The 69,982-nt window shown below is 55.9% G+C and overlaps 2 protein-coding genes across 2 annotated transcripts; both read left to right on the forward strand.

Moving 5' to 3' along the window:
* Nucleotides 1–9,981: 9,981 nt before the first annotated feature.
* Nucleotides 9,982–14,124, forward strand: GPR78 (G protein-coupled receptor 78). Its single transcript, XM_032852851.1, is given in 7 exon segments — nucleotides 9,982–10,108; nucleotides 10,111–10,196; nucleotides 10,314–10,424; nucleotides 13,181–13,315; nucleotides 13,740–13,856; nucleotides 13,910–14,003; nucleotides 14,006–14,124. Coding segments are annotated over 7 exon segments (789 nt in total).
* Nucleotides 14,125–18,399: 4,275 nt separating this feature from the next.
* Nucleotides 18,400–39,872, forward strand: CPZ (carboxypeptidase Z). Its single transcript, XM_032855788.1, has 11 exons — nucleotides 18,400–18,502; nucleotides 23,107–23,139; nucleotides 24,555–24,929; nucleotides 27,206–27,418; nucleotides 29,935–30,131; nucleotides 30,707–30,868; nucleotides 31,303–31,461; nucleotides 33,950–34,085; nucleotides 36,127–36,266; nucleotides 39,111–39,210; nucleotides 39,505–39,872. The coding sequence occupies exons 1-11, from the start codon at nucleotides 18,400–18,402 to the stop codon at nucleotides 39,870–39,872; spliced, it is 1,986 nt and encodes a 661-aa protein (XP_032711679.1).
* Nucleotides 39,873–69,982: the final 30,110 nt, after the last annotated feature.

Here is a 69,982-nt window from a genome sequence, read left to right on the forward strand (position 1 = left end):
ACTGGGTGGAGCAAGGACAATACTCCAGCCAGAGGGAACGGCCTGTACAAAGACCTGAGGTTAAGAGGAAGAATGTCCAAAACATTAGAATAAGGGATGGGTTACCTTACAAGGAAGTGAGTTCCCCATTCTTGAAGGTATCCAAGTGAAGGCTGATGTCCAGGGACATAGACAGGACCTGCATCTGTGCTGAGCAGGAGGGGGAGGAGCCACCCCAGTGAGCATGACTGAAAAGCTATGCAAGGGGACAAGGGAGGTTGGGGGCATGGGTAACTGAGCAGGGCCACTGGGCGGAGTCAAGCCTCGGCCAGTCAGACCCCTGGCAGGTCCATGCAGGCTGGTGGGGGTGTGAGAAGAGATGGATCCCTGGGGGTCCCCAGGAAACTCCCGGCGTGTTCTGCACGTGGCCTGCAGGCAACAGGATCTGTGAGGCCGAGGGCCCCCTTTACCCCCTTGCCCTCTCCCCATTGTGCCTGCGTCACTGCCGTGGGCCATGGAAGTCAGGGACCAGAGCACATCTGCGTCCATGCCCACAGGCCCAGCCGGGGCCAGCCTGGAGCCAGTGCCCAGTCCACGCATGTTGAGTGAATGTAACAGGGACCCAGAAGCTTGTCCTAAGTCGCCTTCTGAGTGAAGGCTTGGCTTCCTCATATTTGAAAGCAGATGATACACCCTTTCTCCCAGAATGGACGTGAAGATCGAGTGAGAAATGCACGGAGAGTCTAGAACCCTCAGGCCCTGGTTTCTCAGCTGTAAAAGGAGTGACTTGATCCAGCGTGGCTGAGGGCAGGCCGTGGCATCCCAGGATTGCTGAGCTGGGGCCTGGCCCAGGTCCCACGGCCCAGAGCCAGGCTGCCACACCTCAGCGGCCAAGCCCAGGGCGGATGAGCCTCTCCACCAGCTGTTCCCCACATTAGCCGCCCCTCCCGGGAGGGCCTCCAAAACAGGAAGGGTGGCAAAGAGATGGCCTGGAAGCTTTTCAGGCAACCCTGTGCTCCTGGGACTGCGGGTGGTCAGTCGTAAGGGTGCTGGGCCGTGGCCTCCTCGGCCAGAGCCTGGAGGCTAGCAGCTTTGCAACCATGCCCCCTGCTGATCTCTGGGCTCACAGCCCTCAGGCTCTGGCTGGCCTGACCGGAGGTGGACACCGAGACCACCGACCACAGCCCTACTAATCTGGGCTAAGTGCGTAGGACTGTTCTGGCAGAGAGGGCGGTTGCCCTGGGGTGAGAAGCAACAGGTTGACATGGTCCCAGGGTTCTGCCCCTGCATGCATGCCGGGATCATCATCTCACCCAGGATGTGGGCGAGGCCGGGAACCTGACTTTAAGGAAAGGGGCATCCTGGTGGGCCTGACCTAATCAGGAACATCCCTTCTTCCCAAAGGGCTTGTTTGTGGGAATGGGCCATGCTCCTGGCTCTGGAGGCAGAGGGTCCCAGGGGACAGGCCTGAAAGTGACCCTGGATGCTGAGGGGACTGGGCTCCAGGTGGGTCGCACCCCCACCACGTTGGACTGTGAGTGCCGCCCAGACTTGTGACCCACAAATGGTAAACAATGTTGCTGTGGGTGACGTGTCATGTGGCAGAGACAAGAACACACTGCAAGGCCACTGTCTGGGCCTGCGGGTCGTCCACGAGCCCCCGAGGCCCCTCGCCCTGCTGTGTCACTTGCTTTCAGCAGAGCATGCCCCGCTCCCCGTCTGCTCCCTGTCAGGTCTCTCTGGCTCCTCCTTGGAGAGGCCATCCCTGCTCCCGCCGAGGGTCTCTACAGTGCGGGCTGAATTATGAATTTTTAACATGTTCCTCAGAACTCCCCCTGTGCATGGGGTGGCTGGGACCCCCGGCCAGGCTGCCCCCTGGAGGGAGGCTGCGGGGAGAGGGTCCTCCAGCCTCACAACGCAGACTGCAGTGGACGGGACCTTGGCTGCTCTTGCAGACCGACAACACCACAAACAGCTGACATGTGTTTCTGCAGCTCTGCTGAGGCCAGCCTTGCGGCGGAGTCTCTGGAAAAGAGCAGTTATTGTTTTTTGACACGGGGCATGTACTTCACAAACGAGGAGAAAGAAACAGGCGGGAGATCACACAGAATGTTTAGGAATCAGGCCAAAAATCCTGTTCCTAGAGAAGTCGACCTTGAATCTTTTGGTGAACGTCATGTCATGTTTTCTCTGGGCGCACAAGTCACCCCCCACCATATGCACACGCTCACCTCCACGTGCCCCTGCACACACGCTCACCTCCACATTCACACCCCTCGGCACACACATTTACCTCCATGTATACCTGCACACACACTCACCTCCACACCCCCTCCACACATGCTCACCTCCATGCACATCTGTTTACACGTTCGCTTCTACACCCCTCTGCACACACGCTCACCTCCACACACGTTTGCCTTCACACTCACACCCCCTACACACACACTCATCTCCACACTCACACCCCCTTGCACATATACTCATCTCCACACACCCCTGCACACACGCTCATCTCCATGCACCTCTGCACCACGCTTATTTCCATGCACACCTGCACACACGCTCACCTCCACACTCACCTGCACACACGCTCACCTCCATGCGCATCTGCACACATGCTCACCTCCACACCCCTCTGCCCACACCCGCACCTACCAGCACACGTACGCACGTATGTGCACACACACGGTTCAGAGTAAGACCCTACGTAACATGGGCTACGCCATCTCATGTGTCTTCTCCATTTCATCAGCTCAGTAAGAAGTCTGGACACCTGGGTTCTCAGGTGCATAGATCCAAACCTGCCCAAATGGGACCCCATGGGTCCCCCAGCTAAAGAATCAGCCTATTTTTAGTGCCCACAACCAGATAGGTGCAGGGCATGCTGTGCCCACCTTCCTTGCTCTCCAGGAGCTGCATTCCCAGCTAAGTGTGCAGAACTCAGTTGTCTTTCTTCCCGATGTAACCGCAATCGCTGGGAGGCTGGAACTACGTGTCACCTTGTCTGTTTGCTGGCGTCAGTACAGTCACAGCCCCCAGTCCCCCTTTTGGCAATTCCAGCTCCCTGCCCTGAACTTTTCTCTCCTTTAGAGCACCTGTGAGAGTTCCTCCCCGCCAGGCTGGTCGAAAGGGCCAGGAGCGAGGCCTGGGGTGAGCGAGTGGTGCAGGGGACTGGGGTCAGCGGTGAGAAGCCCCCGGGGTCCTTTCTCAGCATGGGGGTGGCCTGACCATTTTCCCTGAGGAAGCAGAAAGCAGGGTTCCTGGAAGGAATTTCAATCTGAAAAGGGTTCTTCCTGGTATGAAAACAAAGAAATGACTTGCCTCAAAGTCGATATAATCCAAAGGAAGCCATGCGAGGAAGGAGGAGGCCACCGCTGGCCTCAGTCTTCCTATCTGTGAAATGGGACTCGTGACCTTCCTTCCCTGCTGGGGCCCAGGCTGGGGTCTGCTGTCTCCTCTCTGGGCCAAGTGGGGTAGCTTGGGGGCTCCCCTGTGCCCTGCCAGCACAGCAACACAGAGCAGCACAAGGAGCCCCCCACCTTGGGAATCGAGCCCAGTTCCTTACCAGGTAGGGTGCCTCTCAGTTTCCTGCACGCACACGATCCCTTTTGCTGAGAACATTCCATGGTCTTCATTTGGCTAACCATCCGAGCACAGCTCTTGGTTTAGATGTGATCCCCTCTAAGAGCTTGGGGGACCCCTCTTTGCTCCTCTCCAACCCTGGCCTCACTGCGCACAGGGGTCTGTTGGCTGCCCCTCCTGGACTCTGGCTGCTGGGCCCCCTGGATGAGGCAGTGTTGCTGCAGTAGGCGGGAGCCGGCCCTTCTTCTTCCAGGGGTCCACAGGCCACTGCTGACTCCCATGGCATGGGGAGCCCGCCCTCCCCGCCCCTCCCCAGCAACGCGAGCCACCACGGGATGTGCTGGTGGTGACCTCTCCCTGTGCTCGCCCTTGGGGCTTGGGGAGGGACGGGACACCCACAGTTAGGAAGCACCTGTCCTGTGGTTCTATTAGTTTTTGTCCATTGTTCCTTCTGTCCGAGGCCAGGCAGGCACCGAGTGTCTAAGCCAGGCTCACCTGTTCTGCCGGACACTTATTCCCCTCAGGCAGCCCGGAGTCTGCAGTTCTGATTGCTGATGACACCGCTCATCACACTCTGGGGGCTCGTGACCTGTGCCCATCTCTGTCACCAGTGGGGGCTGCTCCCTAGGGCAGGGGTCTGTATCCGCCTGGAGAAGGGCTTCAGGATTTCAGGTGCTGCTTAGCTGTGCCCACAACAGAAGGAACAGGGGGATCCATGACGTACAAATTGGCAGGGAATTTGAGGTCTCTTCTTGGGGCGAAGCTTTGGACTGCGCTGCAAGCAGGATTCCCCTAGTCTGGCCACCAGACACAGAGCAGTGGAGGGGCCCGCCATGCCCACATCACGGCCCCAAGGTCCAAGCACTTGGCCCCTCCCAGCTAGGTGGGCCAAGGCCAGTGCCCTGGCCTTTCTGGGACTAGATTTGTCCAGGGCCAAAACAAGGAACATAAGACCCTTCTGTTGTCTGTAAAGTGCATTAACGATTTTTCAAGTGATTTCTGTTGCACCTTCACCTGGTCACGATCTGCAAGCCCTGTGGGAACAGGTGTGGGCAGAGGGAGCGTGGGCACAGGCCCCTCACCTCCCTGGACCGCCAGGAAGAGGTGGAAAGAGCAGCTCGTGAGCATTCGCTGTCTCCTCTTCTACCATCAGAGGTGGGGCTGGGGCTTACCTGGCTGTCTGCCAAGGGGAGTCCTGCCTGGGGCTGCTCATCATCTGTGCTCAGATCCCGGCTCCGTCCCTTCTGATCAGGGAACCTTGAGCCTTCCTGAGCCCAGTCCCCTCATCTATAAATTGGGAGCACAATTCTGAACGTCCGTTTCCCCAAAAGTCATGCGTGGAAACCCTACCGCCGCAGTGATGGCCTCAGGAGGCGGGGCCTCTGGGAGACGGATGGAGGGTGGGTGGGACTAGCTGTGCCAATGAATGTGCAATACAGCAGAGGCTCCGCCCCCAGGACCTGAGCCCCTCCCAGAGGCCCCGCCTCCCTGAGGCCACCTCCCTGGGCAGTAGAGTTTCCACGCGTGACTTTTGGAGATACGAACATTCAGTCTGTTGCCGTCATGTTCCCGTTTCACAGATGAGGAGACAGAGGTTCGCAGAGTCTAAGTTCACTTTGCTCGGAAGGGCTGGAGAGCAGGGATCTGAGCCCAGGCTCAAATGGCTCCAAAGCAGAAACCTCCTTCCCCGGCGCCTTCCCCCGCTGTCGGAAGACAAACTTGGCCCCGGCTGACACTGAGTCAGGTTGTCAGCCCCGCTGGAAATCCTTCCGTTCCTGTGTTTTAGGAAAGAGGAGGCTCTCCTTTTGCCTCTTGCAGGAGGAGGGGTGGGATGGGAAAGCAGGGGCATCTGAGCAGGGATCCCTGATTTTCAAGGGCTTCAGCGGGAAAAACCAGGCAAAGGGCTTGGTGTGGTCTGAAGGCTCTGGGGTCTCTGGACCAATGGAGGCGGCCCAGGTAGGCAAGGGAACCAGGCCACCTCCGGGACCTCTCTGAGACTCCCCTTCCTCCATCTGTGGGTTCCTCACTCAGGGTGGGGCTCTCCTCTGCGGAAAGCTCCGGGCAGCAGGAACCCAGGCTGCACAGGCCAAGACCCCAAAGGTCTCCAGGGCCGCCAGACCAAAGATCCAAACAGCCCCTGCAGGGCTGGCAGGGGGTTGTCCCACAGCCCTGGGGACAGACCTAGCTCACACAGTCTGCCATTGAGCTTTCCTCACATCTGTCCCCGTCATGGTCCACAGCCATGAGCTTCCCACCAACCTGTCTGCATTATCCAATTGTCTCGTACTTGCCCCTTCTTGGCTGGAGTCTTGTCGTCCTGACTCTGGGGAGAACCAGGCTGTGTCAGGAGCCATCTGGGGGCCCTGGGGGAGCCCTGGGCCTCCCTCTGCCACAGCCTCTGTCCACCAGGGTCATGTCCGGTTTCTGGCTTGTTCCTATCTCTGTCCTGCATGCACAGATGCCATCTCCCCAGGGCTCTGGGACCCTCTGTGCTTCACTAAGGAACTGACTGGAAAGTTTATTTATGATGATGAGCGTGGTGTCCGAGGCGTGCCCATCTGGTCACCCACCCCTCTGCAAGCCTGGGGAATTTCAACCCACATCTTCCTCTCTCTGCTCCCTGCCTCCCCTTCCAGGGACAATCATGTCTACCACAGTTTTATAAAACCAAGATGCTCCAAAGCTGACCAACCAGTTGGTCATGGAGGGCAGAGTCTGGGCTGAAAAAGGGACAACACCACGTGGAGTTTTGACGGAGGACTTCAACAGGACCTTTCTTCCTGAGCGATTTCCTATTGTCACGCAGCTCCTGCTCCTACAGCAAATGCGGGAGTTATAGGAAAGTATGAGGAAGCAGAACAAACCCCAGGTGCTCATAATCCCGCCATGTCTCTGACCGCCCTGGTGGGCGGGCACATCGCATCCTTGCTTTCCCAGGCATTGCTTAGGGCTGAGACGGCCACATGTTTCCCGTGGTTTCCACCAAACAGCACACACTAGGCTGAACCCTACGGACGCCTGTGAGCCGCAGCAGCCCACTCTGCCCTGGGGGAACCTAGTAACCATTTGCTGGCTTTCTGCTGTGCACTGATTCCTCCACTTCTCTTTCTTTCCTGCCTTCCATTCCCTGCACTTTTCCTGATATTTCAGATTATTCCTTGGGGATGCTTGCCTGAAAGGCCGAGGACCGGAGGGACCATACTGGTGGATCGAGGTCCATATTTACGTTTTGCACTCCCCCCTGTCCCCCAGAGCCTCAGGGCTCAGATCTCACTGCCTGGGCTGCCCCTTCCCCCTGGGTTTGAGCCCTGTGATCTTATCAACAGAGTACCAGTTACTGCAGGAATACCCATCCCCGGGGGGCTGCGGTGGAACTAAATACAGTTAAAAGAGATAAGTGCAATCATGAAATATGCTTAAAATTAAGTAAAATTTGATACCCTCCATTAGTACTTGTTCTTTTCTCTACTTACACATGTTTTCCTCCTCCCTGAGTACACATAACAAACTTCCAATGCACATTTGTGGACATGAGTTGGTTCACAAGTGACAGTATTTCATTATAATTGATACAATTCATTTGTCTTAAAAAAATAAGATCAATGGGGCATCTGGCTGGCTCGGTGGGCTGAGCACCTGGCTCTTGATTTCAGCTCAGGACACACATGATCAGTCTGCTTGTCTCTCTCTCCCTCTGCCCTCACTGACTTTCTCAAATAAATAAGTAAAATCTTTAAAAAAATAAGATCATCATTTCTCTTTTTTTAAAAGATTTTATTTATTTATTTATTTATTTATTTATTTATTTGACAGAGAGAGAGAGCACAAGTAGGCAGAGCAGCAGGCAGAGGGAGAGGGAGAAGTAGGCTCCCTGCTGAGCAGAGAGCCCAACGTGGGGCTCAATCCCAGGACCCTGGGATCATGACCTGAGTCAAAAGCAGACGCTTAACCGACTGAGCCACCCAGGCACCCCAAAATCGTTATTTCTTATAGGAGGTCAGTGAGCTTGTGTTTCAGGTCTTATGTTGTCCAATCTCCTCTCTGCTCATCAAAGTGTGAGGATCAAATCTTATTAATCTCCACAGTCTGTGTCCTGTCTGACATAGTCCCGTTATGCACATGGGGCACCCAGAAATCCTTGTGGGTGAACAGATGGCTTGCCTTTATGTAACACTGATGGGCAAAGCTTTCCTGCACTCATGTCTCAGAATGCTGCTCTTGGCCCCCCAAGCAACCTGCCTGGAATTTGTCTCTCCTTGGAGATGTTCAAAGGGCACAGGAGCTGCTGTCACTGGCTGGATTGAAGTCTCCCCACGGAGCATCTGATGTCTCCACTGACCCGCTGATACACAGATGGCCACTGGAGTCATGGAGTCATGGAGGGATGGGCGAAACCCCTGCGGCCTTGTTGTCATGGCCACCTTCAGTGCCCCAGGTAACATCTGGGGTTGTAGAGCTGCCTGCTCTTCCCAGGATAGTCAGGAGGGACAGCTTTGTTTTTACAGCTCTGGTGTCAGACAAGGTCTGATCTGATGAGAATTACTCTTGGATTTGAAAGCATTTAGTGGGAGAGAGAGCGAGAGAGGAAGCCACTGCCTTTGGAGGATGGAGGCTGGGCCTGGAATTGGTGTGATATCCTCTGTAGGAGGTCACTTGGAAGGGTGACGGGATATTGGGTCAGAGCCAGAAGGACTGAGTTTGGTTCTCAGAGCCCCTGGTTTCTAGTTATGTGAGGTTGGAAGAGACACTTGACTTATCTAAGTTTCCCTGTTCCCAACTACAAAATGGAGTCATGTTAAAGGCTGACATTTCTCTGACTACTCACTGCGTGCCGGGCACTGTTTGAAACCCTCTCTCTATATTTATTAGTTAACTCCTAATTGCAACCACATAAGTCAGGTGTGATTGATAGTTATTAATATCCCTGTTATACATATTAGAAAAGAAGACCCAAGAAATGACTTGTCCAAGGCCATGTGGCTGGGGTGAGGGGACCGTGCAGGTTGCCCACCCTATTCCTCCAGCCACCTGTGTTCTCTCCAGTCCTTATAGCAATGGCACCAGGGAGACCCCCATGAAGGTGAGCCCCCTCCCCACTAGCCACACTCTGTCCCTGGGAGAGGGCCAGGCTTGCAGAACCTTTGAGTGAGAGTGGGTGAGTGGGGAAAGACAGGGCCACTGCCTTCTGGCTCCTTTCATGTCAGGGCTGCCAAAAAGAGAAGTTGCCAAAGAGCTTCCCAGAACTTGGCAGCTTCCAAGTGTCTTCCCTCCATTCTTGTCCTGCCAACTGGCCACTGAAGGGATTGGAAGATTCCTACAGGTTCAGGAGCCCAAAGACAGCAGCAGAGGGGGAGAGAGAGACAGACCCTTTCTCCCAGGGCCTCCAGGAGCTAGCTGGAGAGGCAGAGCTCAGCTCTAAAGGGGGTTCCATACTGCACCAAGCAGGGAGTCATGCCTCCCAGGCTGTCCCACTTTCCCTCTCTCCTCCTCTTTGCTTTTCTCTCCCTTACCTCTCCTTCCCTTTCTCCTTCCTTCCCTCATTTCTCTTCCCATGCCATTTCCATTTCTTGCCACCCTTCTTGTTCAGCAAACAGAGATCCAATCCCTGGCCCTGAACTGGGGCTGGGAAAGGGCACCGCCACCCAGGCACACCTGGGCTTTCTTCCTGTAGCTCTGTCTGCCCATCCAGCACAGTTCCCTGCCCCTCAGCCGCCGTTCCCTGCTTCCCCTTGCCCCAAGACTGCTGGAACACTCCAGTTTGGTGCCAGCACAGGGGAGGGGGAGGTGCGCTGAAAAAGGCAACACAACCAGGGAGAAGTGGACAGCTTTTAAGCATCCCAGCTGGGCCAGGAGGCTCTGGATTAGGAGGAGGTGTGACCCTTGTAAGGACCGTCCTGGTGTGGGACAGAAGGGCGTGGAGCTCCCTCCAGCCGCTGCATGTGGCGACTGCAGAGACCTCCGTGACCCCAGGACCCCTCCCCCTCCCCCCTAGATTCGCTGCGGGATGGTGCTGCGGGCAGCTTGGCGCGGGGCAGGGAGACGGCGAGCGCGTTCAGCACCCTGGACAGCGCTGCAGGAGGTGACCGGTGCGTTGCCCTCCGCCCCCCTCGCCGGGACCCTCCCAGCTCAGCAGCACAGCGCGCTTGGCTGCGTACTTGCCAGGGGCTCCGTGCTTGCCACCCCTTTTCGCACGGCGCTCCGAACCGTGATCGTGGGCTGTGGATCTCCGGGACTCCAAGAGCGCGCCCGTCCACCGCCCCACTTTCCCCTCCTGCGCCCGGAGCGGAACCATGAGCGCGGCATCTGCAGCCGCTGTTCCCTGGGAGCCTGGCCAGCCGCTTGCGCCAGGGGCCAGGGAAAGGCACCGCTGACTGTGTCGCTGGGGCTGCTCCGCGGCACTTAGAGAGAGGGCTGCACATGCGCCCTTGCGGCTTGGACGCTTTACTGGTGAACCTGTCCCTGGGCCACCAGCTGCTGGCGGCATCTGACAGACCCTTCAAGCTGCTGAGCACTCTGATCTGGGGGCTGTTTTCTGGGCCTAGCGGAACCAGGCTGTGGGCTTCCTGGACACCTTCCTGGAGTCCAACTCCATATCAAGCACAGAGGTGCTGAGTGCAGAACAGTGGCTGGCGGTGGCCTAGGTGTGGGAACAGTCATTGGCCTTCCTGTTTGCAGTGCTCTCTTGCTCATGGCTCCTCTATAGGGGAGCCTTCGTGTCCTGCTTGCTTCTCCCACTGGTGGCCTGCCAGCTCCACACTGCCGGCTTTGTGCTGTTGCTCCCGGTGCTCGGCCTCCCCAGGTGCAGGATGCTGCTGGTGGCACAGGGCCGCTGCCAGCACCTCGACATCGTCCCCATGCAGGTGCTTGTGCTGCTCCTGCACCTGCATCCCACCCAGCCCAGAGGGCTGCACCCGGTTCCTGCGCTCCCCACTGGTGGCCAGTTCCCAGAAGCCTGCAGGCAAGGCACCTGCCCCAGGGCTTCTGTCACTGTGTGGCTTCCCCTGCACGCTGCTACCGGGTTTCTGCACCTGCTTCTTTGGACTCTCAGTGAGTCCACACACTGGAAGGACCAGGCACTTCTTAGTGTCTGTGTTTGCCTATGGAGTCACTGTGGAGTCCGTGTCCACAGTGAGCTTCTGTACCAGCTGTGAGGTCTGAGCCACCGGAGAAACAAGCATTCTCCCCCTACCGTGGGAGGAGTCAGTCACTCCTCTTCTGGGGCAGGTGGGTGTGGATCTGAACACTCCTTCCAGTTTCTGCCCTGTTTACCCACTGCCCTTCCCTGCTGTGGGGTCTAGGTCTTGGGGAGGGTCTGCCGGGTTCTGTCTTCTCACGGCTTGCCGTGCATTTGCCCATGGACTCTCCAGCTGGATTTACTGCTAGTGGTTGCCCCTTCTCCCACCTTCCCTCCCCGGACTTGCCCCCTCCCCTAGCCCCCCACCAGTCTACTGCCTTAGGACGCAGGTCCTCTCCCTCCGTGAGGATCCAGCTGTGCTCCTCCCTCTGCAGGACTGACTTAGACCCTCTGTCCCAGGGAAAGAGAGAGCTAGTGGGGAGGGGAGGGCAGCAGCTTATGGAGGAGGTGGGCATCGTCCCCTCCTTCCAGGTCTCCAGACCTCTGTTATGTTACCTTTACTAACAAAACAGCTCTTTCCATTGTCTTTCCTCTCTCTCGTCCCTGGGCTCTCTGGCCTGGACGTCCCCCTGGAAGCGGCCCACGCTGACTCTCGGATCTGTGCTAGCTCTAACCCCCACCCTCGGGTGCCCTAACTTCTGTCCTCTGTTCCGTGCCCCCAGCGCTGCCTCAGTGAGCACAAGCACCCCCACCCGAGGCTGCCAGGCAGATTGGCTTCTTCAGTGGGTCTCTCATCATCAGCTTTGCCTCATGAGTTGTGACCCAGTGAGTCTGGGCCCTCAGGCCCCTGTCCTGGGAGCTGCTGGGAAGTGGGTTCAACCTCAGGCAGGTAGGCAGGCCTCTGAGGTCTCCCCACTGGGGACCTGGAGGGAAGCTGCCCTTCCTCTGCACCTGAGGCAGCCAGGGCCTCACCTGAGCTCTTGTCAAAGGCCCCGGGATGGAGACAGCAGCAGCCTCACACCCTTGCTGTCAATGAGAAAGCTGCCCCTCTCCAGGACGCTGAGGCTGGGCCAGGCAAGGGTGGGGTCTCTGAGCTAGGGCCTGACTCTTTTCAGTTGTAGGAAGCTTTTAGAGCCAGTTAGGTGGTCTGGGGTCAATCCAGGCCTCAGACTCAGCATCCCCTGGGCATGGATTCAGGGATACTGGGGGAAGGGCCAGGCCAAGGTCACTGTCACACTGAGTCAGTGTTTTCTTTGCTCTTCCTCCCATCCCTTTCCCTGCAGATCCTGACCTGGAGCTGATAGGAGACTTGGGGAGACCACATGTAGGGGGGCCAGTGTGATGGGTCTGTGTTCCCGCCTCTGGGGTTCGTGGCACTCTTTCTGTGGCCAGGCCCCTGCTGGAGTCAACCTCCCTGGGCGGTCCCCACATCCCATTTTGGGCTAAAGCAGAAGGACACCTTGAGGGAAGTGGCTCCTGGGAGGAGCTGAAGGTCCTCAGCCTCTGGCCCGGGCCACCCACCCAAGGGGCGGGGGGCACTGGGCATGGTGCCATGCTCCTGGTTTGTTCCAACAAGCATCCACTGGCAGCTCTAGGATGCCCTGGGCAGTTGACTTGTCTGTTCAGGCTGTCTGCCCCCTCGGGTCATTTGGGTTGTTAGGCATGACTGGGAGAGCACCCAGGCTTCCCACGGGTGGGGGAGGCTTCTGGATTGTCCGTGCCAAGTGAGGCAGGCTCCATCCTCAGGGTCAAGCCCCCGCTGAGAGCTCCTTGGAATCAATGCTCAGAGTGTGGAGTCCCATGGCTCCTGGCGCCCCACCCCCACCATCTGGCCCCAGCACAGCGTGGATCTCTCACGGACCATAGACGTCATCATGCTTCATCCCATGAAGCCTGGCCAGTAATCTCATGTTCTTATGTTGTCTCATGTGTGCCGTTGTGGAGAGACAATCATGCCATTCTCCCGGGAGCCGGCAAAGTGATCTGGTACAGTGTCTGTGTGCACACATGCGTATACATGCACGCGCGCGCGTGTGTGTGTGTGCATGTGCAGGGGTGGGTGCTGGAGTTTCAAGAGCTCCTTCCCATGACCCGGCTTCAGTGTTTGCTTTGAGATTGTGAATGAGTAATGAGGGAGCCTTGATTTCCCAGCCACTCTATGTCGATGGCTGGCTTTCACTTTCATGTCATATCGGTTGCGAGGACCCTCGTGTGTATATGGGAGCATGCGTGTGCATGAGCATACACGTGTGCAGCAAGAAGAGCTGCAGAGGCAGAGCCTCAGTGCACACACTGGAAGGCCGGTTTCTGCTGTGTGCACTTGGGGGACGTAGGCAGCTCACACCCTCTTGTCTGTGATGCATGTCCCCAAGCCCTTTGTGGGAACCATGCATAAGATAAGAGAACCTCTTCAGATTGCCAGGAGTGCTCACGAAGGGGTGCCTCTCGTTCACTCACTCAGTGTTTGTTGAGCACCTCCTGTGGGCCGGGCTTTGGGCCAGGTTTAGTCCCGCCTCACGGGGCTCTTTGTTCTCATGGCAGGAACTGCAGGTCAATGGGGACAGGCGGTATCTCCAGAGAGGGAGGGGTAGGAAGGGACTAAGTTTGGGGGAGCAGCACCTTGGGTCTGTGTCCATCTGCATCCCCATCCCCACCCCCGACTGCGGACTTCTGGAGGTGAGTATGCTGAACACCTGGGATCTTAATCCACTCCGGCGTTTGACTCAATACAACCCAAGGGCGATGACCAAGAACCAGAAGAGGAAAGTCCCCGAGTTCCCAGCTCCTTTACCCTCCACACCACCACGGCGGAGCTCAGGGGGACTCTGTGCTATTTCTAACCGGGTTAAATCCACCTTCAAGGTGTCCACGGAAGAATCTAAGAATGGGTCACAGTTCTGAAATCAACTCCCAAGAGAAGATTTCAAAAACAGTTGCAGCAATTACAAAAAGACCAGAACAAAAGCACCGCCTTGCAGGGGGAGAGAGACTCTTTCGGGAGCAACAGCACAGCCCTTGTGTAGGAACGCTCACAGGTTAAATCGCCAGCCACTCGAGGGGCCCTGAGGCTCTGATTTGGTTCCTGTGTCTGACGTGGCAGGTGCCCGCCAGGCAAGACTTTCCGCACGCTGACCTGGCTGTGCTGTCCCCAAGCTCCGCCCCCGACGCCCGTCACTGGAGACACGTGCCTAAGGCTCAGAGAGCGTGCACAGAGCTGGTAAGGGTTGTCGTCTGTACTCTCTGTGGTTCTAGAGCCTTCCAAACCTCTAGCGCCCAGGTATGTATGTGGGCGTGGTTACTGCTGCTAAAATACCTGCTCATCCACCAGACAGCCTAGTGGAGCGCGTGCCCTTTGTCACCGTTAGCCCTGGGGGGTCCTGAGCGAGTACCCGAGCTCCAGCAGGGCCACGGCCAACCTCTGCATGGACCCCCAGCTCCACCAGCGGTTCCTGTGGGTCCTGGCTGGCATCCCAACTGGCTGCTGAGAGTGGGGCTTGCTTCCCACGGCAGCCACTCTGCTCCACACCGGGGGGAGCCAAGAGAGGCTAGGGTTTCCCTCAGGCTGGCGGTGAGGGGGAGGGAATCCCAGTCCCTGTCACTAGATGGGCCCACAGGACAGCGTCCGGGACCTGTGTGTGCATCTGTTACAGTTCATGGCTCAAAACTAGAATGGCGCACAGCGTGTTGTAGGTCCTCCGCCAGGGCGTGTTGTATGAGGGGTGAATGGGCACCGTTCCCTCTCCATGGCCGTTTGCTCTCCTCGTCGGGCCCCAGCCATCCCCTGCAGAACCGGGGCTGGGCTGCAGGATGGGGCCCAGCACGTGGTAGGATGGACGCTTGGGAGGCCCCCGTCCCATGGGTTGCTGCAGAGCCCACAGCACTGCTCCCCCAGCCCAGGTCCTGAGCCCCTTCCTTGCAGACACACACACAGACTCCTTGGGGCCCACCGGGGCGGCAGGGACAGTCTACAGCCTGCTGGACCCAGCTTGGCAAGTTCTTCCCACCCCCCGGAGGGGTCCTTTGGCTGCTTTGGGCGATTCTCCAATGCCTCCCTGCCAGTAGGATATATTTAAGTCCTTAAGAATTATAAAGTGCAATTCAAAGGAAACAAATTATTTTTAGGGATAATAATAACTAAGTATGTGGTCAGGAAGCAGTTAAAAAAATACCCACCCAGGCAGTTCGAGGAAAGCCACATTCCAGCCTTGGGCTGGCCATTGCAGGTGTGGGGGACAGGGGGTGGCTGGGCTTCACTGACCTGGTTCACAGGAGGCACGTGGGCCTGGAGCCTGGAGTCCCCTGGGCACCCCCAAGTGCTTGCTAAGAAGAAATTCGTCTCTGTTGCCTCACATGTAACTCAGAGCCAGGCTGTGAACCTGCAGATTGAACCCTCTCTCCTTCCCGGGAACCTCTTTGGGGGGAGAAGCACGCCAGGCAGCTGGGCTGGAGCCCACCATCACAGACTTGCCAGGAAGCCCTAAATCCATGTGGAGGACTATATGTACCCTGTCCCTTAGAAAATGCCACGGCTGGGACAAGACAACACTCATTGAAGGGGATGAAGGCTTCTCTCCTGTTCTGCCTTCCCTGAAGCCACCAGGGAATTTTCCAGAAGACCACTCAGGCACAGGTGCCTCCCGGGCAAGGGCCACTAGTCGTGTTCATGCTGGGCATTCTAGAACATTTTCTCACTCCCCGTGTTATCTTTCACCTTGAGCATGCAGGTTTTTTTTTTTTTTTAAATATTTGAAAGATCCTTTCCATGTGCACGTAAATGTATTGCAAAATGGTGTCATGTCCCAAGCGCCGTGTGAATCAATAAACGTTTTATTCAAAGGTCTCTCATTTCTCTGCAAAGGGAAAAGTGCTGCCTTTGCAGCAGCCTGAAGCCAGCTGTCTAACTACCAGGAAAGTGGGTCCCTGCTGGGTTTCCGAGAAGCGTGGGACTAGACTCGCCCCATGGGGGTTCAGTCCTCCTGCAAACTCTCTGCTTTCCCAGGGCACGAGCCAGTAGCTAACAGCACAGCACATGCTCTTCTGTGGGACAGGAGGGTGGGGGGTCCCTAGTTCCCATCTAATTCCCAGAGAGCCTGAGACTCCACAGGGCAGGAAGCACTCCCCACCCTGAAGAGTTGCAACTCCAGGTTCCCCTGGGGCTGTGTGATGAGAATGTCTCCCCAGTGCCCAGCAGGTTCCGGAGAGCTCTCTGGAGGAGTTAAGCCCCCTAAGTTCAGGAAGATGAGTGCTGTCCCAGAAGAAGCTTGGGGAGGGGTGGGGTCTGGGTGCTGCGCCCATGGGCCTGGACCCTTCAGGTGGGCACCAAAGGAGGGGTGCCAAGGGAACTATCTCCCAGCTGCAGAGGGACTCCCCTAATCATGAACCCCGAGATGGGCAACAGCCTCTTCTCCGTGGAGGTCTCCAGGCTCACGGGCTCAGGGTTGGCCACCTGGGGAAGTGACCTATGAGGGATGGCAGAGTCCATTTTCTCTCCATGACACCCTGAGGCTTCCCCCCCAGCGACTTGTGCTGCAAGCTGACCCCATGCGTTCTGCCACCCGGCCGAGCAACCGAGCTCTTGCAGGCTCAGGCTCAGGCTGTGTCTGCACCTGCTGGTTCTCCTGGGCCCAGCCATGTGCTGCCCTGCCCCTCTTGGCCAAATGTCCCAGGGGCAGCTGGGCAGGGCAGGGATTGGGGGCCGGGGAGGACTTGCACAGCCCTTGGCCCTGGGAAAGGGTTAAGCTGCCTGGGATTTGCCCTGTCAGGCCACTTGGTGGCGGCGTGACCTCATCCTCCCTGGGACAAGAGGACTTGGGTGAGAGACAGTTCCTGCCAACTTAACTGGGGAGGAGAGAGGTAGGTCCCAGAGGGGATTACTGAATTCTCCCACTGGGTCCTTAAAAATAACAATAGCTAACATGACCCTTTCTCTTTCCCAAATCTCAGAAACCACTGGTTTGAAACAGTATCATTATTTTATATACCACTCAGACAGAAAAACAAACCCACATCGAGGGCTGTAATAGGAGATGCCCACACAAATCTGGCCACATATGGGCGGCAGGCTCAGCGTCCGTGAGAACCTGACCTGTCCTCGGGAAGGGACAGCAAGGAGACTTACATGCCTCCTGCTGGCACGTGGGGAGGAGGGCAAAACCTCCCTGAGAATGGGCACCCACCAGCTGGCACTCAGGAAGGGTGGGTTCTGAATTTGCCCTCCCAGCTTGGAGCGGAGACCCCAGACGGGAAAGTCAAAGGAACATGCCTGGGCTGCAGCAAGCCTGGAGACTTCTGGAAGGACCAGCTGCGGTCTGGGTGGACAGAGGGCGGCATGAGACATCAGATGCCGAAAAGGGCATCTCGAGTCAATAAGCAGGAGTGAGCTGCTCGTTCTTGGGACCACAGATGGATTGAAGCTTTTGTCCAATGTTTACCCCATAGCAGGCAGCGTCAAGTCCCGGACTCCAGGTTAAGAGGCCTGTCCAAAGTCTTGGGGCTGAGTGGTATCTGGCTACAGGGTCAGGCCTCCCCGCCACCCAGGACAGTTGGTAAAGGAGTCCCATAAAGGCACACGGATGCTAACAACTGTCTGGGCCGATGGCCTAGCAGGGGAGGGACAGGTCCAGGGAACCCTGCTGGGATGTGGAGCCAGGTGTCTAGTGGGCAGTGTTCCCAGGGCCCAGGGTGCGAGCACACCAGGGGCTGGACTGCAGCTGTGCGCTGTGACAAGTGGCTGGCAAGCAGATGTGTGCACATCTGGACGGCAGAGACAGCACCTGCTGAGCTCCACGGACAGGGTGCTTCAAAGGCATTGGCTGAATCCCAAAGCAGTCCTGGTCCCGGGAAGACAGAGAGGCTCTGGGCAGATAGACAGTGAGCTGGGGGCTCTGGGGCCACTCTACTGGGCTTCCCTCCTCCCAGGCCCCTCGATTTCCTGCCAGGATGGCTGTGGACGATGCAGGCATGGGCTGGGGATAGTGGGAAGAAGTCTTCCCACTCACCCAGGTTGTGGGGTCACACAGGCAGGGCTGTCTGCCCTGGACCATCTCAGCGCCCCCAATTGCCTTTACCCCCTCATCTAGAAGGGAGGGGGGTCACCCCTATGAGACTTTATGCCACACCTGGGTTGGTCTGTTGCCCCCTCTGATGAGCCAGGTGAGGCCGGCCACATTTCACTGAGGACCCTGGTGCCAGGCTCCCTGCCCCAGGCTCTGCTGGAACAACCAGGAGGGGCTTTCTCCCCGGGGCGCAGAGAACCCCCTGGGAAGAGAGGAGCTGGCCAAGGACATCCTGAAGCCTCCTGCCCTTCCTGTCCCTAATCATCCCCCACAGGCTCTTCTGGAACCCCCAGAGCCTGGCTCTGTGGGTGGGGGTGCTGGTCACGCCTCCCTCCACTCATGGGACAGAGAAGTGACTTGGCCCTGGGGCACAGCCAGCTGGGTCAGCACCTGGCCCCCAGACCCGCCCTGTCCGGAAAGAGGGTTTTCTCGGTAGGATCCGCAGGGGTCTTGGAGGTCAGCTCCCCTGGGGCCTCAGGTGGGCCAAGGGAGACCTAGTCCCGTGGGGGCGCGGGCCTTGGGGGCGGGCCCTGGGCCGGAAGCGGGCTGCTCCGCTTGCTCCCTCCCGCCCGCATCCCTCAGCGCAGAGTGTGGGCCGCGCTGTAACCCGACTCCGCTTGCGCTCCTGGGGGGCGGGAGCCCAGCGGCCTTCGCCCCGCGGCCTGAGTGCCACATCACTGCGCTGCCGCACTCCCGCCGCCCACCATGCCGCCCCCGCCGCCGTCGCTGCTGCTGCCGCTGCTGCTGCTCCTCGCCGCGCTGGCCGCCGCCGCCCGGCCCGGGTGCCCGCTCGCCCGGGGTACCGCCGGTAACTTTCTCACCCCGCTCCGCGAACTTTCTCCTGCGGCCAGCGACCCCTGGCCTGAACACATCCCGCGCACGCCCATGACCTTGGGCGTCCTGGTGGGCTGGAAAGGGGCATCAGGCTCTCAGGATACAGGGAGGCTGGAACCCCAGGGCAGAGTGCAGCAGGCAGCTGGGACAGCAGAGGGGCTCAGTGCGCTGTCCAGGGGAGTCCTCCTTGGTACAGGACACAGCGGGTGGGGTGTCCTGCCGTGGGGTCCGAGGGAGCAGGTGCCAGCACTTTGCAGGGGACAGGCCATCCAAGGTCCCTGTTCCTTCCAGGAATGGGGCAGGCTATGGTCGGCAGCGAACTCTTAACTCCTTCCTGCCACCTTGGGCCAGTGATGTGGACAACACTATCTCTGGAAATGGGCTCGAGGGCCCCGGGAAGGGGCTCAGTCCTCTGGGAGGGTGCGTGGTCATCGGGGAGGGAGTGGGTGTGCCTGGAGGGCTCTGGGAAAGGGCTAAGGGGTGTGCCTGTCTGTGTGATCTCACCTGAGAGTGTGGGGTAGAGGCAGGGGACCTGGAGTCCTGGGCTCTGGCCCCCCCTGGAGCGGACTTCAGTTTCCCCTCGCGTTCAGAGTTGTCAGTGCATCTAGTCCCCTGTGCTCAGGGTCCTTATCAGCAGCAGACATCTTTGTCCCCGGAGGTGGGGGTCCCTTTGGGCACAGGGGTCTGGACATTTCTCAAAGGCCAGGGTTTGGGGATACCCGAGAACATGGTGGCACAGCCAAGTGCATGTGCCAGGAGAAAACTCCCCTCTCAAATGCACCGATGCCAGTCTTTCCTTTTTCTTCCCTTGCCGTCTGGGTTTTCACCGCCACCCCCTCCAGCCCTTGCCCTCACCCCTTACCTCCTCCCTATTGCTGCAGAAAGGCCCAGGCAGGGTGTGTGCGTGTGCATATGTGTGTGTGCGTGTGCATACGTGTGTGCCTATGTGTGCACAGGTGCACAGGCGGGATGTGGACTGAACTCTCACTGGGTCATGGATGGACCTTCCCCTGCAGGAAATGTCTAGAATCAGGCTTTTTCAGGGACCATGGTCCCCTCCTCCAGGAAATCCCCCCAACCTGTCCTTTTCCGAGGGAGAAAGGCAGCCCTCTCCCCTGGAGGCTGGCACAGACCACTCCTTCCTCACCTTGAGGCAAGGGTGGGGGGAGCTCGGGCTGAGGCCCCGAGGTGGCATTGGGGACTGTTTCCAGGAGAAATCCTTGCTCCAGTCCGGTCTTCCCTCCGGACAGAGGACCACGTGCGGTCCACAGAAGCCAAATGGCTTTTCCTGACAGCAGGCTGGCGCGGGCGGGGACTGGACAGTTGGTGTCCAGGCTGCTGTGTCTGAGACCACTATCCCTGTCCCTTTTGTACCTGTCCTAGAGCCTCAGGGCAAGCCTGGACCCTCCCCTCCACCCTTGTACCTTGCCTGATTTGAGGCCTCCACCTCGGGCCTATGGGCCGAGGCAAGGTTCATGCTCCAAGGGCCTGGGCGGGTCTGGGTTCAAATCCTGGGCTCTCTTCTCTGCTATGTTGCCTTGCGCAGATGGGCCACCCTCTCTGGCCTCATTCAGGTTTCTCATCTGTTAGAAGAGATGTTGGTTCCCTTGGCCGGGGACCAACAACCTAACCTGGGCTGAAGAGGGAGGGCGGGAGGGAGCCTGCCCTCCCAGGTCAGCTGGGCCCCTCGTTGAAGACATGCTGACACCTTGTGGTCACCTGGTGGAACGGGCGTGTGTGGGTTATCAAGGAGCCCCAGCCTTTGGATCAGGGTCTCTAAACCCAAGGATGCCAGCCCCGTGGTACTTTTACATTTTCCAGTGGTCACACTGGAGAGGGAATGAAGCACAGGGGAAATTCACCTGAAAAACCAGTTTTACGTAAGCCAGTCTCTTGTTTCAGTGCCCACTCGCCCGGGGGCCATATAAAAACTATGAACGAGATATTTTACGTTCTTTTTTTAGTACTAAGTCTGATGTTTGGTGAGGACGTCATCCATCCAGTAGGTGTCGGCAGGGACTGGCCGCCAGGAGTGCTCAGTGGGGCCCGTGGCCCCCTGTGGCCATAGCAGCAATGCCCCCCTCGACCTCACCCCAACCCTGGGCTCCCCAAAGGCGCATGCACTGGTGCTGGTTTCTTGTCAGGGTGGAATTGTGTTCCCCTACCAAGAGATGATGGAGTCCCCATACCTGTGGCTGTGTCTTTGCTGGGAAGTGGGGTTTTGCAGGTAAAGTAGGAGCACGAGGATGTCAACAACCGGCTGAGATTGGGCCTTAAATCCCATGACAGGTGTTCTTAGGAGAGGAACAGATTGGGACACAGACCCACCAGGAAGGACACGTGATGATGGGCATGCAGTCACAAGCCCAGGGTTGTCGGGGTCCCAGAGGCTGGGAGAGGCAGGGAGGACCCTCCTTCAGATCCCATGGAAGGGCCCAGCCAGCCAGCCCCTGATTTTAGGTTGCCGGCCTCCAGTGGTATGGGATGGTCACTGTCTATCTACCAGCTTGGGGGCTCTGTTATACTCCGGGCACATGGATGCAGGCGTGGGCAGAGGAGCTGGAGGTCCCCAGCCCAGCCGTCTGTCTGGGAGGTTTCGGGCTCCAGAGCAGACCCTCTGAGTCACGACATCTATCCCTGGGGTTGAGCAGTCAGCGTCGGACACAGACACCCGTGCACAGGACCCTGCATGGATATGATGCTTTGACCCATTGTCCTGTCATTAACTCAGTACCTTTAGCTGCAGAGACGAGCATTCTGTTCCAAGCAGGGTCCTGGGTTGCTTTCCTGGGATTCCCTTTTTCCCCTCACGTATTGGTTCAGCCTGACGCCCTTCTCATGCTGCAGGGGATGGTGGATGCGGGCCAGTGATCACATTAGACCCTAGAGACTTCGGAGTGTCGGGCGGCATGCCCAGAAACGCCCTCCCCTGCACGCTTAGGGGAGCAGGTGGCTTTTGCTGCTTGGGGTCCCTCGAGCTCGCCCTCTGCCACTGGCTCATCCCAACACGCGTCACCAGGGGTCCAAGGTGGGCGCGGGTGGGCACACAACAGCCCTCTGTTGGCATTAGAGTCTGCAGAACTTAGGAAAATTATTCAGGAAAATTATTTTAGGAAAATTACCCTCTTATCTATCACTTTTAGCCACATAGGACAGCCTGAAAACCTTGGCTTGTGGTCTCAGGGGTGTTAGAAAACAGTAACAGTAACGGAGCTGTGCTGGGCACTGACCGCGGGTCGTCCGGTGGACCTTCATGTTGTTTCCACATGCATAGAGTAAAGCCCGCATGCAACAAGGAAACAGAGGCCCTTGCCGTGTTGTTCAGAAGGGGAGGCAGAGCAGGTCCTTGGGCAGCAGGCTGGTCCCGCTGAGCCTTGGCACCCAGCCGAACAATTGCCTAGATCTCTCCCAGTTGCCAGTTTGGAGAGTGGAATCCAGGCGATGAGGGGGTGCCTTGTCCCCATCCGAGGAGGACGCTGGGAGCCAGTCTGCTGCAGGATCAGGGACTGTGGTTTCCTCGTCCGTGGGGGGCACACCATGTGCAGAGGGTCCTGCAGCGGGGAAGCTGCCTGGCCGGGCCCACAGGACCTGAGCCCACCCTCCAGCTGCTTCCGCTCTGGGGCTCATGTTTGTCCTCTCAGGAAAGTTCTCACAGCACCCAGATTTCATGGCGCGTTGCCAGACGGGGCTCCCACCCTTCCCAGACTCACGGATCAGGGCTGGGTTTTGTGTGAGGGGACAAGATTAGAACACAGGCTTTTCCCTCTGTTTCTGCCTTCTTCTGGGCTCCCCTCTGCACCCCCTTCCCCCTGTTTCCCACTCCTTCTGCCATTTAGCCTGCCCTGTCCTTCCTGGACTCTTGCCAGGCCAAGGCCCTCTCATGCTGATTTCCATCCGTCCTGATCTGCTTCCCACTCTTGGAGCTCCAAGAGCCCTCCGGACCTTCTAAGAGGGCAATTGGCGGGTGGCGCTGAGTCAGCCTGGGGTTACTTGCCTTCCCATCGTTCTCACTGTTGGGCCCATCTGCGTGGGCCTCGAGGCAGGCCATGGAAGCCCATGGTTGCAAGGAACACTGTCCGTGCTGGTCCTCCTCTCCCAGTTCAGGAGACCGTGGAACACAACTCTTGCAGAGTGTTCTGGAAGGGGGCGAGGAGCTGGTGTCCATTGACTCTTGGGGGTTTTGAATAACCTGGGGTCAGAGTTACTGGTGAGGGTAGAGCCAGGTGTGGTACAGGCTCCAGGAAAGGCTGGCTAAATACTTGGGAATTTTGCCAGAACTTGTTCAACTGCTAGAAGCTTGGAAGGGCCCCCACGGGGGTGTTTACTCCACGGTGATTGACAAACACGGCCGGGGAGGGGGTGCCACCCACACCGCGCTCTGGGTGTCTTTCCTTAGGCAAGTCACTGCACCTCCCAGGAGCCAGGCTCCCCCGCTGCAGAGCGGGGAGCAGGGCTCCATCAAACCTGGAGTGTTGGAGTGTAGCCCTGCCGGGGGCCCGCCCAAGGTAGTGTGCATTCTCGGGACGATGGGATGACCGGGGTCCGCACCCTTAACCGCATTGTCCTTTCTCTTCCCAGGTGACTGTCACGGGCCATGGGCTGCAGACAGTGGTATGATGCACGGACTTCTCTCTTGTTTGTTTTGGCAGCCCCTCCAGGCTGTTGAGTCCTTTAGAGACCCGAACCCCCAGGTCCCAAGGGGCTGATTAGTAACAAGGCCCAGTACTCAAATCCAAACTCCTTCTTAATCAGCTGGAAGGGAGACGAAAGAGGAGGGACTCTCTCTTTCTGCAGCCTGGGCTTCCCACCCTGGCTCTGCCCCCGGATCCCCCAGAAATGCTCCTTCCAAGCTTCCCTGCTCCCCTTGCCCCGTGGCTGGTTGGGGCATGATGTGGCCATAGGTTCATGACATGTCCGCTCTTTTTCCTGGGAGCTCCCTGGGTCTTGGGTCTGTGTGGGCCCCTGCCAGGCAAGCCCCTTTCCCTCTCTGGCCCCTAGCCCTCTGCTCTGTAACAGAAGGAAGGGAAAGCTGACCTCAGGGGATGGGCTTGAAGATCAGGTGGGCTCTGACAGCTCTGACGAGCTCAGAAGCAGATGCATTTCCTCAAGTCCCCTCCTGCCAGATTTGGGCATCCGGTGGGTTCTAAGTGGAGGGACCAGACTTCTTTGAAAGGCAGGGAATATTCTCTCAATGCAAAAGTCAATGACACATATAAAATGTTTTGAGCAGAGAAATCACCCCATCCCTTTAAACTTTGAGAAGTGGCAGCATCTTGTCACGTGTGCCGTGAGCTACCATGTGTGGGAGGTGCCCCTGAGGGCACGGGAAGGGGCAGCGCGGGGATGACTGTGCCCTCAGCTCCATGCTGGGCAGGCCAGTGGGGCCGGCAAGGGCCCTCGGCCACACAGGGTTGGAGAGAGAGGAGTTACAATCACAGCTGAAAATGCCTGGGGACAGTGAAATCCCCATACCCCAGACACCCACCTGTGAGATGCAGAGCTGGATCAGGCCGGGCTGAGCCTTGGGCATCCTGCGAACCAGCCCTGTTCTCAACACCCTGAGCCCAGCTAACCACTCCTCGATCCGCCACTTTCCTGGAGACAAAAGGCAGTCCAAGCCGGCTGCACCTTTGGGGGCTGGTTTGCCTCAGGGCTGTGAGTTTGGGAGGGTCTGCACCTGTTTCTGCCCAACCGAGAGTCTGCTGGCTTCTTCCACGTCCCTAATGTGGCAACAGCGAGGCTGGCTTTCCTGTACCCATCTTGCAGCTGTGGCCGCTGAGACCTAGAGCAGCCGGCCCTGGCTCAACCACCGGGCAACAGCGGAGCCTGCTTCATCTCAGGAGCCTTGCTGGGTCCCCCTTGGGCTGTGGCTTCCTCCCCAGGAGCCCTGGGGGTAGCCCTGTCCTTGTGGGCTCCAGCCCCATGGGACTCTGCTGGGGCAGGGCAGGCCCTCGATGCCCGTGCCTGATGGATGCCCGTGTGGGTCCCGGAGGCAGGGAGTGACACGATGACCCCACTGCCCCCAGCCACGTGCGTGGACATGCCGCTCAGGACCTGCAGCGACGTGGCCTACAACCAGACGGCCTTCCCCACGCTGCTGGAGCACCGGTCCCGGGAGGCGGTGGAGGCCAGCTCCGAGTACATCCTGCTGAGTGTCCTGCACCACCTCCTAGAGGGCCAGTGCAACCCGGACCTGCGGCTGCTGGGCTGTGCTGTGCTGGCCCCCCGCTGCGAGGGTGGCCGGGTGCGCAGGCCCTGCCGGCACGTGTGTGAGGGGCTGCGGGAGGCCTGCCAGCCGGCCTTCGACGCCATCGACATGGCCTGGCCCTACTTCCTGGACTGCAGCCGCTACTTTGCAAGCGTGGAGGAGGGCTGCTACGACCCCCTGGAGAAGCTGCGAGGTATGTGGGCCCCCCGAGGTCTGGGGGGAGGGTGCTTCCCTCAGGAGGCCTGCCAGGATTGCCTGCGGCCGGCCAGAGAGGTGGCCCAGAAGGTACAGGCAGGGAGTCGGCCTCCCCAGAGTGGGCTCAGGGAAGCTATGGGAGAGGCCCTGAGAGCCAGACTTGGGTGTCTCGGGAGGGGGAATGGGCAGTCCTGGGCAGTGGTGAGCCACTCATCTCAGCAGGCATGCAAGGAGGTTCTGGGGGGGCAGGGTATTCCAGGGCAGGTGGGAAGGACAGGTGTCCTGAGCCCAGCCCTCCGGGGACACAGCACAATCCCGAGCAGGCCTGGCTGGGAGAACGTTCCATGGCCGTGGAAATACTCTCTCCTGAGCCCATCCCAGCCAGTAGCCACCGGTCACTCGTGGCTGCTGGGTGCTTGGAATGGGTCCCAGGCTGCCCAGGATCTCACTTTTGGTTTTATTTGACTTGAAAGAATAGAAGCTGGAGTGGAAGGGGTCAGGCGTGGCTGGTGTGGGCCGCCCTGGACAGGGCAGGACTTCATGGTCCGCAGCATGGCCTGCTCTCACATCACCACGCTAATGGTCAGGTTCACAAGCTCTAGCGCTGGGTGCCACCCCCGAATGTGGGTTCTTACCCCAACTTCACAGAGGACAAAGTGGAGGCCCTGGGAATGCACTGGGAATGGCAGCAGGGGCATCAGTGTTCACTTGGTGGAGTCAGACCGCTGGTCAGTCTGTGCATTCATTGAGCGCCTGCTGTGTGCTTGGCTGCATGCTGGGTGCTGGGATGCTGATGATGGCAGGGGAGGACGGGGATGTACATCTGGGACCCATCTGCGCTGGCCCCCCGGTTCACTAGCTGTGTGGGGGGCGCAGGAGTGACCCCGGAGCAGGCTCTGGGCCGAGAAACTCTGCCGCCCACAGGCGTGTGTGCAGATGTGGGGGGCCCATGGGCCGTGTTCTGATAGGAACAGAATGGTTGAACCGAACAGTTCCGGTGGCTAATAGGAGCTGTGTGCATGCACAGAGGCTGAGACTTGGCTGTGGTTGCACTGGGAGAGGGCAGGGGTGCAGAGGAAGGGAACCAGACATCCCCATGGGGCTGAGCCTGACTGCCCAGGGAAAGCCCATAGAGGTGGCCTGAGAGAGATTATTTTGGGCAATTCTGCCACCAAATTGCTGGTTCTGTCTGCTTTCTTCTTCCCTCGAAACCCTTTTGAGCAGAAAGAAAACCACAGGGCCAGTGAGAGGCTTGGGGCAAAGGATTAACCCTTAACCAGCCTGTAGGAGCCACATCTTCAGTCCAGAGACAGGGAGAGGGGCGGGCACCTGGGCCTTAGCCAGAGGGATGGGGCCAGGCTGGGAAGACCAGGGCTCCTCTGAAGGAGACCTTTTAGAGTACAGGGTAAAGCTTCCCTCCCTCCTCTCCCCTCCCCTCCCTTTCCCTCATCTCCCTTCTCCTTCTCCACCTCCTACTCTCTCCCCTCTGTCCCCTGCCTCCACCTCCTTCCACTCTTCCCTCCTCTCCCTCCCCTTCCCCTCCCCTTCCCTTCTCCTTCCCCACCTCCCACTCTCTCCCCTCCCTCCTGCTCTCCCTCCCTCCACTTTCCCTCTCCTCCCTTGCCCTGCCTCTCCCTCCACTCTCCCTGCCTCCCTCCCCTCCCCACCCTGCCCTGCTCTGGCACCCTCACTGCTGGGTTAGTAATCAGTGATGACCCTTGCTGTCATCATAGTCATGGTTGGTGGACTCTACGGAGCCCTTCTGAGCCGAGGGTGCTGGACTGACAAGGCACTGAGGCCACGTCCACCAGGAAGCAGCGTAGACAGAGTCGACTAGGAACCTCCACCGGCACCAGGTTTAGAGCTAAGTGTCTGTGGAAAACAAAGCCTCTGGAGTCAGGGGGCCACCCGCCAGACGGTGGTCTCCCTGGGGTCGTGGTTTCTGTGGCTGTGTCTTCGCCTTTATTGTCTCCTGACTCTTATTTCATACGCTTTCCGCAGCCACTGTTTGTACTCCTCACCGTGGCGGCTTCAGGTGTCCTTACAGCTGTAGATAATAGGCAGCATAAAGGGGATTTTAACGGAAGACAGAAACAGGTTGACCCCCAAGCTTCCGAGTGTGGCAGGGGAGGGGGTGTGAGGGCGCGGGGGGATGGGTGACCAGGGTCCCAGGGGTTGTGGGGGAGCCAGGCGGGGAAGGGACAGCCACGCTGGGCAGTGAGGGAAACTGAGGGCAGCTGGTGGCTCCCCCCCAACACCCCCGTTCTTCCCCAGAAGGCCTGGACACGGAGGAGGCACCGCCCTCGGGCCTCCCGCCGACCTTCATCCACTTCACACACCACTCCTACGCACAGATGGTACGCGTGCTGCGGCGGACGGCGGCCCGCTGCGCCCACATCGCCAAGACCTACAGCATTGGCCGGAGCTTCAACGGCAAGGAGCTGCTGGTCATCGAGTTCTCGGCCCGGCCCGGCCAGCATGAGCTGAGTAAGCCACTGCCGCTGGCGAAAGCCCAGGGGAGATGTCTGCATTCGGGCCAGCTCCCAGGAAAGGGCTCTGGGGCGCGCAAGCCCAGGTCCAGCGCACGGCAGGGGTGGGGGACAGGGAGCAGGCAGGGTCTGTGCTCTGCTTGCTGCCCTGGGGCGCATGGCCACATCCCACAACGGGGAGATGGGAGCTGGGGGCTCCATCCGGGGGAGTGTCTCCCCCACAAGTCAGGGGAAGAGAAGCAAGGGGGTTCCTGGTGGCCGTGGGCATGTGGACCCTTGTCTGTCTCTGGGGAAATGTAACTGTGCTCTGTGCATTCTGTCCTTTTCGCAACCTCTCCCTGGCACGCTCGGACCCAGGCAAGTATGTGCACGCTTGGTCCTGGCCACTCCACATTGGTTCCTTGGAGCGTCTTGGTGAACGTAATCTCCCAGAATGATCTGAAGGAAGCATGTCGTCCTTTTCAAAAACCAAGTCCATTTCAACTCATCAGGCTCAATGGTCTTGTTTTGAGATGGGGCAGAGCGACATGGAAAATGCTAGATTTTATTGGTTTGGTGCCAACAAAGTGGGAGGTCAGACCCCCCTGCAACCCCCCCATTCACTGCCCTCCATTGTGGGGGTGCTGAACGGAGCTCACCAGGAAGCTGGATCTTGGAGCAGGGGCTGGGGCTCAGGGGGCTGGCTCGAGAATCCAAGCGATTCTAGCAAAGTCTCAGCCTCTGGCTGGGAGGTCTGTGTCCCAGGTAGTGAGCTGAAGACCACTGTGAACCCCTCCTTGGCACTGAGGGCATCAGGGCACAGGGGCCCAGTTCTGGCCTCTGCCAGGAGCCCTTCCTTGGCCCCGTCCTCAGCTGGTCTATCCCCATGACCGTAGGAGGCACAGGGGTCAATCCATAAGTAGTTCCCTTTGGACCCTTGGTTTTTTAATTGGAAAAAATATGCCATCTGAGGTTAAGTGGCTCTGGTACCTTTGCTGGGTTCACTACACTCAGCCTGATTTTCATCCTCATATCTGGGCAGCATGGATGTCATGAGCCCAAAGCTCATGACAGAGATCACCTGGCCCCACCCCAGCCTCCTTGTCCCACCCTGCCTCCTGCCCCTCCAGCTCGTGGGACACTCTTGGATGAAGATAGGATTCCTCCCATCTCAGACTGGTGTGCAGCTTTGGACTGTGGTGAGGGATGTCCCCTGTGAGAAGGTCAAAGGAAATGACCATTGTGGGAAGCCTCAGGGTCATTTGTACCCTCAGAAGGCAGGAGGGACACGAGTGTTTGCTCCCATGGCTACAGGTCCTTGGGCTGCGCACAGCCAGGGTCAGAGATGCCATTTTCCGGATGAGCCATGTGAGACTCAGAGAAGAGAGTTGACTTGCCTGAGGTCACACAGTAGTAAGGCTGCCAGACCCCTGGTCTACTCTTATTTTCTATCCACATTCCACTCACCCATCCATCCACTGAGCCATCCTTCCATCTAGATAACCAAACATCCATCTACCTATCCATCCATCACCCGTCCATCTTTCTATCTGTCCTTCCATCCATCCATCCTTCTATCCCTCCGTCCGTCCTTCCAACTTTTCACCCATCCATCCTTCTATCCAGATATCCAAACATCCATCCATCCATCCATCCATCTTTCTATTCCTCCATTCATCCTTCTATTCAAATATCTAAATATCCATCCATCCAATCATCCTTCCATCTTTCTGTCCATCCTTCTATCCAAATGTCCAAACATCCATCTACCTATCCATCTATCTGTCCTTCTATTCCTCCATCCATCCTTTCATTTTTCTATCCACCTTTTCATTCATCCTTCTATCCTTCCATCCATCTTTCCATTTTTCACCCATCCATCCTTCTATCCAAATACCCAAATATCCATCTACCCATCCATCCATCCTTCCATCTTTCTACCCATCCTTCCACCCATCTTTCTATCCCACTATCCATCCTTCCATCTCTCACCCATCCATCCTTCTGTTCAAACATCCAAACATCCATCCATCCGCCCATCCATCCATCCATCCTTCATCCATCCATCCTTCCACTCTTCTATTGAAATATGTAACCACCTACCCACCTATCCAACCCTCTATCCATCTTCCATCCTTTCACCTATTAATCCATCCGCCCATCTATCCTTCCTTCCTAGATTCCTTCCTTCCTTCCTTCCTTCCTTCCATTTGAGGCCTGTCTTCCCATCTAAGCACCATTGTACACCTTAATTTACTACACAAATATAGAAAGTGGCCATGAATAAAATTCACACCGAGCAATGATAACCTACATTGTTATTAATACCCTTGATGTGTTTTGCTAATAATTGTGGCTAAACTTAAGGAATGAGCTTAGTAAGTCGTGACTTTGATGAGATCTCATGAGTCACCGAGATGTTGGGGTCAAAACAAGAATGACTAGGTCCCAAAGCATCCAGCTTTATTGGGCCCTCAAGTCTCTGGGGACCCTAGGGTTTGAGACGACCGCTCAGGTCCCCATATCTCCCCCAAGTGGAGCCCGAGGTGAAGCTCATCGGCAACATCCATGGAAATGAGGTGGCGGGGCGGGAGATGCTCATCTACCTGGCCCAGTACCTGTGCACCGAATACCTGTTGGGCAGTGCCCGCATCCAGCGCCTGCTCAACACCACGCGCATTCACCTGCTACCCTCCATGAACCCCGACGGGTACGAGGTGGCAGCTGCTGAGGTGAGTGCCCTCTATGCCAGATCCCATGGGCTACTGCCTTAGACAGCCTCCCATCTGCTCCTTCACTAGCAGTGATCAGAGTCTGTGTGCACCTGCCGTTCTAGGTGACAGGCATTCAGCAGGCATCAGCATCGGCACGATCCTACTCAGGCTCAGGGGCAGACACCCATAACTCTGAGGTGTGGGAATGAGAGGATGTGCTCGAGAGAGAGATCTGATGGAAAGGCAGGGCAGGGGAGATCTCACAGTAGCTGGAGGCTCGGAAGCTCGCCCATGTGACTTGGAGCAGAGCCCCAGCAGGGGTGGGGAGCAAGCAGTATACGTAACTACTGGGGGGATTCAGGCCAGGGAACGGCCAGGGCAAGGCCCTGAGGCTGGAGGCTCAGTCAGGAGGCTGGATGGGAGGAGCCGGATGGATGGCAGAGGAGGTAAAGGACAGCTTGGCTGGACGTGCTCCCAAGTTCATGACACAAGGCAGCCCTGGCCTCCGACCCAGCCCGGCCCCGTGGCCTCCCTACAGAAACGGTTGGGGTGGGGTGTGCTGACCCCCAGGTGGGGGTGGCCTGTGCTTCCAGGGAGCTGGCTACAATGGGTGGACAAGCGGGAGGCAGAACGCGCAGAACTTGGATCTGAACCGCAACTTCCCTGACCTGACGTCCGAGTACTACCGGCTGGCTGAGTCCCGCAGCGTGCGCAGTGACCACATCCCCATCCCGCAGCACTACTGGTGGGGTAAGGTAGGAGCCGTCCCCGAGCCCGCCCCCTGCGCACCGTGCTGCATTCAAGGGGTCTCTCGTTATTCCGGGACCGCGGGCCTGGTCTCCCCAGGGCAGGGGAGTCTGAGCCTCTGAGTCTCTGCTTCCTGCCTGGGACATGGGGTGTTGGGGTTCAGAGAAGACGTATGGAAAACATCCTAGGCCTGGCGGGTACTCAGAGACAGCTTCCCGGGCCAACTGCCTAGAGGAAGTGATGGCCCCGGGGTGGTGGGGAAGTGAGTCTCAGGCAGGGGTGTGGGCCAGTGGGAGAGGCTGGTGGCATCTGAAGGGATTCTTGAGGGCTGGGTGGGGGCCGAGCCAGGGCCTTGTGGCAGGGAGGGTGGGCCCAGAGATGGCTGGAGGCAACCAGCAGGGATGTGTCTGGTCCTGACCATGGCCTTGCCCGTGCTGGGCAGGTGGCGCCCGAGACCAAAGCAATAATGAAATGGATGCGGACCACCCCGTTTGTGCTCTCAGCCAGCCTCCACGGGGGCGACCTTGTGGTGTCCTACCCCTTTGACTTCTCCAAGCACCCCCAGGAAGAAAAGATGTTTTCTCCTACACCCGATGAGAAGGTGAGAGGGGGCGGGCCTGCTGTGTGTGCAGGGGAGGCTACAGGGGGAGCGGGGCCCAGGCGGCCTAGGCGCTGGCCTGGCCTTTTCCCTTTTCGAGCTCAGTGAGACCCACGCAGTTACAGAAGCCGTAGGAGCCTTCCAGGCCCAGTTCTAAAGGTTCTTCCTCCAGGAAGCCTTCCAGGCATCTGGGAGCATCTCGTCCTTCCTAAGGCCACGCCCCACCTTCCATCTGTGTCCCCAGCTGGGAGCCCCTGGAGTGAGAACCTTAGCCCAGTGCCCTCCCTGCTAGCGCAGGGAGAGGGTGGGGTTCCAGGCGAGGCCGGCAGAGGGCAGTGCTGCAGCATGCATGGTGTCCGCCTGACCCTGGCCGCCTCAGAGCTTCTCCAGGGCCTTGCAAGTTTGCTGAGGGTCGGGGCAGGGCGGGGAGTGGGGGGCTGTGGGGACAAGTGCCCATTCCCCTCCCTCAGCCACGCAGGTCAGCTCAGCCTTCCCCCGCTCCCCGCACCCTGTGCTGCTGGTCTTCGTCAAGCAGGACCAGCCCTCGCACAGAGGGTCGTCGTCCAGGTCGGGAGGCAGAGCCAGAAGCGGGCTGGACAGGGATGGAGGGTTGCCAGGAGGCCAGGGACGGGAGGTGGTGTGTGTCTGTGTGCACACGCAGGTGTGCAGGGTGAAGACCCAGCCCAGCCCTGGCCTTCAGGAGGGCTGCCCTGGAGGAGAAGGTGATTTCCCACAGGCACCCAGCAGGGACCAGGAGGCAGAACAGGGACAGCAGGCAGAGGGCCCTGCCTCCAGGACAGCAGGGAAGGCAACTCCTGGGTCCCCCGGGCTGCTTGCTCCTGTGCCCCTTCCTCCTTGCACTGCTTCATCCCTTCCCTCCCTCCCCACCACACGCCCCTGCAGCTAGCATGGTCCATGCTCAGAGCCTAGCACGTGCCCCAGGCTGGGTGGTGTCCCCTGTGGGCCTGCCCCTGACCCCTATGCTGTCAGAGGGCAGGGCCGACAGTGGGACAAGGCCCGTGTCCCCTCAGCAGCAGGGAGCCCTTGGTGTCAGGCCCAGGGTCTGAATCCGGAGGCAGATGCGTGAAGATGTCCCAGCGGCGGGGTGGGGGCTGGGGGGAGTTCGCCTCAACGAGTCCCACCAGAGTCAGAAAACCCAGAGTCCTCCCCACCAGCCATCAATCATGGATCGATCACGCTCAGGCTCACAGCCAGCAGTGGTCTCTGTGGAAACCAGGGTCCCAGGAGGGGGCCTGCGGGGCAGGGGCGTGGGAGGAGGGGCTGGCCAGGGTGTCCCACGTCTCCTCCCCCAAACTCTCGTGGTGCCCTGTGGATGAGAGCCAGCACCTCTTGGTGGTATTTGGGCCATCTATTCCCCTTTACCTGTCCCTTCTGCCAAAATCTTTCTCCCAAGCTTGGCTCAAGCTCTGTCCTCCCCCTTAAACCCTCCCCAGCCCAGCCCACCGCCAGCTAGAGGGAGTGAGAGCGTCTGCGGGGTCCCAGGCAGCAGAGCTGGGCAGGCCAGTCCTCCCCGTGGCCTCTGGCTTGAGCTCCTGCAGAGAAAGCCCCCCCACCCCCGTGCCCCCTAGCTCATTTACAGCGGGCTGTCCTCCTGGCGTCCTTGTCTTACACCTGCCTGCCAGGTCGGGCCTGTTCCCAGCGGGGCCTGTGGCTTGTATGTCCCTGGGACCCCACCGGAGAGACCCTTGCTCTGGCCTGACCCCACCTGCCCAGCCTTCCCCTTTTTGCAGAGGGGTCCCCGGCCAGGACAGACTTCTCCCAGGGCCACGGGGCTCTGGCAGGCAGTCTGCTAGGCCCGTTATCCACATGACCCCAGCTTGGGAGCTGCCACCCTGAGCAGACCCCGTGTCCTGTGCTGGGACACAGGCATGGGGGGACCTGTGCCCCTGCCTGGTGTGGGGGTAGCATGGGGGGAGGACTGCGCTGGGGGCAGGGGCCGTGGATGCACTCAGATGCACCCCTCCACCCACCACAGTGGACGCTGCACATGTGCGGTGACAGGTGGGGGCTCCCACAGGCACAGGTTGTGCCCCAGGGAACATGGGGTGATGGTTATCATAGAGGAGTCAGTGGTGACGTCAGTGAAAATGAGGCCTGCCCCAGTCTCTTGCCTATCCCAAGGCCTGCCCTCTGCAGGAAGGGCCTGGGAAGTTGCAAAGCTGACCTCGGGGAGCCCTGCCTGCTTTCCTTCAGTGCACCCTCTTCCTGGGAGAAAGCCCACCCTCCCCAGCCAGGTGGGCAGGGGCTCCACAATGTGCCAGGTTCCCACCACAGGTGCCTTGAGCTCTGGCTCTTGTGCCTCCAGGCCTTTGCACGTGCTATGCCATCTGCGAGGACACCACTCCCCCTTCCTATCTGTGCTGCAGACCCCTCCTCAGCCCATTGGCCCCAGCACTGAGGGTGTCTTGCAGGGCGCCCCACCTTCTGGCCTTGGCCTCATGAGAAACCTGTCCCTTGGTCTCCCTTCCAGATGTTCAAGTTGCTGGCCAGGGCCTATGCTGATATGCACCCCATGATGATGGACAGGTCAGAGAACAGGTGTGGTGGCAACTTCCTGAAGAGAGGCAGCATCATCAATGGGGCAGACTGGTACAGCTTCACTGGAGGTGCGGGCAGAGTGGGGGCTGGACTGGGGTGGGGGTGGGGAGGGACTGGGCAGGAGGAGGGAGGAGAGAGTGGAGGGAGGGAGGCGGTGAGAAGGGAGGGGGAGGTTGGGAGGGGCTGAGGTGGGATGGGTAGGGGAGGGGTTTGGGAGAGTGTCGGGGAGGGGCTCAAAATGGGGAGGCTGCATCTCCTCTCCACAGCTCTTTCTGGGAGCTGGATTCTGAGAGTTCTGGAAGGTGGGGGAGGGGCATAGGTGCATCACAGCCCCATGAGGGCGTGGTCTGGCTTCAATTCTGCTGCTGTCTTGAGGTTCTAGGTGACAGGTGTGGCAGAGCTCTATGCCAGCCCCCATGCCCATTCTGCTGGGGACTTTGTGAGCTCTGACCTTGCGTGACCCTACTTGTGACCAATTTTTCCCGCCCCTTGGCGGTATAGGAGGGGTGCCGGAGGGAATGAAGGACTCCAGTGAAACCTGAATTTCAGAAAAATCATGAAGCATTTTTGGTACTGTAGAAGTATGTCCCAAATACTGCATGGGATATACTTGCACTAAAACTTTATTCACTGTTTTTCTGAAGTTTCACGTTAACCGGGTGTCCGGGTGGACATCACACAGAGCAAAGCGGGGTGCGTGGGACCCTGTGTGCCCTGAGAGCACCTGCTGGGCCAGGCTCCCACCTGCTCCTGTGCTCTGCCCCACCCCCCATCCTGGCATGACACTCAGTATTTGGGACATTTGGCAGATGAGGAAACCGGGCTTGGGCAAGACAAGGGCCTGTCAGCATCTGTGCCACAGGTGGCGGGGTTGTGGGCAGAGAGGAGAGCCCCTTCGGTTCCTGCACTGAAGCCAGCTCACACCCCTGCTTGGCCACCTTGCCCCTGCTGCCCTGAGATGGCCCCGGGTGGGCCTTTCCCAGGAGCACAGGGCACTTTCTCTCCGTCCTAGAGCCCAGGCGCCTGGGTCCCTGACTCTGAGTCTTGAGCATGACCCCACCATGTCCAGGGTCTGCAAGGGACCCAAGAGGTGGGTCTGAGCCTAGGAGAGTAGCCGGACTCGTGGACACAGGGGCACAGACCCAGGGAAAACACAGGGGCCAGTGGCCAAGGACAGGGTGACGGGGGGCCAGAGGCCAAGGACAGGAGGCCGCGTGGATTGGAGCCTGGATGAAGGTTAAGTTGGTTGCAGCTGCTGCAGACTTCTGAAGGGCAGGGGTGGCTTCTTCTCCCAACAGCAGATGGACAGAGGAGGCAGGAATGGGTGGATGGGTGGTCCAGAGCCTTTCTGTGCCGCTGGATTGGCTGGTTGTCCAGCCTTGCAAAGCCTGTGCTCTCCCCAGAAGTGGGGGCTGGGGACCTTTCTCCCGGGCTATTCTTGGGCCCGGCTAGGCACATGGACACTGTTGTCACCCAGGCCCAGGCCAGGAGCGGGCCAGGGGCTTAACTCTGCGGGCTCATTTCTTACCCACCGAGGGGCACACCGGATGGAGCATAAGCCTGAGCACTTGGGTGCCAGACCGCACTTGGGATTCAAAGAGCAACTCCAACACTGCCCCTTTCCCCCGTGAGATCTGGGTCAGAGCTGCCAGCGCCCTGGGCCTCAGTCTGTTCATCCGTAAAGTGGGGATAAGGGCAGCAGCCTCCCACGCACCCGGCCGGAAGTGGGGAGTGGCGAGCGCGTGGATGTCGAACATGGGCACGTGGGTGTCGAGAGCACAGGCGCGTGGGTGTCGAGCGCGTGCACGTGGATGTCGAGAGCGTGGGCATGCGAGTGTCGAGGGTGGGCGCCTGTGAGTGTCAAGGGCGGGCACATGGGTGTCGAGCGCAAGCATGTGGTTGTCCAGAGCGTGGGCATGTGGGTGTGGAGCGCGGGCACGTGGGTGTCGAGGGCGGGTTCATGGGTGTGGAGCGCGGGCGCATGGGTATGGGGGGCGTGGGTGTCAAGGGCAGGCGCGTGGGTGTCGACTGTGGGCACGTGGGTGTCGAGTGTAGGCGCATGGATGTCGAGAGCATGGGCTCACGCTCAGGTCGTCCCCTGCGCTGCAGGCATGTCCGACTTCAACTACCTGCACAGCAACTGCTTCGAGATCACGGTGGAGCTGGGCTGCATAAAGTTCCCCCCGGAGGAGGCCCTCTACACGCTCTGGCAGCACAACAAGGAGCCGCTCCTGAACTTCGTGGAGACAGTGAGCCAACCCCCACCCACCGGCTTCGCTCCGCCAGCCAGCGCAGCCTGGCCTGGGGCGAGACTGCAGGCACAACTGCCCCTCACTTGTTTATCCGCTAGCCTTCTGGCTGTCTGCTGGCCACCTCCTGTCAGCCAGCCCTGGGGGCACTTGGGACCTCCAGGGCCATGCATTGGGGCCCTAGGATAGTGAGGCTTTCACGGCCTAAAGGGATAGCACCGGACTGGGAGGAGGCAGGGACCAAGGCGGCCCAGGGATGGCACCTGACCCAGCCTCGGAGATCATAGGTGCTTCCTGGAGGAGGTGACACCCGGGCTGCATTGTGAAGAAGTAGGGGAACGAGGTAGTGAGAGAGCTCAGGCAGGGGGACGGCATGGGAGGGTCCCCAGGCCACAGCGAGGAGCATGGACATGGGAGTAAACTGTGCACTGGGTGACGGGGAGGCCTCAGGTGCTGTTCTGGGTGGCAGGGCCTGGAGCATGTCTGCCCCTCAGGTTCAGAGGCACTGGCTGCTGGGGGAGGGGTGGGGCAGGGAGAGGGAGGGCTAAATGCTGTATGGGGGGGGCCACGTTCATCCAGAAGTAGGCGGTGGTGCTGAGCAGATGCCAAGGGGAACGTGTCTAGAACAATCATCAGTGGATCCCGGAGGCGTTCCCCCAGCAGCTGGGCGACCGAGTCCTGTGCTCTCCCAGTCCTGCCTGCTGGCCTGGCTCACAGCTGAGGGGAGTGGTGGGGGGGGGGGGGCAGAAGGCAGTAACCCCCTGGGTCAGGCACACGGCGGGGTGGGGGGAGGGAGGGCAGAACCCAGTGTAGTTTTGCAGACGCCTCAGTGACTTTTCTTCTGAGCACTCTCAAGACTCAGGTGACTCACACATTGGCACCATGTCCCCAGGAGAAGCAGGCCCTGAGGGAGACACAGGGTTGCCCGAAGGGGACGGTGAGGGGATGTACATGCATAATACGGGACACTTGGCGCTCCTACCTATGGCATTCAGTCCTGACACCAGTCCTGGGTGTTTGAAGGGACTGCCCCATTTTGTGGGGTGAGGGACAGGTGCCTGGGAAGGACAGCGCTGGCCTGGGGCTCCTTGGTCACGTGTGGGCTCCCCAGCCTGGCTCTCAGCGGCCACAAGAAGACCAGAGGAGGAGACAGAGGGTCAGACAGCACAGGGCCTGCCCAGGGTTGCCCAGAAACTGTCCAGAGCTTGTACTCGTATCTGCCTGCCCTGAACCTCAGTCATGTCAATGAGTCCTTTCTAGAAAGATCAGGGACCTTCCTCTAGGCAAGAACCAAGCAGAGCCTTCCGGATCCACGGCTGCCGCTGTAGAAGAGAAAGCAAAGCCCAGATAAGAGCTGGACGTTTTTAGTGTTGTTCGAGTTTCTGTTTTATGGCTAAGCCCGAGACCTCTCTCGGCGTGGGGCAGGTCACCCTTCAGTAATGGGTCTGGGCCAGACCCCTTGCTCATTTCATTTTACGGCTGTCTGGTGGAAATTAGTTTTAAGGAGCCTTAAATGGGACTGGGATTGCTCTGTGGATATTGTATGTGAGGTCTTAGGGTATGAAGATTTAATAGTGAGCTCGGAAGGGTGGCAGGCCTGTCCTGCAGCCGGGCGTGGCCGGCCCCTGAGGACGATGCCCCAGGAAGGCCGTGCTGGGTCTTCTGATAAGGATCGAGGCTGTCATGGCCCATGGAGGCCTTCCTCACAGTGATGCTGACCAGGCCTCGGGTGGGTGTCTGCGTCTCCCTGGGGTGGGAGGGGAGACGAGGGGCGTGCACACCACGTCTCTGTCCCTGCCAGAGGGCTCCTGGTGCCTGGGTCGGCCAGAAGGTGACTCCTCAGCCCGAAGGCGACTCGCTTAGCCTACTCAAGCTGACATGAACTGACACCCTACTATGTGTCTGGTCTGTGCTCTAGGCTTGGGGGAGGAGGACAGATCGTAACATTACGGTGAGATCAGGGCTGGGAGTGTGGAAGCCCAGCACTGGGGACCCCGGAGGAAGGCTCTGATGTGACCGATCGTCAAGGAGAGCTTCCTGAAGAAGAGGAACGTGGGGGAGAGGAATTGGCTGGTTCCGAACAAAGGAGGGACAGGACGGGGGTGGGGGTTGGAGGCCTGGAGTGGCCCTGCAGGTGTGGGGGGCATCCTCCTGGGAGAGAAGGGAAGAGTCTCTCTGCCCTCCCACCCAGTCCCCTTGGCCTCATTTGACATGACCTGTGGGCCCTAGGTTGTTTGCAGTCCCATAGAGCAAGGGTGAGTTGGCTTGTTTATTGTCGACATTTTTAGGAGGAGTGTGAACAGGCCCAGACAGCTCTAAGGGGGACCTCCGTGGGGTGCAGCTTCCTCACCAGAAGGCCTCCACTTGAGCGTGTGGCATGGGGACCGGTCTGTACGGATGGTGGGCAGGTCCCGCATCCCGGCTCTGCCGCGGGCCTTCACGGGTGTTGATGCACATTCCCCAGCAACACCAGAGGCTCATTTTACAGATGGGGGGAGACAGTGCTGAGAGGCAGGGTAACTTGTCCAAGACCAAACAGTGGTTGGTGCCTTGGCTGGGACCGACACGAAGGCCTGTGTCCTCGTGGTGCCCGCACTCAGGAAGGAGTGTCCGCACCAACCCGCTCTGCATGTGAAAGGGGAGCTGAGATGAGCTCCAGGTTTCTCTGCTTAGCACCCCTGGCCCAGGAGAGCTGGTCAGCGGACCCTCGAGCAGAACTGCAGGGTCAGGCGTGAACCCAGAGCGGGGCTCTGAGGACAGATGGACAGGAGCTGGCTGGGCTGGGCCACCCGGTCCTCTGGAGAGCATACACCATACCCACGCCCTCCCTCTCCTCTTTTTCAGGTGCACCGTGGCATCAAAGGCGTGGTGATGGACAAATTCGGCAAGCCGGTCAACAATGCCCGGATTGTGGTCAAGGGCATCCGCCATGACATCACCACAGGTGAGCCCCTTTCCTGGGGCCTGAGCTGTGGTGGCTGGCTCCCTCCCTCAAGCTGTCCCTCGTCTCGGTGCCCCAAGAGGCCGCTCCATTCTGCCTTCATGGGCTTTGAGGGATGAATAGGAGTTTGGCTGAGGAAGCGGGTGGTAAGGGTGCTCCCGGCCAGGACAGAGGCAAGTGCAAATCTGGGGTCCACTTGCCCTCCAGGCTGATGCCCCTTGGACCCCCACGTCTTGGCACCCCAAGCCCGAATGGGAACCTCGGTCTGAGAATTGCTTCTGTTCTGTGTGTTCGCAGCCCCAGATGGTGACTACTGGAGACTGTTGCCTCCGGGGTCCCACATCGTCATAGCTCAGGCTCCCGGCTACTCCAAGGTCATCAAGAAGGTCACCATCCCTGCCCGGATGAAGAGGGCCGGCCGTGTGGACTTCATTCTCCAGCCTCTGGGCACCGGACCTAAGCAGCTCCTCCTCGGGCCACGGAGAAGTGGGTCTGGGCTCCGAGACCCTCCAGGAGGTGCCAGCCGGTATGGGGAGCCCGAGGAGCCTGGCCAGGAGCCCCTCGGGGGGCGGAGGCAGCCCTCCGTGGGCGGGAGCAAGCCATGGTGGTGGTCTTACTTTACGTCCCTGAGCGAGCACAAGCCTCGCTGGCTTCTCAAATACTAGATGCCCCCCCACTCCAGCCCAGAGGCTCCAGGCTCTTGACTTTGTCTTCCGAAGACACCCTGTAAAGCTGTTTTTGTTTTATTAAAGTCACTTTATTCACTGTCAGCCGTGGTGAGAGGCTTGGGGCGTGAGGCATGCTGGCCTCGTCCACCTGGATGGTCCCAGGGGCAGATGCCCCTGCTGTCCCACAGGCAGTCTGGAGTGGGGCTGGAGCCTGAGGCCTTGAAGCAGGAGAGGTCCTCTGCCTTACTGAGGGGGACACTGAGGCTCCTGGGGAGGTGGCCCACGGTGGGGGGTGCAGGACCAACCAAAAGCAGAGACTTTACGAGTATGTGGAGGTGGGATGCAAAGGAGGAAGGTCAGGAGAGCCTGGCTGTGAGGAGCGGAGGGTTGGGCAGCAGGTGACCTTAAGGGCAGGGGAGCTGTCGAGAGCTCTGGGACCATAGCATCACCCAAGGGTCACCCTTGGAGGCTCCCAGGCTTTGATGGGGTCCTAACTCCAGCAGGAAGCATCTCCCTTATCTCTTTTCTCATCCTTACGATGCCACCAACTCAGGTCCCGAGACCCACCGCCAGGCGCCCAGGACTGTTCCTGGTCCATCTCTCTATGGTCAGGCAGGTATGGGGTTGTAGGATCTCAAGGAGGCACACAGGGAGGCACACAGCCCTGGAGGCTGGACACCCAAGGTCAAGGTGTGGACGGGGATGGTTCTCTTGAGGCTGCGAAGGAAGGATCCTTGGCTCATAGACAGCCGGTTCTCCCTGCATCCTCGAGCCATCTTCTGTCTATGCCTGTCTGCCTTTCTGTCCCCCTTTCCCGCTCATAAGGGCACCCATCCCATCAGATCCGGGCTACTCTAATGGCTTCATCTTAGTTTGATGACTTCTAGGAAGAACCCCGCCTCCACATACAGTCAGGGTCACAGATGCTGGAGGTGAATTCGACATACACCTTCTGGGGGAACACAGCTGAACTCATCACAGAAGGTTTGTCTGGAATGCGGCAGCTTCCTGGCTGCTCCTGGCTATGCCACTAGACCCCCCAACAGCACGGTCTGATGGCTGCCCCTAGCCGGTGTCATCTCAGGAAGCTTCAAGGGCAAGCCGAGAGAAGCAGGTGTGCGCCCAGCCCCAGGGGGGCTCTCCGGAGCCCTCTGTGGGGCTCTGCTCTATGGAGCAGGGGCGCGGGCATCCTCACATCCTCAATCTGCCCTGGACACAGTGGGTCACAAAGCTGGCACGTAGATATCGGTCCTGATCTGGAGTGTTCATCAGACATCCTCCTGGCTCTTGATCCCACCTCTGCCCCATGTTCAGTGGTCCTGAAGGTCAGCATGTATTTGGCTCCATTGTGTCCCAGGTCTACGTGGAATGGACTGTTCGTCCTGCCTTACAATTGTGGGTGCAGCCCAGAGAGTTTGCGCAGCTTGCCTGGGACCTCAGAGTGTGTTGCTGGCTGTTGAGTCCCTCCTGCAGGAGAGCTCTGTGAGACTCCTGATGTCCACAGCTGTCTGGAGAAGACCCTAGAGTGGGCTTGAAGGCCAAGAACTCAGTGGGCCATCCTGTTCATTCTTAGAACGGAGGCTTGGGCCCTGGTGACACGGTGGGGGTGGCCAGGATGAGGAAAGAGGTGACATGAGAGGCGTGAGGGTGGCTGTGGGCAGTGGGAGGGTCAGGTGGGGACACGATGGGCTCCCTATTTCCCGCCAGCTGGAGACCATTTTGGTAGCTCCTATGATCTCTTCTTTGGATGGAACTTAGGACAGACCCCCACATGGTGGAGATGAAAAGCAGGGAGCCACCTGCTATGCTCACTGTGAGACTGAAGGGGATGTCAGAACAGTGGGGGCTTGGGATTCAGTGAGAAGTGGGGACCCCCCAGGGCCTGCCATGCAGCTCTCCTCTAGGGAGGAGGTTCCAAAGGGAGCATGCAGGCACGGGCATCATTAGGAAAGAGCTGGCAGTTGAATGGGGAGGTAGGGAAAGGGAAGGTGGCCCAGTATTGCTCTCAGATACCCCCACAGAGAACAGGAGGACAAACAGCATCATGAGCCGCAGCAGAAGTAGGAAAACGCAAAAACAAAAACAAAAACAAAACTCACAGCGAGGAAAACAGAATGAAAGCACGAGAACATGGAAGGAATAAAATGCAGACCGCCAGCCACACACATGAGCTAAACCCTCTGCTAAGAATGCAGAGACCACCGCATCTCTCTCTCTCTCTCTCTCTCTTTCTCTCTCTCTCTCTCTCTCACACACACACACACACAAGGCTGTGTGTACTTCAGGAAAGCATGCTTGAAAGCAAGTGACACAGGATGTGAGGTAAAGCCGAGAAATGCAGGCACCAAAGTGATGAGGGCTTCACCTATAACAGAGGACATGGGCCTGAGGCTCAAATACAGGAAATGGGAGAGAAAGACGGAGGAGCAAACAATTTACGACTAAGATAAAATAAGAAGTCTGTGCTAGGCACTAATCAACTTAGCGGCTAACGATGTAAAGCCATGTCATTTAAAAATACAAGCAGAATTCCGATAGGAAATGTGATGTGTCGTTTTCAGAATCAGACCGGTCCCATGGCTCAGCCAGTTGGCCAGGTTTTGGAGAAACGGAGTCCCTGAACCAGCAAACTCAGTTTAATGAGTGTGTGCGAGGCATTGCTTACTTCAAGTGGAGAGTCCTGTCCTTCCCAAGACCTGCTGAGCATTTATAAAAATTGATGATGTGCTTCATCTCAAAGAACACCCTAAGCAGAGTTTAAAAGGTGGAGATTCTCTCTGGCCATGGCCTAGACAAACTACAAGTAATTAAGGAAAATTTGACAGCTCCCCCGGGCCCCTCTTAAAAGCCCCCTGAACCATTTGGATTTAGCTATATGGCAGAACCAACATGGGATGGGTTAACACGGTGGAAGTGAGTTTCCTGGACAGAAGACTGGGCTAGGCAGTGGCCAGACAGCAGGATGTTTTAGGAGACCCCAAGCTCCACCCACTTGCTGATCCACCATCCTGAGGTGAGCCCTCCCCTCAATGCGCCCCCCCACCCCCGTCACTTCTCCTCACATCTCGTTGGCCAGAGCTCAGTCACATGGGCAGGTGTGCCTCAAAGAATGCTGGGAGTTGTAGTTTTTGTCTTGGGTGGGAGGGCATTCCTTGAAAATGGGGGGCTCCCTAAGTTACCATCGCAAAAGGGGAGGATGGATTTTGGAAGACAAAGAGATTCTGCATGACATTGCTGGAGTGGAAAAGAAAGAAGCTAACCAGGGAGAGGAGATGAGGATAGGTCCTCATGGTGGCTGGTATGTACCCAGAAGCAGGTGAGGCAGCTACACAGCCACTGACGGGGGGAGACAGAGAAGCAAGGAACTGACCCATTACCTTTTATAAAATCCACAAGTTAAGAAGAGGAGACTGTTAGAGACAAAAATGAAAGTCAATAAATAGCAAACGGACCAAAACAAAGTATTATTAAGCCCCAAGACGGGTTCTTTATTTTGTTAACAGATTTTATTTATTTATTTGAGAGAGAGGGAGACAGAGAGAGAGCGAGAGAGACTGAGCATGACCAAGGGGAGCAGCAGGCTCCCTCTTGAGCAGGGAGCCTGATGTGGGACTCCATCTCAGGACCCTGAGATCATGAGCTGAACTGAACAGACTGAGCCACCCAGGGATCCCAGAGCTGGTTCTTTAAAATGACCAAAGGAAGAGACAAATCTCTTATAAACCAGATTAGTAAACAAAGAAAGCACAGAAAATAAATATGAGACAAGAGACTCAACTAAAAACTGGAGGAGATTTAAAAATATCTTTAAAAGAATTTTATTTTATTATTTTTTAAAAGATTTTATTTATTTATTAATTTGACAGAGAGAGAGACAGAGGGAGACGTTGAGAGAAGGAGCACAAGCAGGGGGAGTGGGAGGGGGAGAAGCAGGCTGCCCTCGGAGCAGGGAACTCAATGTGGGGCTCGATCCCAGGATCCCGGGATCATGACCTGAGCCGAAGGCAGACGCTCAACGAGTGAGCCACTCAGGATCCCCTTTAAAAGAATTTTAAATGAATTCTACGGCCATAAAATTGAAGGCCTAGAGGAAAAGAGGTAGTTCCCCAGAAAAACTAAATTCAATATATGAGATAGAGAAATGCAAATGTGTATGATGAAAATTAAACGTGAAGGAAACTGCTTACTTGGAGAGACCTTGTGTGCCCCAGAACGGATGTGCCGCTGTTGCCAAGCAGAGGGAGGGCGGTGGGTGCCTGCTGACGGGAGGGAAGGGGTCCTTCCGGGTGATGGGAATATTCTGAAATCAGACAGTGGTGATGGCCGCGTGGCTCTGTGAGTCTGCTGGAACCCAGTGAATTGTGTACTTTAAGATGCTTAAAATGGTGAATTCGATGTTATGTGAATTTTACCTCAATTAAAAAAAAAAAAAACAGGTCGGAAAGAAGGCTCGGTAGAAGGAGCGCCCATGGCTGAGTTGAGGGACCCCAGGTGTGGGTCTGCGGGGACCTCAGGGCTCAGAGGATTTCCAGGCTACAGGTGTGGGGTTATGAGCGCCTGGAGCCCCTCATCTGTCCTCAGTGGCGGGATGCTGTCACACTTCCCTGGGCTCAGCCTCCCCTCATCTGTGGTCCCTGTGGACACACACGTGAGCCGCACGGGGTCTGCCATCCACCCAGCTCGCCACAACACAGCACACAGGTCCTTGTGAAGTCCTCAGTGCTCCGTGGACGAGTGAGGAAGAGTGAATGGTGAGGAAGTGAAGTGGACCTCTGGTCTGGGTGGTATGCAAGTGGGAGGCTTGTCAAGGACGGGAGTGTGGAGTAGCCAGTGTGGCTGGAGATGAGGGTGTCCCCGGCTGCCCCCCAAGAAGCCACGACCGTCTCAATACTTCCTTTCTTGACAAAGCGCTTCCTTCAATGGGACCCCTCCCTTCTTTCAACTGTCCCTTGGCTGTGGCCCTCTGAGGCCACCTTCCAGGTGGCTCCCTTCTCCACGACAGCTCCCGTAGGCTCACGACCGTCCTCTCTGCTAAACGTGTGTGACCCTTCCACCCGCGCAGTTCAGCCGCACACGGGCAGACAAGAGAAGCCATTTGGGCCCAGCCTCCATGTCCCATCACACATTAAACCATAAACCACTTTCAAATGATTTTATGAGAGTCGTGTTTTTCCTTCCATTTTCGTATCCAAATCTAATCTTTTGAGAACCTAGTCCCTTCTAACTCACATCATATGGGCTTTCATCAATAATAATATACGATCAATTACTCAAATGTAATTGATTAGCTGAGAGGACCGTATTTTCTCCTGGTTATTTTGCGTCTGATTGGACATAAAGCACAGCAGTTCCTGTGTGATGGGCCCTTGCCCTTTGGCTGTGGACTATCTTTACCTTTTAGCTGAGATTAAATTTATACACCATTTTCTAATGTCGGCTTAAGAAAAATCCAAAAGGGCACTTTGTATGCCAACCCTAGAAGATGACAGCATCCCAGGGCGCGATAAGCTGCCCGGGAGCTGGATTAGTGGCCGAAATTGCCTTCTTAGTTGGCTCTGAGCCTCGTTCGTCTTTATTTGGCCACACAGATCATTTTTGTCATCAGAAAGTTGAGTCCCATAAATCCAATATCGCCTGCCCAATTCAATAAAGAGACCCGGGGCCTGTTGCAGCCGGTCTGCGTCTCTCTCAGCCAAGACCCAACTGCACCATTTGACCAAGACGGCAGGATGTCGATGTTTTCCCGCAGGGCAGGGGCACCGCCAGCCTTACTGTGCGCTGGCCATCCGGGCCTCGGGTGCCCCCTGGGCTGTGCCTCTCTCCATGACAGGCAGAGCAGGTCACTGAGAGCCCGATTGTGCTGGGCCAGTGTGGGGAGCTCGGGGCCGGTCTGCAGGCTGGCCGTGTGCGCCCCCAGGGTGCGACTCCTAGAGAATATTTGGTAGGGAGAGGAGGCCTTTGAAACTTCCGCCTGTCCTTCAGGACCCCGCGCCCCTTCTGTGCTGTCCCATAGCTTCACCGGCATCCAGTCAGAACCAGCCTCTCTTCCCCTGGGACCTCCGTTCTGCTCCTGTCTCAGAGGAGAGCTGGGAAGCACAGTGCCAATGCAGGTGGCATCCTCAGGCACGGCCCCGCCTTCTTACCGCCTAGGGGGCAGGGTCTGGGAGTTTGCCTTATTACAAGGTAACACCTCAGCTTACTACTGTTTCATGTGTGCTGGCACCAGACATGAGACTCCTGGGTCAGAGACAAGGAAGTCCCCAACTCCGGGCCCAGCAAGCACTAATGATGACGTTGGTGGTGGTCCTCTTGTCCCTGCGTCCTTGGGGTGACTGGGTGGGGGACACCACACCTACAGTGGGTTGGCTTCGCTGACCAGGAATGCCAGGCTGGGAGACTAGGGCTCAATGTCCCCGGGGAGACAATGTCACCACATCCCCCAAGGCTGCTGGTTGCAAACACATGCTGAGACTTGGCCTGGGTACAGAGGCCAGTGGGTTGCAGTCCTCATGGATCAGGAGGGAGGGCAGGGCTGCTCCGGGCCTGCCCATCCCCCACCCCTGCCACCTGGCATCCCCACTCGGGCTTTCCTGCTCATTGAGTCACAGAGCCCTTCATTGCCAGCCAGGTAGAAATGGGCCAGTCTGGTCCCTCCTGGTCTTGCATAACAGGACCTGCTCGGGTCGGCCTCCCCAGGGGCCTCTGGGCACCATCTTCCCAATGACCTCTCTGCTGCTTCTCTGTCTTCCTTATGACTTTTCTTCTTGTCATCCACTCTTCTGTGCTGGGACCCAGCACACTTCCCACCTCTCTCCCTGGAGGGAGGGTCACCCCCAGGGCTACAAGTGTCACATGGAGGAGCCCTGCCAGCCATGAAGGCTTCTTCACCTTCCCTCCTGGGCTGTGGATGTTTGGCACCCGAGTGGGCTGACCTTGCCCTGATGCAGGCTTTTGTTTCCTGCACTGGTGGCCCCTGTGGGGGGCACGGTCTTGAATCCTTTTAGGAATAACAAGGGAAACGCAGCACACTGGCATGTGCACACACTCGGAGCTCTGCCTTAGTGGCACCCCTGCAGCCTCAGTGCTCCTCTGCCTGGGGCACTTAGTAGGTCTAGCAGTTAGCCAAAGTTTGAATTACTGAGTCAACTCTCAGGTTCTTACCCAACCCAGAAGCCGCTACAAGAGCCTATGAGAAGGTCTGAGGAGCCATCTGATTTTCAACAGAGACCATTCAAGAAACACAAGATGCTATCTTTAGGCCTTATTCTGGGTCCAGAGGCTCAGGCTGTCCTTCTCCATTGGGGCTCTGGGAGACTCACTTCTAGGAAGCCAACTTCCCAGCTCCCTCTGGAGAGGATTCATTTCCTTAAAAGACATTTCTAAGCACTTACCTCCCCACCCCCCTCCCCAGGCCTATAGAGAGAAAAGAGGGATGGCAAACACCTGTCCAAAGATGAGAAAATGAGGGATCCCACTGAGTCACTGGCCCCATGGTGGGGGGTGCCTGGGGGCATCTTGGGGACAGAGGAGGATCGGCCCTGGGGGATCCTTGGTGGTGGACAGCAGCAGACCCCATACCACACCCCTGCCTTTGCCTTTCCAGGGATCCTGTGGTGATGAGGGGAGGTGAAGCCGAGGGGGTCTGTCGCCACCAGCCATAGCTCGTAGTTTCCAGGTACAGCCATTTTCTGCATTCAACTTACCCCATAAGTGACAGGCAGGCATGTGGGCATTTGCTGTGGGCTTGCTGGTGTCCACACTCAGATTGTTGCTGTCTGCCAGAGGACCTGGAGAGACCACTGTGGAAAATCCCAGCCTGACCCAGTACCTGCTGCCCCTGGGTCTTGGCCCCTCACCGTGCCATGCAGCCTGTGACCAGCTTGTGAAAGGGAACACCCCCCCCCCCATTCATTAGAGCTTCCTTTAATCCAGCCTGCTTGGCCCCCTTCCTCAGACTGGGGGATTTCTATGGCTCCTGGTAGGGGTGGGAATAGTGTGTGAGCAGAGTTGGGGGTGGGGGAGTAGGTGGAGGAGGGAATAGGGGGAGGGGGGAGTAGGTGAGGCTTCAACCTATTCTCAACATTGGCAATCTCAGAATCAGGAAATATGGGATGCTGAAAAACAGAAAGTTAGGTATCACACAATGCCAAAGAGACCTGCCGGGTTGTGGAGTCTGTATTAGTTTCTCATGGCTGTCTCAACAAAACCAACAGGGGGCTTAATGACACAGATGTCCTCTCTCCCTGTCTGGAGGCTAGAAGGCTGAGAACAAGGGCGGGCAGGGCTGCATTCCCCCAAGAAGGCTCTAGGGGAGGATCTTCCCCACCTTTCCAGCTTCTGGTGGCCCCTTGTGGTCTTCACTCTCTGTCTCTTCTTAGAAAGGCACCAGTCTTATTGGACTCAGGGCCCACCCTGCTCCAGTGTGACTTCATTCTAACCACATCTACAGCAACCCTACGCCCCCTACTCTGTCTGGGACTTCTGCACCCTGTTGTCTGTCCGCTGTCATCCCAAAATGGAGGCTTCCTCGGGCATTCCCAAGGGTGCCAGCACACTGCAGGGAGAGAAACACCCAATGAAGCAGCCGTGCTCGGTCAGAGTGGAGGGGCTGGCGGGGCTCCTGGGGTCCTGCTGAATGAGAAGCCCTGTGATGGACAGAGGATGTGTCTCCATCTGACTCAGATGCCTGAGTAGGAATCCAGCTCCCCCTCTGACTCAAGCAGTTGGGGCAAGTTATTTAAACTCTCTCCAGCCTCCAGTTACTCATCTGGAAAATGGGACGATGAGAAAATGCTCCTTCACTGGGTTAAATGCAGGAAAGTGTGGACAGCCCCTGCAGTCTTCAACAGTGAGCTGGGACACTGGGGCCCGGCTGCCTTCTGTGAGTGTGGGCATATGGAGAATATCTTTTCCCCAGGACCTGGGGCCCGAGCGGCACCATGCAGCCTGAAGTCTTATCCTATCATGCTAGTAGACATCCGATCCTGGACAGAGGCAGGATCCAGCTCACTCTTGGGATGTTCCCCTCATCTATGTATGCCAGCCCCAGATCTTTGGGGACCTAGATAGGACAGTGCCTGGGAACCTGGGCAGGTGCTCATGCCCACTGAGTCCCCACAAAGGTGACTGCGGTTGGACCCTATCGTGGGCTGAATTGTGCCTTCCCAAAAGCCCCCAGGATCTGTGAATGTGGCCTTATTTGGAATAGAGTGTTTGTAGATGTGGTTAAGCTTGGATGAGGTCCCACTGGAGGAGGGTGGGCCCCAATCCAATGACTGGTATCCTTTGAGGAAGAAGACAAGACATACATACGTGGTTGGGAGAAAGGCCACGAGACGCTGGAGGCAAGGACTCAATGATGTGGCCATCAGGAAGCAGATGACCGCCAGCCCGGCCAGAAGCTGCGGGACAAGTGGAAGGTTTCTCCCTAGAGCCATCAGAGGGAGCAAGGAGACCCTATCTGTGTCTTGACTTTGGACTCCTGGCTTCCAGGACCGGGAATAAGAAACCCTTCAGTCGACAGTGGTAAATTGCAGCCATCACAGGACATGAGCACAGACCTTGACTGAGGGCAGGCCAGGCTTCTGTCCCACTTCTGCAGTGGCAGGTGGTTTAAGGGGAGAAGAATTGGGGAGTTATCCTCAGGAGCCGAGGAGCATCCTGTCTTGCTGCGGGGGTGGGGTGCACTTTGTGAGGGAAGTGAAGGAACATCCCTCCAACAGCAGCCCCCACCCTGCATGCCCAGAGCGCGGTGGGCGTGCATAATTTGTTTGCTTTGCAATTCTCTCCCCTCAGTGGAGACAAATTGGTTTGTACATGGAAATGGGCTGTCACTGGGGCCGGCTGTCTCGTTAGACGGGATTTGCCAGGCATGGGCAGGGCTGCTGGGGCACAGCCAGCGGTGGGGCAGGGGGACATGCCCTGGTAGGCCCTTTTGGGGGCACAACATGGCTCCCAGACCTTGCTCGTCCAGCATCTGGTTAGACCCTCAGGGTCCAGTTGTGCACCAGTTTGCTGGGCATCTCTGAGTGAGGGCCTCGGGGAGCCACAGAAACTAGAGCAGACCCCAACGAGGTGGCCAAAAGGTAGCATGAGGACCACTCCATAGCTGTGGGATGGGCAAGGCATTGTTTAGCGGAAAACAGCCTAAAAACCCCCAAACTTAACATCCAGCAAAGGAGGACAATGGCAAGAGTGTGCAGTGGCCACACAGGGCTGTGTGGAGACAACTGCCCTCAGGGCAGCCCGGACTCAGGGCCACCTCTCCTCGGCACCAGCGGGTCTGTCCCTGTGGTCAGGTGCAGTGAGACGCCCTTTCATTGGGCCTGTCTGAAGGTGACACCGCAGGAACGCATCACTCGAAAAGCCCAGACGGAGACTTAGAAGATCGACGCCACGTGGCGTTGGCTCCAGGCTCTGGACCCTCATGCCCAGCATTCTCAGAGATTGTGGCACAGGAGCAAGGGTTCAGGGCTGGGCGAGGTTCCAAGCCACATACCGATCCCTCCATCCTGGGTTTTTGGGTGGGAGGTGTCACCTGGAGAAGATTGAATTCTCTGAATCTCTCACTGGGGCCAGAGAAATGGGTGAAACGGAAAGCAGGTGATTAACAACTGCATTCAGCAAGTATTTAATGAGGACCTACTATGTGCTCATTGTTGGGGATAAGGTGCTAAGCATGATCTGCAGCAGGGGAGGGATCTGTGGTCCCGGCGTGGCTCATGTCAAAGGCTGCTCCCCCCGCAACAATAGTCCTACCCCTAGAGACCACCCCCGCTTACAGGCGATGTGGGACCAGCTCTCCTGGCTCGACTCCATCTCAGCCCCCATGACTCAGCAGAGAGACTCCCGGTGCAGCTTGTCCTGTCTCTCTCAGCTCCGAGGGATCCGATCGCATCCAACCATGCTCAGAGTTGGAAGAGGCATTCGGGGCAGAGGGCACTCCAATTTGCCCCAGAATCAAACACCGCCCTGGTCTGGCCCAATTCAAGCATAAAACATTGCAGGAGGAGCAGAGAGGTTTCAGAGCCTTTGGGGTCCACCAGCCCGTATGTGCCGGGATCCTGGCCCACGGCCCTGCCCCGAGCAGGCACCCCCGGACAGAAGGAAGGCAGGAAGCTCCCACTGCCGGTTATGACCCGTCTGGCTTGGCAGAGAAGCGGTCCCGAGCGAGTGATGGTAGAGAAGTCTGAACAGAGGGCAGCGGCTGCCGTCGCCCCAGAATCAGGGGTCAGGCAGTCTCTAGGCCAAGCCCACGTTGCCAGAATTAATATGTAAGATAAACAGCCCGTGGAGGCACTGATCAAATTCTCCAGGCCCGGGTCAGAGGTCCTCTTTGGAGGTGTGAGAAAAGGTTTAGGGAGGACCGAGGTCAAATATGTGCAGCCAGACAGGCTGACCATGGGCTGGCCACTGCCCCCGCCCCTGGCGGGCGGCTCGCAGGGGCCCCACTCGGGGGAGGTGGCGCGGTCAGGGTGGACTCATTACTTGGAAAGACCGAGAAAGTTGTCTGCAGCTGCTCTCGGCTGCCCGAGCACATCAGCGTCAGCCCGTGCCTGGGCCCCCAGGGCCCCGGGGCCCCGCTGCTTCCCGCCCCACCGGCTCCAGTGCCTCTGCAATTCTGGGGGAGAAGGAGGCCCAATCACTGGTAGGTGGAGGGGCAGGGTGGGACCACATCCTTGACAGGTGGCCCCCAGTTTGTGACAGGGAGCTCACTACCTCACAGGGCATTTTAGAGAACACCAGTCCTCCGTGGCACCCTGGTTTTCATGATTTTCCCCTTTGAGAAAGCCTTTTTCCCCACATGTGGCCAGAGCCTCAGGCCTCTGCTATAACCAGACAGGGCTGGGCTGGGGGGTGTCTATCCCCAGTTTAGAGTGGAAGGCCTTGGTCCTGTCACCTGCGTTGGGGTTCCACCCCCTGGTCCATGATGAGGAGAGTGTGGCCTGGCTTCCCTGGCAGGGGGGCAGGAAGGGACCCCATGGGACCTCTCCTCTTGACTCTCAGTGTGTCCAGAAATGTAAATTACTCTGATTCCTCGTCTTTGCCTCAGCCCTGGTAACCGCTGTTTACCATCCTCGTGGCTGGCATGGTTGCTTTTGCTCACGGGGCCCTTGAAACACTGGGGAGACTGGAGTCAGCAGCAGGTCTGTGTGCTCCGCGTGAGCTGTGGACTCATTTCACCTAGAAATGGACAAGACAAAAGAAATATATTAAGTGAAGAATTCATCTCAGTGTTTTCACCAAGGAACGTACCTCCAGGGGCAGTGACAGAGAAAAACCCGTCCGCTGGAGAATGTCCGCCTGGGCTCCCTCCCGGACACCTGCCCATGGGTCCCCCTCTGTGTGACTTCAGCTAGCCTTTGAGCATCCATCTGGCAGTCCTCTCCTGGCTCTTTTGCAAATCTGTGGCTCCAAGTGTCATGCTGGACACTGAGGAAAAGGTGACCATTCAGATGCAGGGACAGTGTGGTCATCAGGAAGGACAGGAGAAAGGTGCTATGACAGATGTCAGTATGAGATGCAGGTACTTGAAGAAAGAGGGAGTGAGCCCGTAGGCCTGGACTGGGGTGGGGGACTCAAGGAGGGCTTCCCAGAGGAGGAGGCACAGCATGATTATTGAAGGCACCACAGAGCTCCTCAGGAACGAGTGGGGAAGGGCACTGGGGAGAAGTTGCCGAGGTGTGAAATGCAGTCCCTGGGGGTCCCGTCCGAGAAGAAAATGGCCCCTGCCTGGCTCAGCCTGCACGGCCAGGCTTTCTCCTTCATTACCAAAGCATGTGCCTTGTACCATGGAGAAGCGAGCCCCTGAGGCGTCCCATGGAACAAAGGGACCCTTAGTCGAGGAAGTTTGGGAGATGATCTCAGAGATACCCAGTGCTCTTTATCTTGTTAAAGGCTCTGAGAAATCCTGCAGTAAGGATACCAGCTCCCTCTCACCCAGAGATCTCCGCCCAATGACCAGGAGCCCCTTCTTGCCCACTGCAGAGGGAAACCTGGGAGATGCGCCTTTGGCAGATCACTGTCCCTAGCAGCGGAGGTAGGAACACATGGGACTTGTGGAGGGCTCACACACTGGCTTGGATGCTCCCCAACTGTCAACCCCTCTGAGCTCCTCTGAGTCTCAGGGGCAGGGGGAATGGAGGCCCTGAGCTGACACTTGGACACCCTGAGAACTGAGTGTGTCCCTGGCCCGTGTCACCGGTCTCAGAGAGGCCTGGGGTCCTGCCCAGGGCGAGAGATGGCTGGAGTCACACATGGCTGGAGTCACACCTGGCACTGACCCTCAGCAGTGCCTGGGGCCCGATGCCCTGCCTCCCGGCCCTCCCCGCACACTTCAAAGCCAGCTGCCTGCTGGCCACGAGCGGCCGGGCAGGAATGCCTCCTGACCACTGACCAGAACACTCCCCAGCCTCCAGCCTGCACCGCAGCTGCCCAAATAGGAAGCAGACTTCCTCCGCACGCACATTTCTACCGGATTAAAACCCGAAAGGGCAGCTCTCGGGGAACAAAAGCTTAAATAAGACCCAGCCTCCCCGAGAACATGGAGGCAGGAAGGGGTGCCTAATTCTTTCCAGGGCACCTCCAGGCTGCGTGTGGGTCTGGGATGGAGGCCCGTGGGAGGGGGTGCTGCTAAAGCAGGGGATGTGCCCCGAGGCCTCCCCAGAGCTGGGTGCTGGGGGTCTGGGCCCTGCAGACCAGCACAGCTTTTCCTGGGAGGCTGGCACTCATTAGCCTCAGGTGGACAATATTGCTCCCACCTTACAGATGGGGAAATCAAGGTCAGGAAGGCCAGCGGCCTTTCTGCAGGCCACATTTTGGGGAAAGAGACTAGACCCCAAAGTACTCTCCCCAGCTTGGCAGTCTCAGAGTCAGGGAAGCAGGCCTGACTCAGAGCTGGGGAGCTTTGGAATCCTCAGGCCAGGCCTTCTGGAATCATCACTTGAGTCTGTCTTTGCTGAGAGCATCTGGATCAGGCCAGCCCACCCTCTCTCTTGCTCCCATGATTTCTGAGGCTCTGCGTCATCCTTCCAAAGGGGACTCGGAGCTGGCTTTCAGGATGTGGGGGAGCAGGAGACCTCTGCAGGACAAGCCCCCTTCTACAGGACAAACCCCCTCTGTGGGATGAGCCCTTTGAGAACAGGAGGAGGGAACCCAGTGTGTCAGGAAGGAACCATGGTGAAGGCTGTCAGCTTCGTGCTTGCCCGTGGCCAATCTATAAGGTCAAGCACAAGTCCCTGACCCCGACCAGCCTCTGAAGGATGGCCCCGAGGATTCGGGGGGACTCTCCAATCAGCATGGGGTGGGGTGTGGCAGGTTGGGGTTCCCCACGCACAGAGAAGGAGGGTGCTGTGGTTCCACGGTGTGAGTGTGCCAGGCCTCCAGCAGCCCGGCCGCCCCCGCCACGCCACGAGCATCCCTCCCCATCCTCTGGGCTCCTCACGTGCCCATCCCCCACCTCCCTCTTGGGCAGCAGGAGCTGTCCTGATGCCGCAGGAGAGTAGACCCCCGCACAGCGCACTCCAACCGGCAGACAGTGGTCCGCATGGGACATCCCGGCAGACAGCCATGCAGGGCCTGTCCAGGCAGCGTTCACCAGAGGGCAGGGCCACCACCCACGCACTTTGGGGTGCCAGGGCCTTGGGGCGCCCCAAAACCACTGCTTCCTCTGGGGTGAGGGTCACAAAGGTCCCCAGGATGGGCCTCCCTCACCTCCGAACTCCCGGGCAGGGTGCTCTATGGGGGGCTTGGTCCCAGCTGAGAGGACCGTGACAGCGGGGTCCCTCTTCTCTTCCTCCCTCTCCTCTCACAGGAGTCTGCTGAGCACCTCCTGGGTGCCAGCACCCACGTGTGCGAGTTAAGAAAAGGCCAGCAGGAAGCCCAGGCCCAGGGAGGGACAAGCCGCACATATGAGCTTGTGCCTGGCCCTGCTAGGTGTCCCAGGTAAGACCATGCACAGGGGTCTGGCTGGACAGCAGGGCTTGGCGGGAGAAGGAGCCTGAGGCCTGGGGGTGGAGAAGCCCCAGAGGAGCCTGGGAGAGGCAGTAAGGGCTGGGCCGAATCTGGCAGCTGTCTGCCTGCCTGCTGCTGGTGGAGTTTGGAGTGAAGAGGCGAAGCTTGGGGGTCGGTGGGGGGAGAAAGGAAACATGGCCACCAGGCTCAGGTGAGCCTGAGGTCAGGTGAGCATTTGCAGGTGGCTGGAGCGCCCAGGAGAGGGAGAACCACCCGGGATGGGGGGCGGTCCCCATTGCCAGCCAGCTGACACCGGAGCTCCGACTCCCCTCATGTCACAGAGCACAATGACAATGGGAAGGTGAAGAGACAGGAGCGATTTCTCCCCAGGAGCCTCTAGAAGGAACCAGCCCTGGCAACACTTGGACTGTAGCCCCCTGAGACCCATTTCTGGCTTCTAACCTTCAGAGCTTCGAGATGATAAATTCGTGTTGTTTGAAGACTCGAGGCTTGCTGGCATTTGTTTCAGCAGACGCAGAGAGCTCACACGGGATGTGGGGCACTTTCCTGCCATTCCTCAAGTGGTTTCTTACCTTTCAGGTGCTTTGCTTGTAACGAACTCCTACACATCTGTCAAGGTCCCACCTAAACATCAGCACCTCCGGCCAGGCTCTCTGTATGGCATTGCTGGTCATCTCCTCATCACGCGTGGCTCATGTGCAACACGTTTCGTGGCACCGTGGCGGGTAGCACCCTCTGTACGTGCGCTCACGCACAGCGACTGGAGTAGGGAGTGCTGAGTTCTGTGTTCTCACTTCCCGGGGCAGGCCCATGGCTTCGTCAGTACTGAGTGAACCCACTGAAGTGAGTGGCCAGAGGAACGCATCTTTCTGGCCGGACTCTTGAGTAGGCCTGCTCTTGGTAAGGAGTGTTTACAAGGGAGGGATCTACGGGGGTCAGAGAAAGATCGGTGATCCCAGGTTTGGCTCAGACTCGAGTCCACCATGGAGATGCAGCACTGGGAGACACCACGGGGGCAAAGGCTGTTGCATGGAGAAGTGGGAGGGGGGATCCTGGGGTGGGCAGGTGCAGACCCCAGGGCCCAGGTGTGGAGCAGAACCAGAGCAGCTTCCTCTCTCTACACAAGGATATTGATATGGAGGGACCCAGAGTTCCCAGGATGTTGTGATTCTAATGTGACAATTCCCTTCCAAAAGTGAACACCTGTCCTAGCAGTGGCCCATCCATCAGGGAGCATCCGTGCGGATGTAGGGGAGAGGGTGGGTGCTGTGCGTGCTGCCATTGACATAATTCCATCTCTCTCCAGCTTCCAAGTGGAGAGGTTCCAGGGTCAAACCCAACTACAGTGCCCCCCACACTCCCCACAGTGGGATCTCAGCAAGGGGAGCTTCCAGGTGAAAATCCACGGGAAAAATCCCACTGGGGACACATTCACACCCCACAAGTGGCCTCACCAGCTGGAGGGAGACCTGGGCAGGTGTTGGGGCAGCATGCGCCCCAAATAGGGAAACTGAGGCACAGGTGTCAAGAGATCCAGGCAAGGTCTCTGAAGGGTGACAGGTAGTGCCTGGGTCCATCTGCCCTGGAAAGATCTCACAGCCAGCGGTACTGCAGGGCCTCCCCCGTGCTTTTCCTGGCACCTGCCAAAAATAACTCATATTCAGGCCGTGTGGGGAGGGATCTCAGTGCATCAGAAGAATAAATGCTCCACCTCCTAAGTCATGCGACCGCGTCCCCGGGCCTTCCTGAACACTTCTCCCTCCCACTGCTGTGAGGAAGCCAGATACCACCACCGATCTTTACCTTGTGGTTTGCTAAAGAAGGATACCTGGCGCAGAGGGTCCCCGGCGGGGAGGGGTGAGGGAAGAACAGCTTCATAATAGGTTTACAATAAAAAGGGCCTTAAGGCTCTCATCTTACCGCATATTAGGTCAGAATTACTTCTCCCCGAGGCCCCCCGAGCTCTGAAGTCATCTCTTCTGAGGGCTTTTTATCTGGAGGACAGCTTATGGAGGGAGTGGGGGGCAGTTTCAGTAAACCCCAGAAGCCCCAGCCTGGACTGTCACAGCACGGACAGGAGGCAGTCCCACTGTGCCCATCGTGTCCCAGAAGTTTCCTGAGGGTGACTTGCACAGCTGCCGGTATTGGCTCCAACCCTCCCCCTCTGGGTCCCCTCACCATCCAGTCTCAAGTCCAGCGCCTCTGACATCATCATGGATGAGCTTTTGCCATCACCGTCTTCCCAGACCTGCCTCCTTCACCTTCTCCCCCACCTCCTCCAGCTCTTATGCTCTCCCTCCTCGGCGGGTCTGAAGGGAGCGGGCTTGAGGTGCCAGAGTGACCAAAAGTCAAACTCCAGCTTCTCTACTTATCCACCGCCTGGATGCCCAAGGGCAGACACTGAACAACTCTGGCCTTTCTCCTTCATTCTTTTACACAGGCATACACACATGCATTCATTCAACAAACATCTGTTACCTGTCTGCCTGTGCCAGAGAGTGTGCTCACACCTGGGCCTGGTGAGTGAGTCCTCCAAGGTCTGTTTGCCTAATTCTGTAACAATAGGCCATTTACCAAATAACGCAGCTATAACTCACATACCATAAGATTCGCCCATTTAAGATGTGCAATGCAATGGCTTTTAGTATACACACAGGATAAGCTGGTCATCACCATGATCAATTTTAGAATATTTTCAACATCCCTAAAAGAAACCCCAAACCCATTAGCACTCACTCCCCATTCCTGCCCCACCCCCAACCTTGGCAGCCCAAACTTACTTTCTATCTCCGTGTATTGGCCTCTTGTGGACATTTCCCATCAATGTAGTTGTGCAGCAGGTGGCCTCTGTGAATGGCTTCCCTCCTTCGGCATCCCATTTGCAGGGTTGGTCCAAATGGTAGCAGGTGTCAGAGCTCCCTCCTTTTTATGGCCAAGTAAGATTCCGTTCATTGTGCATATGGACACATCTTTTTCACCCAACCCTGTTGAGGCACGTTTGGCCAACATGAAGAATGTTGCAAAGACCATTCACATGCAACTTTCTGCACACAATGTTTCTTTTCACTTCTCTGGGGCAGTTGACTCAAAAGGTTTGAACTACTATAACTTTGTAACATTTTCTGATGTTTGGTAGGGCAAGTCTCTCCCTGATGTTCTTTAGGAGAGCACCTTGACTATTCTCGGATGGACACTGCTTTTCCACAAACACTTTAGAATCAGTTCATTAAATCACAGAGACACAAAGAAATGTAGTTAGAATCACAATCCGTCCATCAGTTTAGGGAGAACTGACATCTTGAGGTTCGCAAGTCTTTGTCTCCATGAATATGGTACACGTCCCTATTTACTTAGGTCTTCCCAAGTTCTGTCAATAATGTTTAATGACTTTCTCTTCAGGGATCTTTCCTTGGATTGATTGCTAGGTGCTCTGTATTTGCTGTTCTACTGTAAAAATTAGACCTTTTGTTTGGTCCTGCCTTAAAGTAATGCATTTAAAAATAGATTGATCTCATATTCAGGAACCTTGCTAATCTCTTAGTCATTCTAATAATGTATCTATAGTTTATTTGGGACTTTCTGTAGAGAACAGTCATGTCAGATGACCATAGTGACAACTTGGATTTCTACCCCCCCTCACCACTTGTATCTTCCATATTTTGTCTTGCCTTCCTGAGCTACTAGGACCTCCTCATCGACTGACTTGAGCCTTACTGTGTTCCTGATGTAGAATATTTACAACAGTTCGCCTCCAGGTGTGCTGTTTGCATGCATTTGGTAGATAATCAGTGTTGGTTAAGGAAACCCTCTAGTCTTAATTTGCAGAGGCTTTTAAATGTTGAAAGATTATTTACAGCTCTTTACACATATACTTCATTTATTTTTTCATAACAACCTGTGAAGTGGGCACTGTTTTCCTCACTCTACAGATGAAGCACAGAGAGGTGCAGTAACCTGATAAAGGTCACACAGTGGCAGAAGTAGCAGAGCCACCTTCAGTCCAGAACTCAGGTCCCTGACCATGACACTGCCCTTCTAACAGCAAGAATAAAACAATTAAAAATCAAGGGTAAATAGCATCAAAATCTAAAATATGATTCTTTGAAATATTAAACCAATCTTTACCAAGCTTGCTTATGAGAAAAAGGAGAGAGGGCCAAGTAAACATTGCAGAAAGGAGAAGACATAACCATGTGTGCAAGGGCTACTGAGAAATCCTAAGAAAATGTTAGTAACAACTTTATACAAATATATTTGAAAAATCTCTAGGAACAGCTTTTTCCAGAAAAACATGCTTCCAAATTTTATTTTAGGGGAAACAGAAAACCTTCATTGGGTATAAACCAAGTAGCCCCCAGCCCTTTAAAGGTGAACTTTAACAAAACTTCAAGGAACAGAAAACCCCTGTCTTGGGCAGCCTTGTTTGCAGGCTAATACCCCCTGACCCCACACCTGTCCACAGTTTGTAAAAAACAGATAATGATGGGCCAAATTTATATATCCATGCACAAAACCTCACATAGAGAACTAGCAAAGTAAATCCAGCAAGATTTGTCCTTAGAAATGTAAAATGGTTTCAGCAAAAATTAGAGCCATGCCTGGCACAAAACTTCTTGCTGGATCAAAAGTCTTAGTGTGGGAAATGCAGGTACTCAAGGAAGGCAGATGAGGCTCAGGACCCCAGGGCAGGAAAATCCCGAGTCAGAGATGAGTAGAATCGCTGGTAAAGGCAACAGTGGTAGGTTGGCTTACAGCAAGATTTAAATTAACTGCCGGCCAAAGACACAGGAACAAAGATAAAAATCAGGCAGCAGACAGAAGAAGACATCTGTAGTGTATCCATCAGATGGAAGACTAATATCCTGGACATATAAATTACTGCCTAACTCAGAGAGGAGAAAGGCAAATGGCCAGAAAAAAATAGGCAAAAGATACACAGCAAAGAGGAAATTCGTGTTTTCAGTGACAGACAGATGGACAGGCCTTTGTTGGATCTGCTCTCCTGGGGACCTGAGGAAGATTGGGGATCCAGCCTCCCTTTAGGCGCTCGCCCTGAGAGGCTGGGACCCACACACCAGGGGTGCAGGCTCGGACCCACACACTTTGAAGTGGCCTCACTTGGAGCAGGCTATATGCCCATACTATGGAAAGGACAAATAAAACAGAGACACATTCATATGATGAAATGCTACAGAATGGTAAAAACACGTTCAATATTTTACATGCATTTTTAAACACACAAAGCAACATGATAAACTACATACAAATGCCTGTAACATAGAAGATGAAGGTGAACTTGGGGGACAGAGGCCATGGAGAACAGAAGTGCCCTTGGGGGAGCAGGGTGCACAATGGGCAGGAGAGAGGCAAGTGTCGTCTATGGCTCTTATCCCCTTGATTTCAATTAATCTAAATCAAAATGATAAAATGGATTGTGGATTCTGGGAGTTAGGGACATGGCTGGAATTTTTTTCTCTGTGCCTTTTGGGTTTTAAGAGTTGCTCTTTTCTAAAGAGTTACAGCAGGAATGAGGACATCAGGGATGTGGGCAGAGGTGGGGAAGAGGGGAAGGGGCAACGGGCAGCCCGCTGAGGCACTGGGGCTTCCCTCACCCTCCTGGAGCCATGACTCACCCAGGCCACCCGGCTGGTGGCTCCGTGCGGTTCCTGGGTATTGATCGGAGACTCACTCTCTGGCCACAAGCCCCCCGGGTGGTGTCTGCCACAGGAGCTTTGGATCTTGAGGATTTCCACACCTGGTGTAAGCCGGCAGGGTGTACAGAGAACACATTAGAGGAGGGGTTGGGCCAGGAAGGAGCCGGAGACCCTCCTCTCAGATCCAACTGTATCCCAGAATTCCTGAGTGGCCCTTCTCACCCACATGTTGGCCAACAGGGTCTTGCTGACCCCTAAGGACACTTCTGAGGCCCCTGGGTGTCTCTACCAGGGCATCACCACATGCATCATTGGGAAGCCCAGCCAAGAAGGGAACATCTTCTCGGGGTCTTGAGGGATGAGTAGGAGTTCACAAGATGGAAGAAAGAAAGGGACTCCAGTCCGAGGGTATAGCACAGACAAAGGTGTCGGGGCATGAAAGGGGCCTCACAAGCTCAGGAGATTGCAGACAAACTAAGCCGGTTTCATCCCCCTTTGAGGTCCCCGCCGCCGTCCCACCTGTGACTCTGTTACCTGCAGCCTCCAGAGAGAAGAGCTTGGCAGCTGCCAGGAAGCACCCCCGAGAGCTGCCCCTTCAGGTCTGGTGCTTAGCCAGCTCCCCCGTCCTAAAGATGTGGGGAGCCCTTTGGGAGCCGGCGCCCCTTCTGTATCCTACAGGGGCCTCACCTCGGGGTCCAGCACCGGGAAAATAAAGAAGCAATCTGCCTCACAGAGATATACGGCCACTGCCAAAGACAGCCTTTCTCCTCCATTATCGTTCTGGACCAAATCAATATCCAAACAACCAAAGTCTAGACGCATAAATGTCAAACTATTTAACAAGAAGCAGTTAGTGCAGAAAAAACACTTAAATGGCAATTGAAGTCCTGATGAGCCTTAAAGTCGCTTACGAGGATTTATGGGAGATAAAAACAGGTTAACTAAGCCTGGAGCCGGCCCCGGCGGCCCAGCACGAGGCCATCGGGGCTTTATCTTCCCGACAGGCTGCTGAGCGGGGCTGTCGAGGCCGAGGGAAGGCAGCAGCCCTTCTTCCTCCAGCTTGTTTCTGCCTCATCTGGGCTGCAGCTCGTGTTTGTGTTAATGATAGTAATAGGGTGGGATGTGCGAGGGTATGCTTTCGTCGGTGGGGCTGGAACCGTGGCTGTGCTTTGCTGACACCCCAAGCCCCCATCCATTATCTGTGTTACCATAACCAGAGATACAGCCTGTCGAGCACCTGGCACCTTCCAGGCGCATGCATCTCTCCCAGGGTCTTCCCGGCCACCTTGGAGGAGATGGAGGCTCTGGGCCTGGGCCAGGGCTGCTGGGGGGTGTGCACCCAAATCCCATACCCGGGAGCCTGGGGCCACCCGCCCACCCTGCTGCCATGCCTGCTCTTGCCCAGTGCTGCCGGCCTGCCGGTGGGGGGCCCAGGGTCCCCAGAGACAAAGGGCGATGACCCCCACAACCCAACTCATGTGCCCTGTAAGGGCCCACTTGCTGTTTCGTGGGATCAGTGGTGGCCTCTTGAAGTGTCGGCCATGACTTAGGCCCTTCTGGTTACTGCCACACTCAGCGGGGGTCCGCAAATCACCTGCAGTTCTCAGAGGGTAATTTGAAGAAGATTGGAATTTGAAAACTGCTCAAGTTTGCATGGACTGCACCACCGCCCCTCCTTCTGTCCGCTTCTATGGCAGAGCAGGGCTCTCCTGCATGGAGGCCTCCCTGTGAGTAATGGCTGTAACTTCCAGGATGCACCAGAGAATGCTGTGAGCATGTCCCAGAGTCCTCTGAGCTGGGGCACAGGCCAGCACCCAGCTCAGCTGCGGGCCTCCTTCTGCAACCAGCTCACTTGACCACGAAAAGGACTTGACCACAACCCACCTGTACCTGCTGTCACAGCTCTGGATGGGAAAGAAAGTTGTGGCCCAGGGACTCATGGCTACCTGTGAGAGCTTGTCCTGGTTCTGCCTGTCTTTTCACTGCACCAGGCACAGCACCTGTCCCAGTGCCCAGTATACAGGATGTGCTCAATGAACGCTTTCTGGTCAATGCATCAGTGAATGTTCCTTTGTTTGAAATTGAAGGATTGAACAATCTAGATGTCTGGAGAAAGCATCCCAGTGCAGAACAATCAGGAGGCTGGATGAAAGAAATATGTGTTATAGACATTTTTAAGGTGTTTATTCTTTTATGATGGTTCACTGAGCTGGTAAGAAAAAGAGCGAAAAGCTACATGGCCAGAAATGGTGAGATATGGTGAGGCCGGCACAGTGAGCAGTATGGAAGGTGGGCTGCACCCAGAAGACCTCTGCCCATCTCGGGCATCCATAGATGAACTTAGAGGAGCCCCATGTAACTGGCAGACAAGAAGCAAAGTCAGGGTCCATGCAGGGTCACGGATTGGGACAGACCGCCCTATGTGAGCTAGCACTTGTGAAATGGGACAAGGGGACAGAAGCCACCTGGCAGAGAGGATAGCAAGTCTGCACACCCAGCCCTCAGAAATGTTCTGCCTAGTAAGTTACAATTAATATAAAATTACAGTGGAAACATAACACCCAAGGGGAAGCTGCTACATGTAAAATCTGCAGAACCTGATCCCCAAAGACTACAAGAGTCAAGGCATCAGGCCAAGAACAAATTAGTTTTATACAAAGAACTAAAAGATGGTGTGGGAAGTGTGACCAGGGAGAAGAAGGGATCCATGCCAACAAATCTGATTGGCAAAGACCAAAACGAAATTCTGAGAATGGGAGACGTGAGACCTGGCATTGGAAAAACAGGACAGTCCATGTCAACAGAGCTCAGGAGGGAGTTGGTGAAAGGCAAAAGGGACACAGACACATTGCCCAGAGTGCAGTGCACGGATATGGTGACAGAGGAAACAGGAGAAAGAAGTCAGGAACCAGGCGAAGACAAGGTGAGAGGCTCTAACGGGCGCTGGAGCTCCAGGTGAGAGGAGAGGGATGGGCGGGCAGACACTGGCACACGGAGGCCAGGTACAATGTGGATACATGGTGATCACAAGGTAGGGCAAGAATGCTCTGTGTTGTCTGCGACAGACATGCCACAGAATGAGAGAAATGAGCTAAGGGAAATATTGGGAGATGTCCCTGGAAACTCTTCATCACAAAAGCTGGTCTCACTATCATAATATCAGCCAAATAAAATGGATAAATAAATAAATAAATAAATAGGGACTGTGATACCTGCAAAAAATAAAAAATAAAAAAAAATAATATCAGCCAAATGGATTCACAATAAAAACACTGCCAGAGGTAGAAAGACACCTGAGGGACACCTGAGACATACCTTGTAGTAACTGATAAAGGATGTCACACAGGATGCTTTTAACAGCATGGCTAATAAGCTGAATCTAATAAACGTGTACAGAAAACTGCACCCACCACTGGAGGATTCACACTCGTTTCAAACGCCTGTGGATCATCTATTAAAAACTAAACCATAAGAAAAGCAAGCCTCAACACATTTAAGACAAGAGGTACCAAAGAGAGCACATTCTCTGACCACAGTGCAATTAAGTTAACATCGATATCAAGCACGTGCAGACTTTAAAATGCGCCCACAACTAGCTCTGGAGTCAAACGAGATATCATCGTGAAGATGAGAGAATGCCAGAAAAGCATAATAACAGATACTACATGTCCAAACTCATGGAGAACCACTGAAGCAATAGTTATAAAAGGATTTGTAGGCTTAGGTTCTTATATCAGAAAAGAATGAAGCTTAAAATTAAATACCTAGACATGAGAGGTACAATAAGGAATACCCAGTAAGCTCACAGGAAATAAATCATGAACAGAATATAAGTAAATAGAGACTATCATGAGCAACTCTATAGCACTAAATAAGAAAATGTAGGTGAACAGGCCAGATTTCCAAAAAGATACAAAATGCCAAACCTGACTCGGGAAGAAATAGAAAACCCAAGTGGTCTTATAGGCATTAAAGAAATGGAATCAAGAGTTCCAGAAAACAAGAAGAACAAAACACAGGTCCCAGGTAAGTTCAGGTAAGTACAACTAAACATTCAAGGAACAAATAATTCCAGTCTCTCACAAATCCTTTGAGAGTACAGAAAGCTAGAAAAGATATTCCAGCTCATTTCAAAAAGAAATAGGCTTTAGTATTTAGGGCGGTTTTAGAGGCACAGCATAATTGAGAGGAAAGTATAAAGATTTCCCAGGTACTCCCTGGCCCAACACCTGCAGAGCCTCCCCCATTAGCAGTATCTCCCAGCAGTGGGACATTTGTTACCAAGCACAATGAACGTCCATTGACACATTGTCACCACCTACAGAGTCCATGGTTTCCATTAGGGCTCATTCTTGGTGTTGTGAATCCTGTGGGTTCTGACAAATGTCTAATGACAAGTATCTACCATACAGTGTAGTTTCTTCTGTGATCCACCTGTTCAGAACCCCTCCTTTATCCCACATGCCCCACCTCCAAGCCCTGGAAACCACTGATCTCCTTTTCATTTTCCAGAATGTCATATAGTTGAAATAAAACAATGTGTAACTTTTCATGTGTGCTACTTTCACTTACTAATATGAATTTGAGGTTCCTCCCTGTCTTTTCATGCTTTGACAGTTTGTTTCTTTTAAGTGCTAAGCAACAATTCATTGTCTGGATGGACCACAGCTTATTTATCCTTCCACCTACTGTAGGACATCTTAGTTGTTTCCAAGTTTGGGTGATTATGAATAAACATTTATGAACAGGTTTTGGGGTGGACATAAGTTTTCCACTCATTTGGGTAAATACCATGGAGTAAAGTTGCTAGATCATAGGGTAAGTGCATGTTTAGCTTTGGAGTATCCCATCAAACTGACCCCCTCAGCGATTGCACCATCTTGCATTCCTACCAGCAGTGAGCAAGTGTTCTGGCTGCCCCATATCCTCACCAGCATTTGGTGTTGCCAGCGTTTTGGATTTTGGCCATCCTAATAGGTTTGTAGGGTTATCTCATTGCTGTTTTAATTTGCAATTTCCTAATGACATGTGATGTTGAGCATTTTTTCCAGCTTATTTTGACATAAAAAAATAGAGCAATTGAGGAAAACTTACTCATAAACATAGGTGTAAAAATCCACAACAACAACAAAAAAACTAGCAAACCAAATTCTGCACTACAGAAAGGGTAATGAGTCATGATTAACTGAAGTTCAATATAAGAAGACAATATTGTTACATTAGTAACATTAGTAATTCGTTACTTTAATAGATAAAAGAAAAAATATATGATCATCTTAAAAGATATTGGAAATATCATACAAAATTGATGATTAAAATCCATTTGTGTTCTTTAAAATCTTTCAATATTAAGTTTGGCATGAAACTTTTGTTGCCTCATAAAGAGGAACTATAAAACAAAACAAAACTAAACAAAGAAATCTTACCTGAAATAACTACCAACAACAAACAAAAAAATACCAATTCCTTTAAAATCTGATTTAAATCTGATAAAATACATTTCTCTCACTCTTATTCACCTTTTCTTGGCAACACCAGCCAATGCAGTAAGACAAAAAAAAGAAACAAGTAATATAAAAATTGCAAAGTAAGATGCAAAATGCCTACAGTATTTTCTATATAGAAAATCAAAAATAATCTGCACAGAATCTATTAGAATTAATAAAAGATTTAACAAAGTTTTTAGATAGAACCACAATAAATTAAAGTCAATTGCATTTATATGACACCATTTAGAAAATATAGATTTAGAAAATACAGATATCATCTGTAATAGTGACACCAAGTGAGGCATTAAGAGATGCATATGAGGAAAGTTGTATGAGATCAGTAAGTAATAAGTTATAAAACATTTAGTGGAAGACAGTAGGTAAACCCTAGTGAAGAACTGTATTATGTTACAGATATGAAAGCTTAAAATCATAAAGACATCAATTATTCCCTGGTTAATTTATAGATGGAAGACAATGCTAATAAAATACTCAACAGATTTCTTTTTAATAAATTGGCAAGCCAATTCTAAAATTTAAATGAAATAGCAAAAAGCCATGATTAGCCAGAGACTCAGGAAGAAGGTGAATGTGGGAGGGGTTCACCACACTAGATATTGAGGACTTTTGAAAATCTCTCATGACAACAGTGGTGTGATATTAGTGCACGGACAAAAGATGGGCAATTGAAGGGAACATTTAGGCACATACCTCTGCACATGTGGAAACTTATAATGATGGCATATGATGATTGGTAGGATGTAAATAGATAGAACTACTTTGAAAAGCAATTTCTGGTACAGTTGAAGATACATAGGCCATGTGGCCTAGGAATTATACTGATTTTATATATATATATGTATATATATATGTATATATATAAAATTCTACTGAATATATAAAATCTTATCAGAATCAACCAGAAGGAGTTAGAAATGCAAATTCTCAGCCCTACCCCAGCCCTACTGCATCAGAAACTGGAGGTATGGCTCAGCAGCCTGTGTTCTCACAAGACCAAGGTCAGCCTCTGTTCCATCAAGGTCATTCTGAGGCATACTCAAGTTTAGCACAACCTTAGAGAAACCTGTACCCCGTTCATCAGAGGCAGTGTGAATCATGAGAAGCCATGGAAGACAAAGCTGCTGAATGTGGACGTACACTTGGTATAGGGTGGGAGGAACACCCTCCCCCTGCTTCCAACCATCTCCCTATGCTTCCTCTCAGACATCTTTGCCAACTGCTCCTCCTCTTTGCAATGTCCAGATGTCTCTTGGGGGTGCTGGGGATGTATCCATGAGAAGCAACATAGACAAAAATCCTTGTCCTCAGTGGAGCTTACCATTCAAGGGGGAGAGCCACTTAAAATGCATACCAGAAGATTTTAACTGTTACAGGAGGAAGGTTACAGCAGAGTAAGGAAGCCTGCGGGAGTGGAGGTGGGGTTTGTGATTTTAAACATGACAGCCAGGGCATGCCTCAATGAGAAGGGATATTTGAGCACAGACTTGAGGGAATGAGCTAGGCAGGTACTTTGAGAAGGGTGTTCTGAGTCGAGAGGATAGATAGCAAAAAGTCCCTGGATGTGGGATGGGAAGATGCTGCAAACATTGAGGAAGACACTGGGGTCCATGTCTCTTCTAACTGTGAGGCTGCAGGTGCAGTAGGAGTGGGGAAGCAGGAGCTCAGGTCTAGACCCAGAGCTTGACCATGTCTACTGGCACTTAGGTTGGCAGTCTAAGGAGGCAACTGGCCTGCTGGGTCTAGAGTTCAGGATGATGTTGGAGAAGTGGCCTTGGGGGTCTTTGGCTGAGATGGACGACATGACCTGGGCTGCTCATGGCCAGAGAATAGATGGATGGAGCATGAATGGAGCTCTGGGACCCTCCAGGGCTTGGAGGGTGTGGAGAAGAGCCAGCAAGGGGAGAGAGACAGGAGGGAGACTGGAGCCCTGGGCCTCAAGGAGGGATCTCCTGACTGTCAGTGCCATGGAGGCCATGTCATGTGAACACAGAGCAGCCCCTGGGCCATAACACCGAGGATGGCAGGGACCTTGTCTAGGGTAGTGTTGGGGAATGGCCGGCCAGTGGAGATTCCTGGGAAGGGTCCAGAGGGTCAGGAGGAGACATGTGAGAGACCATGCCTCTCCTCCCACAGCTGCTGAGGAGGAGCAGGGAAACAGGGCAGGGGGTGGGGGTGGCTCAGAGACACGTGATGGGAGAGCTCCACAGACCATTGGGATAATCTGGGGAGGACAAGGCACCACCCCGGGGCAGGGAGGGGCAGTCTATTTGACGAGCTTTCTGGGTGACTCTGAAGTTCCCCAAGTCTGAGCACTCAGCCCCACCTGCAGGACAGTGTGGGACTCCTGTTACCACTCTGCCTCTGTCACTTCACGGATGAGGGACAGAGGTCCCAGGACTCCTCCTTGCAGGACCATGGTGAGCTGTTCGTCCTCCAGGACCTGCTGGCTCCATGCACTCCTGTCCCAGCAGATGAGACTCCCAGGGCAGCTGTAACCAATGACCAAAACTGGGGGCTGCCTCTTTCAGCTCACGGGGGCTCCAGCTGCTCCTGGGCTTGTGGTCACATCACTCCAACCTCTGCCTTCATGTGACCTCTCCCCTCTGAGTCTATGTGTCCTCTCTTCTTCCTGTAAGGACACTTGTCATTGGATTTAAGGCCCACCCTAACCCAGGATGATCTCATGTCACAATCATTACCCTAATTAAATCTGCAAAGAAATTTCCAAAGAAATTTCCAAAGAAAGCCACATTCTGAAGATACAGGGGGACCTGGCTTTGGAGGTCATTACCCCAACTCTCTCCTTTCTGAGATATTGATCTTGTTAATGGAGTCCATCTGTCCCTCTGTTCCATAAGCCCCTTGAGACAGGGCCATTTCTGATTCTTTGCTGTGTACCCGGTCCTATAGTGGGGACTATTGCCTGGTAGGGACTTACAAAGAGGGCAGGGGAGGGGTCAGGGAAAAAGCAGACTTTCGGTGTCAAACAGGCTTGGGTTTGACCCCAGCTCTAGCCTGTCCCTTGTGACCCGGACACACTGGTTGACCCCCGAGTCTCATCTGTGCAGTGGCAGGGACAACATCTACTCTCAGGATTTGTCATAAATCACCAGGCACAGGTCTTCTACCCCGAATGACAGCTGTTCTTGAAATCACACATGTTTCTGGATTCACCCCCCACCCCACCAGGGAGGAGAAGAATCCTAGGATTCAGGAGACCAGAGCAAGAAGGGACACCAGACACAGTCCAGGCCACACTTCAAGGGACAGATGGGCCACCAGGGGTCCCCTGAATACCAGGTCCAAGGCCCTCCCACCAAACTCCCAGGTGGAAGGGGAGCTTCCTGCATGGGAGGGCCAGCTGTCCCTCCTGTGGATGACACTCTCAGAAGAGAGAGACAGTGACCTTGCTTAAAACACCCCTTTCCAGGAACAACCTGTCAGCAATTGATCACGGGGGCGACACGGAGGAATTAGCAGCTCCCTGTTCTGCTCACCTGGGCTGCTCCTGTCCTGCTCTGAAATGCTCTGGTTACCGGCATTGCCTTTCTCATCAGAAAGAGAAGATGCTCGCCTAAATTTAGAAGGTTTTCTGGGAAGAGAAGGCATTGTGACAGTCAGGGGACGATAAAGGGAACATACCCCAGAGCCACCCTCTGGTCTCCTGGCACCAGCACTCAGACACTGACCATGGCCAGCCCAAGGGTGGTTGTGGGGGGTGTTAGTCTCTGTGCCAGGCCCTCCCCGTGAGGGGGCAGGTAGGTGTGGTTATGCCCTTTCTGTGACTGAATCAGAATTGGGGCTGGGCCTGAAGTCCCTGAGCTAGTAAGGGGCAGAGCCCGGATCCCAGCCCCCTCCTTGCTCCGGCCTGTCTGCAGCCCCTCCTCACTCCCCAAGACAGAAACCTTATTTCCCCTGGTGACGTTCTCCTTCAAGGCTCAAGGTCCTCTGGTCCACACCTGGCTTCAAG

The sequence above is a fragment of the Lontra canadensis genome, unplaced genomic scaffold, assembly GCF_010015895.1.
Source record: "Lontra canadensis isolate GAN:19392208 unplaced genomic scaffold, GSC_riverotter_1.0 scaffold1, whole genome shotgun sequence".
NCBI lineage: Eukaryota > Metazoa > Chordata > Mammalia > Carnivora > Mustelidae > Lontra > Lontra canadensis.

What these genes read in the sequence shown, in the direction of transcription:
- CPZ (XM_032855788.1), top strand. Translation starts at nt 18,400, where the DNA reads ATGCCGCCCCCGCCGCCGTCGCTGCTGCTGCCGCTGCTGCTGCTCCTC. An exon ending in GCCATGGGCTGCAGACAGTG is followed by an intron (nt 23,140 to 24,554) that starts GTATGATGCACG and finishes CACTGCCCCCAG; the next exon opens with CCACGTGCGTGGACATGCCG. An exon ending in GCCCGGCCAGCATGAGCTGA is followed by an intron (nt 27,419 to 29,934) that starts GTAAGCCACTGC and finishes ATCTCCCCCAAG; the next exon opens with TGGAGCCCGAGGTGAAGCTC.